This window comes from Stegostoma tigrinum, chromosome 21 (genome assembly GCF_030684315.1).
Source record: "Stegostoma tigrinum isolate sSteTig4 chromosome 21, sSteTig4.hap1, whole genome shotgun sequence".
In the NCBI taxonomy this organism is placed as follows: domain Eukaryota; kingdom Metazoa; phylum Chordata; class Chondrichthyes; order Orectolobiformes; family Stegostomatidae; genus Stegostoma; species Stegostoma tigrinum.
In genome coordinates, this window is record NC_081374.1 from 26,305,626 (window position 1) to 26,377,714 (window position 72,089).

The following is a 72,089-nucleotide window of genomic DNA, read 5'->3' on the forward strand; positions in this document are numbered from 1 at the left end:
TTCCTCAGAACTGATGGTGGCTGGAAAAACACCACTTTACATGCAGAAAATAGAGAGGTGAGTGGGCTAGGGAGTAAATGATAGGGTAGAGCCCAAAGAGAGAGAAAGACAGTTGGACAGATAAAGGAGTTGCTAACGATCAGGCTGAGAGGGTGAATAGTTGTTAATGGGGATTGTATGAACAATTATTAACATTAACATAACCATTAACAACTACTCACCCTCCCTGCCTGATCATTAGCAACTCCTTCGTCTGTCCAACTGTCTTTCTCTCTCTTTGGGCTCTATCCTATCATTTACACCCTAGTCCACTCACCTGCCTATCTTCTGCATATAAACTGACGTTTTTCCAGCCACCATCAGTTCTGAGGAAGGGTCACTGGACCCGAAACATTAACTCTGTTAACATTTCCAAGTAGACTTTTTAAAAAATTTTCTGTAATTTACTGCAGTCTGATCATGTTTCACTTGCATTTAACATATTGTCCTTCTTGAAAATTTAATATGGTTAATAGATTATCAAAACCACCCTCAACATCTAATTGCAATTCTCCAACTCCAAAAAAATTTTTGCATTTTAGTTTGCTTTTGTTAGGAAATAGTAGTGCTAAGTGCTTTGTCACTTTGCTAAGGAAATAACCTATGTTTATATTTCCACTTAATTTTCCATTAACCATAGCATTCAGCTTCATGGAGCATCAATGGGAAATTATACTCCCAACATGTTACAATTCAGCCATCCTTCTCCAAAGTAACTGTAGTTACTCATGTCTGAAAGAAATCTTAGTTTCAAATCTCTATCTTAGACAATTATCTTTTGGAGAACTTATTGACTATATGAAAACAACAACTCTCACCCTCAGTCTCGGCTGCTTCTCTACTAATGAACATTCTAATTAATCTGTTCAAGATGCTAAAACACACCTCTGGAACAAAAGGGAACTTAAACCCATGATCTCCTGCCCCAGGGGTAGGGACATTGCCATTGTGCCACAAGAGCTTTCAGCATTCCTATATATATCTAAACATCAATGAATAAATTAACAGTCATCACTTGTCTCCCTTCTAACTGTAATTACTTAAAGAAATGCAAAGGTCAGATTAAATGAACTGGACATTGATTCCTGTACTTTAGGGAACTACTGGAATGGAAAGGACATCTGAGAAGGCTGTTCTCCTAGTATCAAAGTGTTACTTCTCAGTCTTCCTACAGGATTTAAGTTTTTATTTTGCTGAGGATGGGGAAGACAGTGCAGGACCTCAACTTAAACAGGCACAGATGGAAGTGCAAAGCAAATGTGCGATCGCTCAAATATGGGGACAATGTCCAAGAAGTTCAAGGAATGCTGGAGAGTGAGGAAGGTGAAGTAGAATAGCATTTTCAAGCCACAAGTTCCACACTCTGGCTTTTTCAGCTTTCTCCTGCACATTTCTCCTCAGATCTCCACACGTTGGAAATTCAACCAATCCTCTCTCTCCAGGTTCCCAAAACCCTGACCTGAACACTCACAAGATAATGGACATTTCATCTACATATGTAACTATGCAATCAAGAGCCATTGATTTTCATGTTAGCATATTGGTAATGACAGGGTGATATCCTACTGCTTATTTCCCAAGTGTGGAATTAAAATAGCCTCTGCTCTTAAAAAGTTAAAACTGTTCAGATGTTGCTTGACAGTAATATAATTTTGCTGAAACAAAGACAATGGTCTGAATCTTACAGTATTTAGGCTGCGTCAGTTTCATCAAGTTTCATAAATGTTTCTCTCTGTGAAGCTCTTTTTTCCCAAACGCAGCTACAATAGTGATATTCTTATCTGATGCCAGCCTGATTCTACTGCTCACCACTGTTCAGATATCACAGCACAGACTGGTATCCCCAGCACCAGCGTCAACTTTAAAAGGCTGTTGTGTACCCAGATAAGCACTGCATTCCCTTTTCCCTGGATGCTTCCACTGCCATAAAGCAGTGGGTTGTGGCAGACAGACATGTGTCAGAAGGCCACTTTTAAAAATTATTTTGTTGAGCAAGGTAGAAAAGACGGCTATGGTGGTTATGGGCATGGCGTGGTCTTACTTTCAGGGGGTCCCTAGTGTGCAGTGGAGGCAACCTCCCAACATGTTTCCACTTTGTTCCCTCCCTCTGGGCATTTAATCCTCAGCCCCAAACTCTCCCTGTGTAATTGTTTTGCGATGACAGATTGCCTAGATTGGGCCTATAATTGTTGGAGAATGGAAGAATGCCCACCAACCTTATTTAAATATACAGGATTCTGAGCGGACTTGACAGAGTGGAAATGGAAATGTTTCTCATTGTGGGGGAGTATTGGGTCAGAAAGCATAACATCAGAACATATTTGAGATGAAGATGAGGAGAAATTTCTTCACTCAGAGGGTGGCGAATCCGCGGAATTCTTTACTTCAAAGGACTGTTAGGATTGGATCATTGAGTATATTCAAAGCTGAGATAGATAGATTTATAATCAGTATGAGAATCAGTAGCTATGGGAAAAAAGACAGGAAAGTGGAAATGAGAATGATTAGATTGACTATGGCCTCCAGATGCCTGACCACAAAGTGGGAGGCCAGCTTTCCATTGTCTGTCACATCCAGGGAAAAGGGAATGCAGTGCTTATCTGGGTACACAACAGCCTTTTAAAGTTGACGCTGGTGCTGGGGATACCAGTCTGTGCTGTGATATCTGAACAGTGGTGAGCAGTAGAATCAGGCTGGCATCAGATAAGAATATCACTATTGTAGCTGCGTTTGGGAAAAAAGAGCTTCACAGAGAGAAACATTTATGAAACTTGATGAAACTGACGCAGCCAAAATACTGTAAGATTCAGACCATTGTCTTTGTTTCAGCAAAATTATATTACTGTCAAGCAACATCTGAACAGTTTTAACTTTTTAAGAGCAGAGGCTATTTTAATTCCACACTTGGGAAATAAGCAGTAGGATATCACCCTGTCATTACCAATATGCTAACATGAAAATCAATGGCTCTTGATTGCATAGTTACATATGTAGATGAAATGTCCATTATCTTGTGAGTGTTCAGGTCAGGGTTTTGGGAACCTGGAGAGAGAGGATTGGTTGAATTTCCAACGTGTGGAGATCTGAGGAGAAATGTGCAGGAGAAAGCTGAAAAAGCCAGAGTGTGGAACTTGTGGCTTGAAAATGCTATTCTACTTCACCTTCCTCACTCTCCAGCATTCCTTGAACTTCTTGGACATTGTCCCCATATTTGAGCGATCGCACATTTGCTTTGCACTTCCATCTGTGCCTGTTTAAGTTGAGGTCCTGCACTGTCTTCCCCATCCTCAGCAAAATAAAAACTTAAATCCTGTAGGAAGACTGAGAAGTAACACTTTGATACTAGGAGAACAGCCTTCTCAGATGTCCTTTCCATTCCAGTAGTTCCCTAAAGTACAGGAATCAATGTCCAGTTCATTTAATCTGACCTTTGCATTTCTTTAAGTAATTACAGTTAGAAGGGAGACAAGTGATGACTGTTAATTTATTCATTGATGTTTAGATATATATAGGAATGCTGAAAGCTCTTGTGGCACAATGGCAATGTCCCTACCCCTGGGGCAGGAGATCATGGGTTTAAGTTCCCTTTTGTTCCAGAGGTGTGTTTTAGCATCTTGAACAGATTAATTAGAATGTTCATTAGTAGAGAAGCAGCCGAGACTGAGGGTGAGAGTTGTTGTTTTCATATAGTCAATAAGTTCTCCAAAAGATAATTGTCTAAGATAGAGATTTGAAACTAAGATTTCTTTCAGACATGAGTAACTACAGTTACTTTGGAGAAGGATGGCTGAATTGTAACATGTTGGGAGTATAATTTCCCATTGATGCTCCATGAAGCTGAATGCTATGGTTAATGGAAAATTAAGTGGAAATATAAACATAGGTTATTTCCTTAGCAAAGTGACAAAGCACTTAGCACTACTATTTCCTAACAAAAGCAAACTAAAATGCAAAAATTTTTTTGGAGTTGGAGAATTGCAATTAGATGTTGAGGGTGGTTTTGATAATCTATTAACCATATTAAATTTTCAAGAAGGACAATATGTTAAATGCAAGTGAAACATGATCAGACTGCAGTAAATTACAGAAAATTTTTTAAAAAGTCTACTTGGAAATGTTAACAGAGTTAATGTTTCGGGTCCAGTGACCCTTCCTCAGAACTGATGGTGGCTGGAAAAACGTCAGTTTATATGCAGAAGATAGGCAGGTGAGTGGACTAGGGTGTAAATGATAGGATAGAGCCCAAAGAGAGAGAAAGACAGTTGGACAGACGAAGGAGTTGCTAATGATCAGGCAGGGAGGGTGAGTAGTTGTTAATGGTTATGTTAATGTTAATAATTGTTCATACAATCCCCATTAACAACTATTCACCCTCTCAGCCTGATCGTTAGCAACTCCTTTATCTGTCCAACTGTCTTTCTCTCTCTTTGGGCTCTACCCTATCATTTACTCCCTAGCCCACTCACCTCTCTATTTTCTGCATGTAAAGTGGTGTTTTTCCAGCCACCATCAGTTCTGAGGAAGGGTCACTGGACCCAGAACGTCAACTCTGTTTTCTCCTCCACAGATGCTACCAGACCTGCTGAGTTTTTCCAGCAATTTTGTTTTTGTTTCCGATTTACAGCATCCGCAGTTCTTTTGGTTTTTCTTTTAGATACAATATATTTTCCTAAGTAGAACAACAGGTTTTCCAAATGACACTGAAGTTGGAAGGTTCATAGGGAGGGATGGAGGGATAATCAGGCAGATGGAATAATACTGGTTACATGGAGCTTTATCACAGTAATGATTTTTTTTTGTTTCAGGCTCATTCAATTGCAATGAATTGGAGAGTGAAAGTATGTCAGCATTTTGTGGAGTGAATTGGTTAAAAATGTCAATGAGATCCATTAAATTAGTGCAACTCAATGGTTGGCACAATCTCTAGAGCACCCAAATATAGCAAGATGTCTAGTTTTCTACAAGTTCCAAGGAACTGCCTAACTTACAATCAATTTTGCAAGGCTCATGGCAGAAAAGACCACTGGCAGAGGCAGTGCACTAGAGCAATGGCTTATGGAGCAACAAAGAGTTGTGTACTGATCCAAGGAGGCCACGCCTGAGGACTGCTTTCATGCTCCAATGATCACACCATCTGGTAATCTGCCTGAGGCATACCCATGAAGTGATTGACAAAACAGAATCTGACTATGTACACAATGGGACAAAGAGCAGTGAACACAAATTTCACACTGTCAGTTGAAAGCAACAAATGTTATCAATCTGTCCAGAGTGCTCATAACAGTTCAGACTGCCTGTCCTCAGGAAGCTGATTGCTATTCATTATTGGTTAATATTGATGCAGGGAAAAGTGTGAATGTACTGCTCCAAAATACTCATACCCATTGACATGGGAAGGCAAGTTGCACGATGTAAACTTTCAGGGAACCATATTCGCCATTTCCTTTGCAGGGTCAACAGTACTGGAGCATAAGTACAATTAATCCACCTGGATGCTGCAGACACTGCTGGACCAGTAATTGTAGTTTTACCAACATACCATGGCCTCACGCTAGTCCACAAACATCGAATCAGTCATCAGTGACATAAGAGTAAATGCAGCAGACTATTCAACAAACACTTGCTGAACTGAATATGAAAGAAGAATTGAATACTTTTTTTTCGGAATCAGATGAACTAAATGCTCATCTTTCTGCTGTGGAGAGAAACCTGAAAGTCAAAAGTAAAAGTAGTATCAACCTGCTCAGGATGAATTCAGACTTGAGAATGCCATGACTGAGATGATGTCTTTAGCAGATATGAGTGAATATCAAATATGAATGAAACGCTGAAAAAGAAAGGGAGAAAGGAGGGTGAATTGCAAGCTCTGCATCATCAATTCACTGAAAATATTGCTGGATCACAGAAAGATCAGGAACAACTTGTACATTAAACCAATCATGCACCACTGGAACAACTAAGATGGAACCACAGAGCAATGCTGGCGGAAATGCTGATTGTTTAAAGGCTGGGAAGATTCTGACCAATGTCTCTTAGTTTAAATCTATTAACATTGCCAATGATTCTTTTACAAAAAATCCATTCTTCACAAATTCTTTCAATCTTTCTTTACCTTTCTCATTGGCTGGCAGAGTTAAAAAGGCACAGCAAGTCATATCAATTGCAACAATGGCCTTGGCCTACTAACTACTACCTGGATGCATGTGGTTTTATTCAGTTGAGATTCTGCCCATTATTACAAAAAAAATTAACATTCATTCAGTTTTTCGACAATACAAAATATGACTGAAGGCATAGAGTCATGCAGTCATACAGCATGGAAACAGACCCTTCTATTCAACCAGTCCCATAATCCCAAATTAAACTAGTCCCACATGCCTGGTCCTGGCCAATAGCCTTCCAAATGTTTCTGATTCATGTACTTATGCAAATATCTTCTAAATGTGTAATTGTACCCACATCCATCACGTTCTCATTTTATTTGCGAACCACCCTACGTGTAAATAATTTACCCTCTTTTTTTTAAATCTTTCTCTTCTCACCTTAAAAACATTTCCCCTAGTCTTGAAATCCCCCCATCCTAGAGAAAGACAGCTTCAATTAACTCCAGCTATGCCCCACAAGTAGGAATGTCTGGATAAATGTGAAATCCAACTTTAAATTTAGAAGTGAAAAGTTTGTGAGGAAGAAATTTGTTCGGGTAGCAATACTTCTATTGGCACAATGCAGACACCATTCCTCCCACAAGGGCCAGGCAATGATTTCAATGCAGTCTGCAACGTGGCTCACAGAGGCAGCAACCAGCAGTGCTGTCTATCACCTGGAAATCTGCCGAAATCTAAATTGAGTTGTCAGTAGCAGACCAATTCTTGCATTTCTTCCCTTATATGTGATATTTGCAGTAGTATCCTAGGCAATTACTAGTCATTTTAGTGAATGGCCCGTGATTAAAGTATTCCACAGCTCATTTTGGCTATGAGAATACAGTTTGGCAACATTTCGGGAAGAGATAGACAAACTATAATGGCTCACTACATTTAGTGTTGCATCTGTTAATGCTTCAGCTTTACCCTTTTCAGATAGAATATGTGGAGTTGCAGATAGACAGGATAGTGAAGAAGGTGGTTCGTATGCATCCTTTATTGGTCAGTGCATTGAGTATGGGAGTTGGAAGGTCATGTTGCATCTGTACAGGGCATTGGTTAGGCCAATTTGGAATGACGCATGTAATTCTCGTCTCCCTGCTATAGAAAAGATGTTGTGAAACTTGAAAAGATTTAGAAAAGATTGTCAAAGATGTTGCCAGGGCTGGAGGGTTTGATCTGTAGGGAAAGGCTGAACAGACTGGTGCTTTTTTCCCTGGAGCACCAGAGAAATGATCTTATGGAGGTTTACAAAATCATGAGTAGGGCAAACAGAAATGGTCTTTTCCCCAAAGTGGGGGGGTTCAAAAACTAGAGGGCATAGGTTTAAAGTGAAAGGGGAAAGATTTAATAGAAATCAAAGGGACAACTTTTTCATGCAGCGGGTAGTGTGCATATCGAATGAGCTGCCAGAGAAAGTGATGGAGGTTGGGACAAATGCAACATTTAAAAGGCATCCGGCTATATGAATAGGAAGTATTAGAGAGATATAGGCCAAATGCTGGCAAATTGGACTAGATTTTTTAGGATATCTGATCGACATGGACGAGTTGGACCAAAATGTCTGTTTCCATGCTATATATCCCTATGACTCTAAACTCAACACTTCTCCTAATCCTTTTCATTGTCTATATGCATTTTTGAAGGAAAAATATACCAAGTTCCATAAAACAGTCAGGATTTTCTTTGGTGTTTGGGTGGTTATACTACTCAACTATATTGTTATTTTAATTCTTACTGTACTAAGTTTTAAGTTCAATCATTCTCAGCTCTCGCACAAAATTTATCTTTTTATTGTAAGAAAACGCAATCCTGTCTAAGTGTGAATTCATCCCTATTATAGATATTTTCTAATCAACCAGTTCAGAGATGTTATAACACACTTCTAGAGCAGATGGGAATTGAAAGTGGGCCTCCTGGCTCAGAGGGAAGGAAATGACCACTGTGCATAGATTGATTCTTCAATAGTTTACTAAATTGCTCTGTGTGTGAACAGTACCAGTAGATGGCTCACAATCAGCATCTGAGATAACAAGAAATATCAATAAATGACAGCCTTGCCAGTAATACCAAATTCCCAGATTAATTTAGAAAAAACGACTTCTACAAAATTGACGTAATAACATAATTGACCTAATCTTTAAAAATCTTTTGTCATGGACATGAACGGGAGAATCAATTCCTCACTTTTCTTCCTGCTTAATTAGCTGCAACAAATGCTTCAAGTTATTTTCGAACATGAGACTATGCCTGTCCCTATTGAAACTATAGTGACCGAATGTCTGCAGTATCAGTAAAGATCAATCTGACATGGCTTTTCTTCCAAAGAGTCATCTCAGACTTGAAATGTTAGTTCTGTTTTTCTCTCCACAAACAATACCAAGCCTGCTGTTTTTCTCCAGCATTTTCTGTTTTTATTTCATATCTCCAACATATTCAACACTTCACTTTTAATGCAAATATGAAAATCATAAAATGGAAGTTGAAAGTCGGCAGTCTGTATTTTATCTCTATCATGTCACCTTGCTCCTATAGTTTGTATGTACAAAAATTGCAGCATATCAATTATTAATAAAATCTGAAGCAGAACCACAAGAAAAAGTGATTTACAGTCATTTTATTCTGTAAGGTATGAATCTAGTAGCATTTAAAACTACTTTTTTCCTACAGTAATTTGGTTGGATCCATGGGTGTGAGTTTGCTCGCTGAGCTGGAAGGTTAGTTTTCAGACGTTTCGTCACCATTCTAGGTAACATCATCAGTGAGCCTTCGACGAAGCGCTGGTGTTATGTCCCACTTTCTATTTATCTGGTTAGGTTTCCTTGGGTTGGTGATGTCATTTCCTGCGTTGGTGATGTCATTTCCTGTTCTTTTTCTTAGGGGATGGTAGATTGGCTCCAAATCAATGTGTTTGTTGATGGAGTTCCGTTCTAGGAACTCTCTAGGAATTCTCGTGCGTGTCTCTGTTTGGCTTGTCCTAGGATGGATGTGTTGTCCCAATCAAAGTGGTGTCCTTCCTCATCTGTATGTAAGGATACGAGTGATAGTGGGTCATGTCGTTTTGTGGCTAGTTGATGTTCATGTATCCTGGTGGCTAACTTTCTGCCAGTTTGTCCAACGTAGTGTTTGTCACAGTTCTTGCAAGGTATTTTGTAGATGACCTTCGTTTTGTTTGTTGTCTGTGCAGGGTCTTTTAAGTTCATTAGCTGCTGTTTTAGTGTGTTGGTGGGTTTGTGGGCTACCATGATGCCAAGAGGTCCGAGTAGCCTGGCAGTCGTTTCAGAAATGTCTTTGATGTAGGGGAGAGTGGTTATGGTTTCTGGGCCCGTTTTGTCTGTTTGTTTGGGTTTATTGCTGAGGAATCGGCGGACTGTGTTCATAGGGTACCCATTCTTTTTGAATACGCTGTATAGGTGATTTTCCTCTGCTCTGCGTAGTTCCTCTGTGCTGCAGTGTGTGGTGGCTCATTGGAATAATGTTCTAATGCAGCTTCGTTTGTGGGTGTTGGGATGGTTGCTCCTGTAGTTCAGTATTTGGTCCGTATGTGTTGTTTTCCTGTAGACGCTGGTTTGAAGTTCCCCATTGGCTGTTCGCTCTACTGTGACATCTAGGAATGGCAGTTTGTTGTTGTTTTCCTCCTCTTTTGTGAATGTTATGCCAGTAAAGGGTATTATTGATGGTCTTGAAGGTTTCCTCTAATTTGTTTTGTTTAGTGATGACAAAGGTGTCATCCACATAGCGGACCCAAAGTTTGGGTTGGATGATTGGCAGAGCTGTTTGTTCGAGTCTCTGCATTACTGCCTCTGCTAAGAACCCTGATATCGGAGATCCCAGGGGTGTACCGTTGGTTTGTCTGTAGGTTTTGTAATTGAAAGTGAAGTGGGTGGTGAGGCATAGATCCACTAGCTTGATGATGTTGTCCTTGCTGATGAGGTTGATGGTGTCTGGTGTATGTGTCTTCGGTTCTTCTAATAGTGTAGTCAGTGTTTCTTTGGCCAGGTTGATGTTAATGGATGTGAACAGGGCTGTTACGTCAAAGGAGACCATTATTTCATCCCCTTCTACCTTGGTGTCTTTGATGGTGTTCAGGAATTCTTGCGTGGAGCGAATGGAGTGGTGGGAGCCTTCTACCAGTTGTTCTACTAGTTGTCTACTACTGGTTGGATCCATATTGTTCAGTAAGGAATACTTTGACTCTGAGGGAATTAATGGAAGTGATTGCCTCCTTATTTTTTCAGATTCATTCTTGAGCTAGCTCTCAAATGATTCTTGAGCCATCTAGCATTTCATTTATTGTTGATATTTGTGATTATAATTAGTCAGTGAATCATCTAAGCGTTTAATCGAAATCCTTCTCTGTATGATAAAGAGTGTTGTAAAACAAGCACTGCTCACATGTTTCTGACTGTAGGATTTATTCGGTTTTGTTTGCCACCAAGCTTTGGGGCAATGCCTGATACCACAGCCTCCAAACCAGCTTATATTAGCACTCAGCACACACTAATTAATAAGTATTAAATTATCAAGTCAACTTCAATAATCCTTTGATCAAATGTCATATCTACACAGTTAAACTGAGAAACTGGCATGCAGTAAATGGCTAAACTTAGTTTTGTTGACATAGTTGTCGATAAGCTTTGCAATCAATCGATCCTCAGAAGTATAGCCATCAAAATGCTTCAGCAATTGAAGAAATTGTGATCTCCATGCAAGTCTGACCTTTTCTTAATCACATTATGTTTGTTAGAAAACAATTATCTATTACATCTGGTACTTTTCCTTTTAATTAAGACATGAGCAGCATACACTAAAACTTGGGGACTTTGTTTAACACCCAATTCTTTAATGCATACATACTATTATAGACAGACTTAATTCATTTTTAGACTAATGATGCACTTTATTACATTATTGAAATTAGCTAGATTAAGGAATAATCAGTGTTCCAGCAGCTACAGGCATTCATATATGGCAAAACTCTGTGTTATTAGATCAATTTGTTATTCACTAATCGTATAAATGAGTGTTATTTAATGCTGAAAAACAGAATTGTATTAAGCAAAATAAAAAGACATAAGGGAGAACCATTTTTTACACCATGGAATGGTTCATGTGTGGAATGAACTTACAGAAGAAGCGGTGGCTATAGGTACAGTTACAATATTTAAAAGACATTTAGGTAAGTATTTGCATAAGAAATGTTTGGAAGGATGTGGGTTAAGAGAAGGGAGGGGACACTAGTTTAGTTTAGCATGGACTTGTAGGGCTGAAGGATCTATTTCCATGTTGTGTGGTCGATTGATTAATGATTAGTTCCTTCTGAAATGGAAGCCAAAATGAAATATTATTTGTTTTTGTCATTTTCCATTAAACAACCAACTTGGCTTGTCTCCTCTCCTGAGAATTCTGACTTGCACACATTTTTACATCTGATGTTGCTGGTGCCAAACTTTGAAATCTGAAAGAAAATTCTGATATTTCCATAGGCATATTCTCACTTGGCGAATTCATGTATTTGTAAACCTTAACAATAAACCTAAAGTAATTCCTTCAGTAGTTAGAATAAGTTTATTTGTTCCAAAGAAAAAAAACCTGCATAATCCCTGAATCCAATTGGTCAGGACATTGCCCTGAGTAGTGAATCAGATATTGCTGGGCAATATATAACATTCCACTGTTAAGCCTGGCAAAAATTGTTGCACGAGTCTGAAAGGGTTAATAGTTAACTAAGTGCAGTAAGCACCACCTATTAAGATAATGTCTTGGTGACATGGTCAGAATAAAGAAGTAGCTGGTACAAGACTGAGACGAGGCTAGTGTGCTCTTAACAGTCGTTATATGGTGCCATATTCATGCAATAAATGTCATATTATTTGTTTAGCAAGATTCTTCTGATTAAATTAGAAAGGTATCTAAGCTCATCGCAATATAGTACTTTGGACTTGAAGCATTTTGAGGTAATGATGTGGTGAGCAGCAGTACAGAGATAATAATTTAGCCACCTCAAGATCCACAACACTGGACTGAAAGATTAAGATCCTTGATCTACAGGGACTGCCTAATAAGAAAAGGGTGATAGTGGTGAGCCCGTGTTCCAATTTAGTGAGTAGCAGTGACCAGCATTATTTCTAAATTGTACCAACTCAGAAAAAACATGAGGTTTTGAGGAGAAGGCACAGAAAAAAATTACATGCTGGTGATCCAAACGATTTCAAGCCAAACCGATACAACTGTTTGCAGACTACTGTGAACTTTTCAAACATCGTGGTAACATAAAACACACAAGAAAATTTCAGCATAGTACCAAGAAAGCAATTCAGACCTGTCAGATAATGTGCAGAAATAGAAGAAATCTGCAACTGCAAGGTGAAGGTATAGATCACAGTGTGGCAATGTGGGGATAGTCCAGAAACTGAGTTGAGCTGGTAGGTCAACCAGACATCAAGGATTGTGTGAAGTAAAACCAAAACTCTCCAGTAAAGAAAGGGAAACTCTGACATTCATACTGAGAGAATAGTCTTTTAAAAGAAGTTGCAGCTAAAATTTGTATCATCTCTGCAACATTCTCCTACAAAGCTTTTGTGTAACCACATTTGGAATATAGTATGCAGTTCTGACCACAGTACCAGAAGGTTGTGGAGGCTTTGGAGTGGGTGCAATGAAGTTTTACCACGATGCTGCCTGGCCTGAAGGGTTTATATTATGAGGAGTGGTAAATTCAGATTGTTTTCAGTGGAACAACAGAGGCTTGGGGCAACCTGATGGATGTCTACAAAATTATGAGAGAAATGGATAGGGTGGATATTCAAAGGCATTTGCCCAGGAGAGGAAATTCAACTACAAGAAAGCACAGGTTCAAGGTGAGTGGGCAGAAGTTTTGAGGAGAAATGCAGGGAAAACTTATGACACAAAGGGGACCTGGAATGCACTTCTAGTGGAGTGATGGAAGAGGCACCTTAGCAATGTTTAAGGTGTATCTTGATAGGCAGATAAATGTGAGAGGAACATAGTGATCGATACCGCAGATGGGCAATAAGCAATGGGTCTAAATATGGCGTAGGAATCAATGCAAGGCTGCTGAGCTGAAGGACCTGTTTCTGTCCTGTATTGTAGTGTATTGTACAGAACTACGGTAAACAATTCTGGTCTGATGCAGACAATTTTTCAGGAAAAGCTTTCTTATAACCAAGAAGAGTGGATAAAGTCCTCTACTGCAAACAGCAGGGGTATGAAAACAATTATCTTTAATGAAGATAAACCACCTAGTTACTTTAGGAAGTTGTGGCATCAGAAATAATATTGCCAGGAAGATTTAATTTTGGGGATAGGTCAAATAAAACGTGAAACTGGGCATTATGATGAAAACAATTCTTGAGCAATGGAATAACTTCTGAACTGGATACAAAACAGAGGCTGAGCAAATAAATACAATTCTGTACACAATTGGAAATATCTTTTTATAGAACACAATCAAGCATGGCAATCTGATAAAGGGAAATTTATGAGCAATTTACAAAATCCTATACATAGATAACCAGTTTTAGCATGCAAATGATAAAAGAGATAAATATATTGGTGGAGGATAAAGCTGCCCTGCTATGGAATGAAATCATGTTATCAGCCTGGCATTGCCCAATAAAGACAAGCTCTCCGCAAGCACCAAGTAAAGGTGTTGCACAAAAAATTACGGAAATGTAAAGAACGCAAATATCATTGCAAATGGTTATCTGAGGAAACAAAAACTGTCATAGTTAATGAGTAATATTTTGTATTTTAAGATAAAATTTTGAGAGAGATAACAAAAAAATTGCCATTCTAGTGATTATTTCGAAGGTAAGGAATGATTATTGTGGGGTACCCAGCCTTTATCAATGACAGACATCATCAGAATGGGGATAACCTCTTAAACAATTCTGCAAACAAAGTATTACAGATTATAGGAGATTATAAAGATCCCAATGATTCATTCCAATGTTGATGCTGTTACAGTCGTACATACTCAGAGATATCATTGTCTTCAACTGAGCTGCCTCACATTGCAGTCAATATTGAAGTGATGCCGCCAGCTATAGGAATGAAACTCCTAACATACAACTGTTGGAGAAGATTTCATTTCCTCAACTCCAGATTTGACATCAGTGCCCTTCATTCTCCTCATCTATTAAACCAATCCCCAGATCAAAGAGCAAATCAAAAAGAAGCCAGAGCATGAATTTTAGTTCCCTGTCTTTCTTGTCAAGATGCTGTGTTCACTCGAGTCCTTAAGTGCTCTTCTATGAATCAGTTTTTCCTGGCTGGTCTTCACTGCTGTTATATTCAAGCCACATAAATGTCATAGCCCGTGACTAACTATCTTCAGAAGCTGCTATTCCACTCCATCAATATGTTCACCTTCCAAGGAAACAATAAGGGAGCACAGACGTTTTGTGTCCTCAAAGAATGCAGAGAGTAATGTTTGAGACTACTTTCTCATGCCTAAGTGTCTTGTGGGAAGGGAGGGGAGAGGAAGTGGAGTAAAGAGTTAAATGTTCATAATTAAAAGTTAATGGCAAAAAAGTGATTAGAAGAGAATTGGTGAAGAAATGTAGTGTAACAGCAATTCTACATTTATGCTAATTGACAGATACAGCGCTTTTTAAAAATTCATTCTTGGGATGAGGGCTTTGCTGGCTGGGCAGCATTTATTGTCCATCCCTAATTGCCCAGAGGGCTGTTAAGAGTCAACCACATTGTGGTAGGTCTGCAGTCACATGTAGGTCAGACTAAGTAAGGATGGCAGTTTCCTTCTCTAGAGGATATTAGTAAACCAGCTGGGATTCCCCTCGCCACCAGTCCCACCATTACCCCCCAATCCCCACACCCCGCCCAGTAATCAATTCATAGACATCATTAGTTCAATTTGAGATATTTATTGAATTCAAATTCCGCCGTCTGGTGTGGCAGGATTCAAGCCTAGGTCCACAGTCCAGTGAAAATACCACTCGGCCATCACCTCCTCTCCCCGTGTGAAAGGATCTATGTGAAAATGATATCAGATCACATGGAACTGGAGCTTCAGAGTGTAAGGCCCGAAATGAGATGTCCTTTCTTACCATTCTCTGTATGCATTTCTGTTGAATACAGCCTATTGCTGTTCCTTCACAGGAGTGTCGGCCTCTCATTAGTATAGTATTTGATGTGCAACAGGACATAAAGTACACTGGGCATTCAAGAAGAGGGAGATGTCACAGCAACAGTTACTTACATTTAAACAACATATTTAACTTAGTAAAATCTCCCAGGCACAATTCTGCACCATTGAAGTATTAGGGCAAATAGATTTTAACAAATATATTAAAGGAAGAGAAGGTTCAGAAGCAAGATGTTGAGTAAGAAATTATAGCTTTTAAGACTTAGAAGGCAGAAGGCATGGCCCAGCAATTGTGGAGTGATCAAAACGGGCGATAAACAAATGCCCAGAATTAAATGAGTGCAGACTTTGACATGAGGCTGGAGGAAGATTTCATCACAATTCACAGTTAATCAGGACCCAGGAGAGGAATTAAGACCACTGATAGAACACTGTTCCCTTCTTTATATGACTTAATAGAGTATCACTGACAGACTCAGTGGAATGGTATACAGTTTATACCTGATATATCTACATGTTTTAAATCAATTGGGTCACAAGTTAATACTGGATTAAGATTCCAATTAAGTTACCTTGTTTCGGACAGTAAGATTTGAGACACTTAGCAGAAGTGACTAAAATGAGAGATCTTTATGTAACAGAAGAGAAACAAGTGTTGAATATGTAAACATGTTAAGTGATCAAGATAGACTTGAAAAGAAAAACAAGAACAAACCAAGAATGGGCTCAAAGAAGGGAAAATTGGGGGGAAAGAAATGAAAAAAACAAAGAGATTGTCAATTTTTTTTAATCTGAGCATGTTTGAGCTTTTCCGACTAAGGAAATTTGCAAGACAGTGGAAAGAAAACAGGGAATTAATGTGCAGTGTACAGTGTAGAATGTGTTAAGAGAGAGAAAAGGAAGAACAATGTTGTGAATTACTATCATTAAATTGACTTGTGATCTTGCATTATAATTTAATCCAGATATATAAAAGATAATCAGGTTGAATAAAATCTTATTCAAGTATTCTATGCTATTATAGTTTTAGTTTACTTCAGTTTCCCACAAACAACTGCAACTTACAGAAAACAAAGCAAATTGCCTTTCTATCAATAGCTTCTATGTCTTCTCCTAAAATGTCTTGGCGGTAGTTATTCTCGAGTTGTCTGTGTTTTTAATCATTATGTCTTGAATTCCTTAATTAATAAAGACTTAGTAATGCAATCAATTTTCTGTGTTTTAGTGTCATCATAAAACAGTGATGGAAAATGATCACGTTGTTTCTTTACTTAAGCATCTTTACATAGGCATTTTGATTTATGTAAGTGCGATATAAATTGCAGTAAACTAAATTACAAAACATATCAATACAGCCATCAGAAAGCAATATTCTAATGTTCTACTATAGAAAATATGTTCTGAAAAGGTATCCAATAGTTATTTGCTCTAAATCTGTCAAAGTAGGACTCATTATTGCCAATCCTTTGACAATAACTTTATGATGCCTTGGAGCTTAGGGTGATGTAAAATCAGAGGTATCATCTGTGTGAAAAACTTCATCTTTCTTTCCTTCTACTTCATGTTATTCTGTCCTCCATTTCTGCTTTGTGACTAACACAGTAACAAAAGTACCTTCATGTATTCTTCCGTTATTTCAGAGATTCGTCTGTTTCAGATTTGTCATTTTGGAATAATGCCAGGTTGGTGTATTATTTATTAATATTAGTACTGAATTATCTGTATTTTCAGAATCGGTGTTAATACTACTGAAACGCAGTAGTAAATTCCTTTCCATTACCTTGAAAAAGGTATCTCCACAAAGGCCTCATTGCCTTCACTTTTAAGTAACACTAGTTAAAATGTACAGTCCAACAATAAATGATTTACTTCAAAAGGCCAATGACAGTTCTGAGCCTCCTCATCTTGCTTCATTTAACCCTATTAGCATGACCTTCTATTCCTTTCTCTTTATGTGCTTACCTAATTTTCCCTAACGTGCAAGAGTGTTATTAAACATAAATACTTCTTGTGGTACGGAATTAAACAGTCTATTCACTCCTTAAGATAAGACATTTCTCTTGAGTTTACCATTGGATTTATTGATGACTGTGTTATATTTCCGAACCCGAGCGTTGGTCTCCACATACAGGAAACATATCTACCAAATCCTTCCATAATTTTATAAAGATTTTGTCAAGTTTCTCAGTTGCTCCTTTAAAGGGAAAGTAGTCCGTGTCTTTCCTGATGCATATAATCACTGAGAACTAGCATCTAATAGATCTAATATTAGTAGATCTAATATTCAGACCAGCAATGTGCATAGTATTCCAAGGTTGATATATGTGCCATGCTGCATAAAGGCACGTCAAATTCGTAACTGTAAACCTAGATTGCATATATGCAGAATAGAATATTCTGGAATGGCCAGCTTTTTCAAAGTTCAACTTTAAAATTCTGCTAAAATCGCTGGCCGGGGTGAGATGACCTTTTAGCAATTTCTGCACAAATTACCATACATCTTCAGAAAACTCATAATTAATTGACTATGGATACAGGTCTCCTCACCAAGCCAAAAACAATCTTGAAAATTCACAGATTTTGCAGTGCGTGGCATTCAACTAATTCTGGGTGGACAACAGAAGCTCTGATCATGTGAGTGAAACTGAGTACACTTACCAAATCGTATTACTCGAAGAACCCTAGATAAAACTCATCAATCTGCAACCAATAACTGCAGAGACACGCAACTAGGGATTAAGAAATACACACATCTCCCCTTTCAAGGTCACTGACAGTAAGGGATGGGAATTAGGTTTCAATTCTCACTCAGCACTATCCATAACAATAGCCTCTATTTTTCAATGTTATTCGCTGATTTTAAATAACTAACAATAGGTGGATTGGGATTGGGTCAGATATTAATGTTAAAACTATGAACTCCTTCAAACTACCTTGGTCTGAGTTAGCAGTAGCAAGGGAGATAGCCAGAAGGCAAGAAGACAATTTCAATATTTGAATGAAACTTACAGTCTCTGATTTAAACAAGCAGTTCCAGCTGCTTTAACTGGCTTTTGGCAAGCAAAATCATTCACCTTAAGAAGTGAAACCTCTCCCAAATGGTTTAAACCAGAAGAAAAACATATGCACTTACATTGTCAAATGTGTATTAGATTATTAGAAAGATTAATAATTCAACTATCAAATAATCAAGAAAGGCAATTATATGGAACTAAGTTTGTGTAACTGTCCATAAAATCACAGAATCCCTAGGATGTGGAAACAGGCCTTTCGGCCCAACAAATCCACACCAACACTCAGAGCATCCCACCCAGCCCCTCTTTAACCCACCTAATCTACACATTCATAAACACTACAGGCAACTTAGCATGGCCAATCCACCTCGCCTGTATATCTTTGTATTGTGGGAGGAAACTGGAGCACATGGAGAAAACCCACACAGACACAGGGAGAATGCGCAAACTCTGCACAGACAGTTACCTGAGGGTGGGATTGAACCTGAGGCTCACTGAACTCACCTACTGACTCTCAAAGCCGATCCATTAACCTTCAAGACATGAGTCAGGTAGCAGTGCTAACCACTGAGCCACCGTGCCAACCAAAATCAAATCCCAATATCAACCATGGTAGGATTCAAACCCTGGTCCCCAGAATATTATCTGGTTCTCTAGATACAGTGATACTCTGGTTCAGTGATAATACCACCAGGCTATTGCCTGTTAAAAGTTAAATGGCGTATACGGTCAATAGAAGCCCAAATTTGTTTTACAATCAAAGATATATGAGAATGGATGAGAAAGTTGGGAAAATCCATTGGGATTGACAATCATGAATTTCTTGAAGGGAGACAAAAGTCACATTCTCCAATCAAATGTTGAAAGGTGAGATAAGAATCATACTCATGAGGGGTGAGTAGACTATTTTAATCCATTTGAATGCATTAACATTCCATTATTAACTAAACTCACCTAATTTATGTGCTGTTTCCGCATCTCTCAACAACTTAGATGCCAACAATTCTTGATGCAAAATTATGATTGGTTACCTGGGAACCTCAGCTCCAACATCTTCCTCCAGCCCTCTAAATTTGATATCCAGCCTCAACATCTCAGGCCACAGTCCATGGACAGCAACAGTCCACATCACTTGACTACAAAAATTGGTATCAGAGATATACCAGTTTCACTGCATCCTCTTCCCACATATCCAATCAACTCACAAGGTAGTTCTGCATTTCAGTGATGTAACTTGGAATGCCCTGGTACCCATAAACATATCAGTAAGGAAAACAGTGATTCATTTGGTCCTCCAAATCTACTCTGCCACACAACAAGATCATGGCTGATCTGATTTTAACGATGACTTTACATTCCTACATATTTCCAGTAATCTTTCATCCCCATGGTAATTGAAAAACTATCTACCTTAACTGCATGAGTCATATAAATACAGTGATGATAAGAACAATCAGAGGATTGGAACTCTACAGCAAGTAACTCCCTTTATTCATTCATAGGGTAAGGGAATTGCTGGCTGGTCAGCATTCATTGCCCATCCCTAATTGCCCAGAGTTCCATTAAGAATTAACCACATTATTGTGGGTCTGGAGTCACATGTAGGCCAGACCAGGTAAAGATGGCAGTTTCCTTCCCTAAAGGATATTAGTGAACTAGATGGGTTATTCTGACAATTGACGATGGACTCACAGTCATCATTACATTCTTAATTCCAGATATTTATTGAGTTCAAGGCTCACCTAGCTCACCTGCTGACTCTCAAAGCCAATCCATTAGCCTTCAAGGCATGAGTCAGGATTGTTGTGGAATGTTCTGCTCTTGCCTGGATGAGCGCAGCCCCTCTCAAGAAGCTTGAGAGAACTTAGAACAATGTAATTCATTTAACTGGAACATGACCCACCCCCTTTAATACTCACACCTTCAAATACTGGTAAACAATACATTCTTTTTCAAAGAGTTTACAGTCAACCTTAAAATCCAAACGGACAAGTTTGCATCTTGATTGCAAGCTTATTTGCTGGTCTGCCCTGTCTCTGAGTTATTTTGGTATAGGCAGGTTTGAAAGGACAACAGTTACCCATTTGGAAGTAATGGGTTTCCATTAGTCATTTGAGGCACTGGTTAAGGCCAATGTTTTGCAAGTGTCTGTAAATTTCCAGGCATTCAATGGGGTCACAAAGCAGACAAAGAAAAGTTTGCTCAGTGATAGATGCTGCATCTCAGATGCAAATGAGTGAGCCAGTGCACCATCTAACATTTATCACTTAGTCAGTGCCCTGTCGCCATGATCCCCGGATGGTCAAGTGTAAAACACAAGCTTTTCCCTCCAGAGTTGCAATCTGGCAACTATGGACAGTTTTATCTTCTCCAAAAGACTTTTGTATGTTTTATTCATTCATAGAATCCGTGTCTCACGGCCTGGGAGTGTGGAGTGGTTAGCTCAGTTAGCTGGGTGTTTGGTTTGTGATGCTCATAGCATGAGTTCAATTCCTGCACTGGCTGAGGTTAAGGACTCTTCTTCCCACCCCTCCCCTTTCCCAAGTTGTGGCAATCCTTGGGTAAAACCATTAGTCAATTCTCTCAAATGAGGGATTGCCCAATACTCTGATAGACCTTTCACTCTAACCAGCAAGGATTTTTGTCCCTGATTCCCATTAACTCTAGTTTTGCTAGGTTTCCTTGGTGCCACATTCGGTCGAAGGTAACCTTGATGTCAAGAGCAGTCACTCTTATCACATGAGTTGACCCCTACTCTTTCCCCAATTTGCATCAGCAACTTCCACCTCTTACCGATTTCACTTCCTCAATGCTGAAGGATCTCCAAGTGACAATCCATTACCAGAAACCTACCAGCATTCTTATTTTGACAGTGAGTGAATCTGCATCCATTAATAGACCATTCCTTCAAAAGTCACACAGGGCATATTCAGCCAATGTCAGACCTGTCCCTGGAATGCAAATTCTGCCCTTTATTTTACCTCTTATGTTTTTTTTGTCCACACTTCCTTCTCAGTTCTCCAATATTCAACTCAATATTATATTCCTTCAGGTATGGTCATGTCCCTCATTCATAACTGGCTTAAAATTTAGGAGGTTTATTTCATAATAAATTTGGATAACATTGCTTAGTGGTGTCTCACATTTTACCTCAAAACAGTCCATTCTGCTGATTCCATAGCAAAATAATATTTGTCCTTGGTTACCAGCTACCTTTGTCTGCTGAATAGAAATGTTGTCTGTTAATGTTGCTTTATATACTTATTCATCTGTTTGCAGTTTAACATGGTTTAGTCATCCCTAAAATTTTCTTTTGTATGAAAGTTCTTTGTGTTATTTGAGATGTTTAAAACCTTGACCAGGTTTTTCTTAGTCATTGTTAAAGCAGTGATTTTAGTGGTTTAGAATCTAAGGAGTACGGATCTGATAAAATCATTTTGAAGTAAATCTGACCCAGTGTTAATCTATTTCAACTTAATATTTAAACTTAAATATTTTAACCATATAATAGATTCATTTTTTGTTTCATTCCAAAGCATTTCTAAAATTAGCTGTAACTTGGAAACAATTTATTTTGTTACTTTTACCTAGCTACCAAATGCTTTCTGTCTACCTTTCATATTTAAGTTAACTTGAACAAAGAAGATGCATTTTACCATTAGTTTTTGTTAACAAAAGAGCGTAAAAACATAAGCACTAGAAGCAGGAGTAGGCCATCTGGCCCCTCGAACCTGCCCCACCATTTAATAAGACCATGGCTGATCTTTTTGAGACTCAGCTCCACTTACTCACCCACACACCATAACACTTAAGTCCTTTACTGTTCACAACTTTATCTAGTCTTGCCTTAAAAAGATTCAGCAAGGTAGCTTTAATCGCTTCACTGGGCAGGGAATTCCACAGATTCACAACCCTTTGGGTGAAGAACCTCCTCCTGACCTCAGTCCTACATCTGTTTCCCTTTATTTTGAGGTGATGCCCTCTAGTCCTAGTTTCACTTGCTAACGGAAACAACCTCCCTGCCTCCACCTTATCTATTCCCTTCATAATCTTATATATTTCTATAAGATCTCCCCTCATTCTTCTGAATTCCAATGACTATAGTCACAGCCTATTCAGTGTCTCCTCATAATCCTACCCTCTCAACTGTGGAATCAACCGAGTGAATATCTTCTGCACCCCCTGCAGTGCTAGTATATCTCTTCTCAAGTAAGGAGATCAAAACTGCACACAGTACTCCAGGTGTGGCCTCACCAGGACCCTATACAGCTGCAGCATAGACTCCCTGTTTTTAAACTCCTCTGCACAGCAGTGTGCTGCATTTTTTTTTACCATTTAAAACATAGTCTGTTTTGCTGTTATTCCAACCAAAATGGATGACCTCACACTTATCAACATTGTACTCCATCTGCCAGACCTTTGCCCACTCACTTAGACTACCTATATCCCTCTGCAGACTTTCAATGTCTTCTGCACACTTTGCTCTACCACTCACCTTAGTGCTATCTGCAAATTTTGACACACCACAACTTCATCCCCAACTCCAAATCATCTGTGTAAATTATAAACAATTGTGGTCCCAACACTGGTCCCTGAAGCACACCACTAGCACTGACCGCCAACCAGAAAAACACCCATTTACCCCTGCTCTTTGCTTTCTACCAGTCAATTAATCCTCTACCCATGCCAATATATTACCTGTAATACTGTGCAACTTTAATCAAGGAATCCAAATTTGCACTTGTCAAAAATTGCAGCTAAGCTAAGTTTTGAACCATTGTGCTATTCTAAGCTTAATTTGACATTAAGCTTTCATTGTCAAAAACTCTACAACAACAAATAATCATTTTGTTATTTGTACACAATCTTCTTAATTGTAACATCAATTCATTATTTTGCTCTTTAAAAATGAAAGGACTATTCATATTGATCAATTGTTAACTGCCCAATTAGTCACATTATATCAATAAAGTTTAAAGCCTTTACTTCTAATAACCAAGCAGCTTCTATGATGTTTAGTATACCATTATACCTCAAAACAAATAGCTTTTGATTCAAAAACACTCCTGACAGAGTCAGGATCAAACTGTGAGGTATGGTGTCAGTACTTAACATCATCAGCTGTATGATCAAACAGATGGTGTTCAATATGGGTGAATGTTAAAGAGCTGCTGTGCAGGTGAACAAAGTCCAAAATGATCTTTCATTTAATTGATGCGAAAACATACGTATTTGAAGTATACAGTGACAGGTAACTAAGAAGAGACACCATGGTGATTTTAAAACCTGGGCATAGACTTAGCTGCTGGTAGAAGTTGATAGAAGTGCTGAGAGATGTTTAGGCTTCCAAGCACATGTGGATAAACTTGGCAATTCATAGATATCTTTAGGGTGTCTCTAGTGTATAGGAAATCGATCAAAATCAATAAAGAAACATCAGTTGTTGGTAGATACACATGATCTAGAAGCTGACACATATTTTGAAGTCTTTGGTAAATAGATTTTGGAGTAGTTAGATTTTAATTCAACTTGACAATTTTTGCATTATATTTACTGTAAAAACTAATAAGGCTATTTGTTAACACAAATATATGGCACAAGAAGGCATGTTATTTCCTCTTTTAATATAAAGTTTTTTTTAGCCTATTTTTCCAATCATTGTATTACATACATCTGGAGTAGGTGGGCCTTGAAACAAGACCTCCTGATCTAGGGATAGAGAAATTACCGCTGTGCTACAAGAGGATCCTTAACAAGCAATATTCATTTAATTATCTTATATATGACCAGCCATTAAACAGATTGTGAAAGTAATTAATCTTGATTGAACTGTAATTAAATCAATGTAATCAATAATCGTATTGCAAAGGGTTACCAATGGATTAATTCATAATGATTGTAAGTATCTTTCACTTAAATGAATGTGCAGTTTCGGCAAATTCTACACGAACAAGAGAGGCTTTTGGATCTTGAAATGACCCATGAAGAAAGTACGCCAGAATGTAACTTAATCAATTGAATTATAAGGGAATACAGAATATTGCAGAACAGTCAGATTTGGGTGTTCTTGTGTATGAAACACAAAAACATTCAGGATACAAACTAATTAGGACGGAAAATGAAATATTGTCTCTTATTGTAAAATCTATTAAAAAAAGTCTTGCTACAACTGTTAAGGGGCTAAATCACTCCATATAGTTTTGGTCTCCTTATTTAAGGAGGAAAATGTTTGTTTTGACGGCAGTTCAGAGAAGGTTCAATAGGTTGAATCCTGGGTTGAAGGGGTTAACTTAAGAGGAAAGGTCGAGAAGGTTGAGCCTATTCTCTTTGGAGCTCAGAAAAATGAGGGTGGCCTTATTGAAACATTCCAGGTCCTGGAAGGGTTTGACAGATTAGAGAATGAAAGGATTGATTCCCTCATGGGAAATCTAGGATTGGTGGCGTAGTCTGAGAACAAGCTGGCAATTATTTCAAGCAGAGATGAAGACAAATTTCTTTACTCGTAAGGATTTGTAATACATGATAAAAACTGGATCATTGGATATATTCAAGGGTGAGATGCACAGATTATTGAACTCGTTGTCATCAACAATCACTCCCGAAAAAGTATGATTGTTTGCCTAAGAAATTCCATGTCACTGGTCATGGTCTCTGTGGGTCCTTGCGTGGCTGATGAGCCCAATCTGAGAGGCACATCTCCAACCACATGTGGTCAAGTGTTTCCAAAAGGTGGAATTTGTCCTTGGCCTTCATATCATTGGCATTCCTTTCTCCAGTTCCTTCTCTCTACTGTCTCCTGCCAACATGAGTATGCAAAGAACAGCATTTCTTTAAGCAGGAATTCCCTCCAAATCAGTTTCTTTGGCATGAGGGTCTCCCATGCATTGACAACTGTGTTGCACTTCTTGGCTGAGTCTTTGAAATGCTTCCTTTGTCCTCCTCTTGGTCATGTGCTTTCCTGGGGCTGGACAAAAGTGATTTACTTTGGTAGTCAGAACTCAGGCATACTAAACACATGGCTGGCCCAGTGGGGTTGGCTTTGGATGATCATTGCCTCAGTATTGTTATTGGCTGTTTCAAGGACATTGATGTGAGTGCACCCATCCTCCCAGTCGATGTGGAGTATCTGCCTCAAGCAGCATTGATGGTACTTCTGAATAGTTTTGAGATGGAATCTGTATGGAGTTTGCATTTCCAAGCTATATAAAAGAGTAAGTGGATGACTGCCTTTTACACAAGGATCTTGGTATTAGCATGGATGTCACAGCCATTGAGGGGTCTCATCCTGAGGCATCCAATGATGATATCGGCAGATCAGATGTGATGTTGAATCTCCACATTGATATTAGCCTTAGATGAGAGGTAGCTTCCCAAGCAAGGGAAATGTTCCATGTTTGAGAAGTTTTCTCCATTGATCTTAATTATATGTGAATCAAAAGATATTGGGAACTGGCAGGTTAGTGGAGCTGAGACCAAAATTAGATCTACTATGATATTCAAATGTGGAGAGTGTCTTGAAGGGCCAAATAGCTTACTCTCATTCCCATTTTTTAAGTTCTGTTGTAACTACTGGTTTATAAAGGTTTAACTTAAGTGTCTCATTTTTATGTTTCTATTCATAACTTCAAGGATTGTGCATGGATTTTAAACAAGTATCACAGCTGTGCAAATTCATCTCTACAAATACACAATGAAAGCAAGAAACACTAGTTGAAATTCAACTGGAAGAAAACTGATAAAGATCAGGAGTATCTCCGAAATCTATGATACCCACAAACATAAAAAACAAGAGAAGAAAATCCTTTATGTAACAAGCATTTACTACCACCTTCTGGTGAGCAGCAGATGGTATGAACTGGTACACATAGAATCAATCTAAAATCTATACTAACAGGTTGGGTTTGGTTTAGTGATCTGAGAACATCTTCCCCATTCTGGAGAATAAAGGCTGGATGGTCAATTAAATAAAATAATAAATTAATGTCTGGATGTTAGACCTTGGAGGTGATCGGTAACTCTAAGGCATTGACATTAAATTTGCACTGAGAAGGAAATAGGACCCAGTTGTATCCATTTTTGGTGATCAATGCCCTGCAGTCTAAGAATCATCAAACTCAAGAATAATAACCTGTCTGAAACAACTGTTAGATTCCTTATTCATATAAATGAGAGGCCTGTTGCCCATTTTGGGTTCCATTTCTGAAGTTATTCTGTGTTGACCAATACAGGAATTAGGCTTGATTCATTAGGGTTCATCAGTAGCTATTACAACATAACCAGCCATTGCAAACAAAAGGCAAATGTTTATAATAAAAAAAGTGTATTTCAGAAACACTTTTGTATGCCATAGATTGGTCTATCCTAGTTCAGTTGCACCACTCTCTCTTGTGAATAGATTCCAGCTCGTTTACAGTCAGAATTTACTAGAGGGCATGGTAGTATAATGTGACTGTACTCATAACCCAGAGACCTAGGCAAATGATCTGGAGATATGAGTTCAAATTCCACCACAACAATTATGGAATTTAATCACAATTAATTGAATAAATGTGGAATAAAAAGCTAGGCTCAATTAGGGGAGCCATGTCTAAACTGAATTGTTACTCATGACAGTCCTTCTAGCAGACAGATGTGACTTCGAAAAAGACCATTAAAAAATAGTATGACACTTGTCCTTGTTATCTGACACTGGTCATTGCCAACAGATGCTTCGCCTGGGTGTGATTTGGTCCTTACTACAGCTGATTAAAGTGAGTAAGGACCAACTGACTAAATTGCCAAGAAGACTGAGCGTGTCGCATAATAGTGCAACTGCGGCATTTGCTGTAGCTTGTCAAGTTTCTTTAAAAAGATTTTGCATTGTCTGTAGAAAGTTGGTAATATTCTGATGCTTCTCTGTACAAAATCAACCCTTTCTTCATAGGTTGTTGGAAATATTTCAATGCGGGTTCTATTTCCAGAAAAAGAGTCACTTTTTTAAGCAGCACTGTGAAGGAAGCAGGATGGAGACTTGCTAGATTGGCTACAGAACCCAGCTCATCAGTAGCTAGATTTGCTACTGAAATTAATCACCAGCCATCCATTCTTCAAGGAGATTTTCCACACAACAGCCAGCTTGATTAAAAGATTGGCAGCCTGTAAAGTGAAAGGAGATGAATGTCTGGTGAATAGAAGATTTAGATCTATAGTTAGAGATTGTAAGAGGAGTTTGAGAACTAGGAGACATGTTTGTTGGAAATTAGAAATGGAATTTTGTTTTTTGAGACCAAGTCTGTCATAGGAACAGGAGCAGGCCATTCATTCTAACAAACCTGCCCCACTATTCTAGATTATGGTTAATAATTTCTGCATTACAATTTCCCACATTAGCTCTCTATCACCTTAATGTCATTGTTCTCCAGAAGCCTTTAAAATTTTGCCTTAAATTGGCTTAATGAATGAGTTTCCATAGCCATTTGAAAATTCCAAATATCCACCTGAGGAAATTCCCCCCCATCTCAGGTATAATCTCATAATAATGGGCAGGCTATTTCTGTTCCAAAATTTGAGTCAGGAGCTGGTGGAAACATTCTATCTCTTTCCACCCATCAAAGGCCACAGAAGCAGGGACGCCTCTTCTACCTCAGATGGCTCAGGAAAGTTGGCATGTCCATGAGAACCATCACCAACTTCTAAGGCCCTGATGAAGGGCCCAAAAAGTCAACTTTCCTACTCCTCTGATGTTGCTTGACCTGCTGTGTTCCTCCAGCTCCACACTGTATTGACTCTGACTCCAGCATTTGCAGTCCTTGTTACCTCTATTGATGCAATATTGAAAGAATACTGTCCAGGTGAGCAATGGTCTGGTATGGTAACTACTGTGCCCAGGACCATAAGAAATCACAGAAGGTGGTGTGCACAGCCCAGACCATCCCAGAAGCCAACCTTGGACTCTATTTACATGGCTTGCTGCCACAGAAAGGCTGCCAACATCATCAATGACCCATTGTATCTCAGTAATGACCCACTGCGTTCCAGTAAAGGCCCCGTCCAGTGTCACAACGATGCCACCCAGAAACTGAAGGAGCAGGCAGCACCTCATATTCCGCCTTGGGAGACTACAACCCAATGGACTCAATGTGGACTTTACTAGCTTCAAAATCTCCCCACTCCTGGCCTCATCCCATACAAACCCTCCCTCTCTTCCTTATCTCCTTGACCTGTCTGCCTTCTCTCCCACATATCCGCTCCTCCCACCTCACTGACCAAACCGCATCACTGCCTACTTGCACTCGCCTAATGTCATCCCACCTACCTTCCACAGCCCATCTCATTCCCACCTCCTTGACTTGTCAACCTTCTCTCCTACCTATCTCTCTCACGTCCCTGCCTCCTTGATCTGTCCGTCTTCTCCCCCACCTATCCACCTCTCCCACCTCACTGACTAATCCCCACCATTGCCTACCTGCACGCAGCTATCACCATCCCACCTACATTCTCCAGCCCCACCCCTCCTCTCTCTATTTACTTCTGAACTACCATCACCCTCCCCCATTTCTGAAGCAGGGTCCCAATCCGAAACAACAGCTTTCCTGCTCCACTGATGCTGCCTGGCCTGCTTTTCTCCTCCAGCTTCATACTGTGTTATCAATGATCTCCAACAACTTCTTCTATCAGACAGAATATACAGAAGCCTGAACACATGTCCCAGCAGGCACAGGAACAGCTTCTTTCTGGTCATTATAGACTGATGGATGGACACTCTAGCCTCAAATAATGATTGATCTTGCTAATGTTATCTTGCCTAGCACACGCCCTGTGCAATGTAGTCTATACCTCTGCCTAAGTCATTTTGATCTATTCATCCTTACTTACTATGATCTGCCTGTATTGCTTGTAAACAAAGTTTTTCACTGTACTTCGGTAGACATAATAATAAATCAATCAATCAGGAAATATTTCCATTATCATATGCGCTGAGTTTTCTCTCAATTTTTTTTTTCCTTCTCGGTTCTGTGTTTCTAATTGACATGGAAAAAAAATTGATGAACAGGAATTTCTCAAACCTGCCAAAATCTCCAAAATCCATGGTTAACCTTTCATGCACTACAAACGAGGAGCATCACTCAATCATTGCTCATTACCTCCACTTACCCCCAGAAATGTCTGAGAACAGACAAAATATTGTACCTCACTTTAGTAACACTTCCCTACATATTCTCCTGAAGGCCATCCAGGAAAAGATGGAAATTTATTTCCTCACAGATGACAACAAAAGCCTACCCCAACTGATAAAGGCTTGATGGAGGTGGCTGCAGAAATCAGTGCCTATGTCAGTGCCTCAGAGAGAATCTGGCTCCAGTCCTAAAAGAGGGTGAATGATCTGTCGCATTCTGCCAGGGTATGTGCCAGCTTTCCTTCCCCAGTCAGGATTAGTGGCATCAGATAATGTGGCGAGCACATTTGGGCAGGCTTGTTGGTGTGGTGAGGCTTCACCCCTTGTACTGCAAGGGTTAACCACGACATGCAAAACTGCACATGGCTGAAAATTCTCATGAGCTGGTTGAGCGAGACAGGCTTCACCCTTTATATGTGGGAATCTGCACAGAGAAACATCTTATTTATGAACTAAGCTAAGTTTGTACTCACTGGAGATTGTAGAAAGTCTACCCCGCCAGGTACAGGTGTGGTAATTATGGTCAGGTTTGTGAACGCGCATGTTCACACTTTTGCCTACAAGATGAGACTTTCATTCCAGAGGATTAAGTTTTTCATGAGTATTCATGGCATGTTAATACAGATATTTTCAATCAATCTGTTCAGAGGCACTATGACACACGTACGTCTCCTGACTCAGCAGGTAAACATGATGTGGAGGTGCCGTTATTGGACTGACACCAGATTATAGACCAACAGGTTTTTTTGAAATCACACAAGCTTTTGGAGGGTAACCCTTCCGTCAAATGCAGTGAGAGAGCAGTGGAAGAGAAGAACACGCATTCGTCCACCAAAGCTGGAAGTGGGCATGTAAAAGGGAGATTGGATTGAGTTTGAAATTCTAAGAAAAAATTACTGCTGATCTCCAACCTACTCAGCATTGGAAGCTAATATTTCCCATATCTACATTAAAGTGCATTACTAAATGTTTGGTATTATATATACTAATGAGTATTTTTAATACTTATGATATATAGTAGTGAGATAATGCAAAATCTGCTCATATGTGTTTTGTTTCAAATAGAGACATCAAATTCAGTGGCGTTTCATATGTCACTGCTTTGTACCTGCAATCTTCAGGTGAGGATGATGCCTCGTTTCCAAAGCTACTCAGTGAAGCTTTATTGCCAGTGGTTAAATCCAGGAACATGGTGTACAGACAGAGTTGACACAATATTTATTACTGACTACAAAAACATTAAGGACAAAGGGGTAACTAGGGAGAGAAGGGGGCCCCTGAAGGATCAGCAAAGTGCCCTTTATGCATGGAATTGCAGGAGATGGGGGAGATACTAAACAAGTACTTTGCATCTGTGATTACAGTAGAGAGAGACATAGGAGATTTAGAACGTGGGAAATTAAATAGCAAAATCTCTAAAATAAATAGCAACATTTCTCAAAAAAATGTCCATATTATAGAGAAGGTGCTGTACAACTTCAAACGCACAATGGTGGATAAATCCCTGAGACCTGATCAGGTGTACCATATAATTCTGTAGGAAGCTAGGGAAGTAATTGCTGGGCCCCTTGCTGAGATATTTGTATCATTGATATCCATAGGTGAGGTGCCAGAAGACTGGAAGTTGGCTAACATGGTGCCAGTAATTAAAAACTGTGGTCAGAAAAAGCCAGGGAAGTATAGACTGGTGAGCCTGACATTAGTGGTGGACAAGTTGTTGAAGGGAATCCTGAGAGTCAGGATTTACAAGTATTTGGAAAGACAAGGACTGAATAGGGACAATCAACATGGTTTGTGCATAGGAAATCATGTCTCACTAACTTGAGTTTTTTGAAGAAGTAACAAAGAGGATTGATGAGAACAGAGCAATAGACATGATCAATATGGACTTTAGTAAGGCATGCAACTAAGTTACTCATGGTTGATTCGTTGGCAAGGTTAGACCACATGAAACACAGGGAGAACTAGACATCTGGGTGCAGAACTGGCTTGAAGGTGGAACACAGACGGTGGTGGAGGAGGGTTGTTTTCAGACTGGAGGCCTGCAACCAGCTGTGTATGACAAGGATTGGTGCTGGGTCCACTCCTCTTGTTATTTATACAAATGATTTGGATGTGAACGTAGAAGGTATGGTTAGTACGTTTGCAGATAACATCAAAATTGGAGGTGTAATTGACAAAGAATAATGTTACCTTAGCTCATAATAGGATTTTGGTCAGATGGGCCAATGCGCCAAGGAATGCAGATGGAGTTTAATTTAGATAAATTTGGGGTGCTGTGTTTTGGAAAGGCAAATCAGGACAGTAGTTATTCACTTGATGGTAAGATCCTGGGGAGGGTAGTTGAACAAAGAAACCTCGTTCCTTGAAAGTGAAGTTTCAGGGAGATAGGATAGTGAAGAAGACATTTGGTAGGCTTGCCTTTATTGATTGATGCACTGAGTATAGGAGTAGGAGGTCATGTTGCAGCTGGACAGAACACTGGTTGGACCACTATTAGAACACCACATGCAATTCCAGTTTCCCTGCTATAGGAAGGATGTTCTGAAACTTGACAAGGTTCAGAAAGGATTTATAAGGATGTTGTTGGGGTTGGAATGTTTGAGATATGGGGAGAAGCTAAATAGGCTTGGTTATTTTCCCTGCAGCATCGGAGGCTGAGGGGTGACCTAATAAAAGTTTATAAAATGATGAGGGGCATGGATATGATAAATAGACAAGGTTTTTTCCCTGGGTGGTGGAGTCATAGATTTAAGGCGAGAAGTGAAAGACTTAAAATGACCTGAAGTGCAACTTTTTCCACACAGAGTGGTGTTTGTATGGAATGAGCTACCAAAAGAAGTGTTGGAGGCTGGTACAATTATAATATTTAAAAGGCACCTGGGTGGATATATGAATTGGATGAGTTTAGAGGAATATGGGCCAAATGCTGTCAAATGGGGCTAGATTTATTCACGATATCTGGTTGTCATGGACAAGTTGGATTGAAGTATCTGTTTCTGTGTTGTACATCTCTATGACTCTCTGACTAAATTGATGGACAATGATCCTTACTTATGAAGTAATGAGATCAATTCAAGTGATTTGAGATTAGCACCAAGTTGGCAATTGGAGTTGACAATGCCAATTATCATTTATAAGAATAAGAAATTTACATTACAAATTTAATTTGACAAATGTTTTAAACACTGTAATGATAACATATTGTGCCAGATAATTATTTGATGTCAGCTTCTAGAACTTAATGGACTTTGTGAATAACGAGGTGTAGAGCTGGATGAACACAGCAGGCCAAGCAGCATCAGAGGAGCAGGAAGGCTGATGCTTCGAGCCTAGACCCTTCTTCAGAAAAAAAGTTATTTTCATCTTCCTTTTGTCTTATTTATCAGAAATTATATATCTTTGGTGAAATCAGGTAACCGTTTAAAATGAGATCTGAAGTGCAAGAAAAGAAACCTGTTTTTTGGGGGACCCAATTTCCAATGACAATCTCCCAGATACACCACTCACCGTTCTGAAGTATTATGATAGGTTATATCCCTCAGAGACGTGGGCATAGTGGCATACAGTTGAAGGGAAGTGGCCCTAGGATACACCAATTTCAACTCAGATCTGATGAAGTACTACAATAATAGATCAAACATGGACAAGGAAACATTGTTAATTATCACTTATTGACCCCCCCATCAGCTGATGAATCAATACTTCTCTACATTGAACTCAACTTTGAAGGGGCATAGAGGGTAGTAAGTGCATAGGATGCATTATGTCTTAAATATCCATCAGTAAGACTCGCTCAGTAGAACCACTTCCAATGATCCCATCGTGATAGCTGTGAAACGAGTTATGCATCAAGTGGTCAGAGAACTAACAATAAGAAAAACATTTTTGAACTAGCCTTTTCCATCCTGCTTGTCACAGATCCACCTGAAAGTCTATGAAAGTATAACTGGAGTAAACCCCACATTTTGGATGTTGAAACTCACATCAAATATATTCTATTGTGTTTGTGCAGCACTGCCAGTGTGCGAGTTGAATTAAGGTGGGAACAGACTCATCAGCTCAAAACATGTGTGATTAATTTTAGTAACTGAATTGCGTTCCATCACAGCCTCTTACTAAATAACCGGTCAATCCCTCAGTCTGCCATCATAATAAAATCCTGGATTAACCATGCTCAAAGTGGAAGGAAAAACAGTAGGCAAAAAACTCCACCAAACATACTGCCAATTGAGATGCCAACCTGGTGAAACTGCAATACATGATTATATGCATGCTAAAATAGAAACAGCATACTTATAAACACAGCCAAGTGAACACACAACCAATGGATAAGATCAAAGTTTTGATACCCTGCAGCATAGAGTCATGAATAGTGATGGGGAGGTAGACAGCTAAAAAAAAGGAGCAGACCCCATGAGCCTTCCAACCTACACTGATGAGAGAGTCCAGCACTTGAGTGCAATGGACATAGCTGAAGCACTTGCAAGCTCCTTGAGACAGAAGTGGAAAGTTCATGATCCATTTCAGCTTCCTCCTGAAGTTCAACAGTCATTAGTGCCAGTATTCACTAAATTCAACTCATTCTTTGGAGAAGGCAAAGCCTGCCAGGATGGGGCGTGGTGTGGAAGGACTATCAACCTTCTGGTTGTGGAGCAGAACATTTATATTCCAGTCAAACTATCTGAGCCATTCCTTCTTGAATGAACACCACTATGCTATCACCTCTGGCTAGGATGATCTGGCCCATTGACACAGGAATGGTAATGGTTTCACAATACAATGGAGTATATCTCACTGTGGATTTCGATCTATGCACTCAGTATGGTGGTTAGTCCAGCAATACTTGCATCAACAGTCGCATCTGTGACAAGCAAAATTATCAAGGACAAGGTCAAACATGCTAGCCAAGCTGTTCCACTGCAACTCTGGCACTGTAATCTGCTTAACAAGGTGGGAAGTTCCTTTGGTATCATCTGTCCACAAAAATCAGGACATATCCTATCCAATAAATTACTGCCTGATCAGTCAACTCTGGAATGTCAGGGGAGTGATTGATGTGGTCATTGGCCGTGCTGTTAGGCAGCACTTACTCACCAATAACTGACGTTGATCCTCAGTTTGAGTTCTTCCAGAATTACTGGTAGCAGAGATCATTACAGCTTTGTGGGTGTGACTGCTTTCACATCACAACAAACTTTGATCAAGTGTGGCATCAAGGAGTCCTAGCAAATTTATATTCAATCTGAATCAGTAAAAAGCCCATCAGTGTCTAGAGTCATAACCAGCACAAAGAAAGATGTTTGTGCTGCTTAAAATCAATGGTCCCAGGCCAAGCAAGAAGTGATGAAGTAATGGTGTCCCCACTTTTGAACCACAAGATCTGGATTCAAGCCCCACCTGCCTTGGAGATGTATTACAATATGTCTGAACCGGTTAATTAAAATAATTATCATTGCAAGAATTCCTTAGGTTAGTGCTCCAGGTCAAAACCAACCAGCAATTTCATCAATGGCCTTTCCTCCATTATAAGGCCACTAGTGCGGAGGTTTACACATGATTGGACAGTGTTTAGTTTCATTCACAACACCTCATTTTAAAGCAGGCTCTGTTGACAATCCAGCAATATCTGAACAAATTCCAGGTTTGGGTGCAGAGTAACAAACAACAACAATACCATTCAAGTGCCAGATGATGTTCAGCTCCAAGAAGAGTGAGTCTAAAAACTTGCCCTTCCTCCAGTTGTTACCTAAACCTTTGAAACGAATATCCATAATCTTTGCTGAGACTTGCTATTTTGTAGCAAGGAATTCATCTCTTGAGTCTTCATGCCTTTCCAACATCTTCAAGAGTGCAATGGAATATTTTTCCACTTGCGTGAGTGATTGCAGCTCCAACAATTATCAATAAGTTTAATGCTATCCAGAAGAAAACAAACTCCTTGATTTGCATCCCATCCATCCTCTAAACATTCATTCCCTTCACCACACCAATATATCAAAACTGTACCATCCACAAAGTGCACTGCAACAACTCAAAAACCACTTTTGACAGAAGGCCAGAGCCTGGAGGTACATGGAAACACCTTCATTGTACATCCCCCTTTGAGTCACACGCCATTTCAACTTTCAAATATAACAGAGATAATAGAAACTGCCGATGCTGGGGAATCTGCGATAACAAGGTGTAGGCCTGGATAAACACTGCAGGCCAAGCAGCATTAGAGAAGCAGGAAAGCTGACGTTTCGGGTCTAGATCCTTGTTCAGAAATGGGGGAGGGGAAGGGGATTCTGAAATAAATAGAGAGAGAGGGGGAGGTGGATAGAAGATGGATAAAGGAGAAGTTAGGTGGAGAGGAGACAGACAGGTCAAAGAGGCAGAGATGGAGCCAGTAAAGGTGAGTGTAGATGGGGTTTTAGGGTGGGGATAGGCCAGTCCAGGGAGGACGGACTGGTCAAGGAGGCGGGGTAAGGCTGGTAGGTAGGAGATGGGCGTGGGGCTTGGGGTGGGAGGAGTGAATAGATGGGAGGAAGGACAGGTTAGAGTGGCGGCGCGAGTTTGGCTGGTTTTGGAATGTAGTCAAGGGAGGGGAGATTTTGAATCTTGTGAAGTCCACATTGATACCATTGGGCTACAGGATTGCCAAGCAAAATATGAGGTGCTGTTTCTGCATTCTTCGGGTGACATCGTTGTGGCACTGCAGGAGGCCCAGGATGCACATGCCGTCCAAGGAGTGGGAGGGGGAGTTGAAATGGTTCACAACTGGGAGGTGCAGTCGTTTGGTAGATGTTCCACAAAGAGGTCCCCAAGGTTCCGCTTGGTTTCCCCGCAGTAGAGGATGCCATAACGGGAACAGCGGATACAGTATACCACATTAGCAGATGTGCAGGTGAACATCTGTTTGATGTGGGAGGCCATCTTGGGGCCTGGGATAGGAGTGACGGGGGAGGTGTAGGGGCAGGTGTAGCACTTCCTGCAGTTTCAGGGAAAAGTGACAGCGGTGGTAAGGCTGGTGGGGAGTGTGGAGCAGACAAGGGAGTCATGGAGAGAGTGGTCCCTCTGAAAAGCAGATAAGGGGAGGGAAGTGCTGCACCTACCCTGACACCTCCCCTGACACCCCCATCCCAGGCCCCAAGAAGGCCTTCCACATCAAACAGATGTTCACCTACACATCTGCTAATGTGGTATACTGTCTCCACTTTTCCCATTGTGGCCTCCTTCACATCGGAGAAACCAAGCAGAGGGGCTTGGGGACCGCTTTGCAGAACACCTTCACTCGGCTCGCGACAAACGACTGCACATCCCAGTCACGAACCATTTCAACTCCCCCTCCCACTCCTTGGACGACATGTCCATCCTGGGCTTCCTGCCGTGCCACAACGATGCCACCCAAAGGTTGCAGGAACAGCACCTCATATTTTGCTTGGGAATCCTGCAACCCAATGGTATCAATGTGGACTTCACAAGCTTCAAAATATCCCCTCTCCCGACTGCATCCCAGCTCGCCTCGCCTCCCTACCCTGTCCTTCCTCCCACCTATTCCCTCCTCCCACCTCAAACCTCATCCTCATTTCGTACCTACTAGCTTCATCCCGCCTCCTTGACCTGTCCATCCTCCCTGTACTGATCTATCCCTTCTCTAACTCCCCACATCCACTCACCTTTACTGGTTCCATCCCCACCTCTTTGACCTGTCTGTCTCCTCTCCACCTATCTTCTCCTCTATCTATCTTCTATCCACCTCCCCCTCTCTCTCTCTATTTATTTCAGAATCGGCTTCCCCTTCCACATTTCTGAAGAAGGGTCCAGACCCAAAACATCAGTTCTCCTGCTCCTCTGATGCTGCTTGGCCTGTTGTGTTCATCCAGCTCTAAACCTTGTTATTTCAAATGTAACACTTGTGTTTTTTTCATCACTGGCTCAAAATCCTGAAAATTCCCATGTAAACAGCCCTGTGAGGATACCTTTATCAGTTTTGTGGCTCTGTAATGTGGCTCACTTGTACTTTCTCCAAGGACAGATAGTGATGGACAATAAATGCTTGCCTTTCCAATGATGTCTAAATCCCATGAATGAATAAAGATTAGTTTTTGTGGCAGAAGTGTAGTTAAGTTTTAAATATATTTACAAAAAATACACTTCTGCCTTTTCCAACAAAAGCGACAAATTGACAAAGCTTTTAGTCTTGCGCTTGTTAGGATAAATGCAAGAATGCCATTTCCAAAGAGAACAGTAATTTCTACTGCATGAGAAATGAGGTGAACATTGTGAACCTCACTAGTAATCTTAAACTGGTTGTTGGTATAATTCATTTCACATTCCAGGAAGTGTTGTCCAATCATGGAATCACATTTGATGTTGCATGTTATCATCTGAGTTTTGGAAGCGTAAGCTGTTTGACTGCTGGCAATACACGGTTGTGAATTTCCAATATGCTGTTTAATATCACCCACGTGTTGTTGGGATTTATGTTTCTCCTAATTGTTGCCCTAACTTTAGTAAACCTTTACAATACATGTTTATTGGACCTCAGAATATTTTGTTGCAACAGGTCACAAGAGATGGGATAACATTCCATTTCCCTGCAATGATTTCCCTTGTCTTGCACATCCATTTCTTTTATTCATTAGATGGAGGCAACACCGGGTAAACCAGCATTTATTGTCCCTCCTTAATTGCCCCAGAGGACAGTTTAGAGTCAATAATATTGCCATGGGTCTAGAGACACATGTAGTCCAGACCTGGTGAGAATGGCAGATTTCCTTCCCTAAAGGATATCCACGACATAGAGGGGTTTTTCCTGACAATCAACAATGGATTCATGGATTCTGCTAATTCCAAATTTTTATTCAGTTCAAATTCCACCATTTGCCTTGGCAGGATTCGAACCCGGCTCCGCAGGACATTAGCTGGGTTTCTGGATTGGGTGCCAAGAACTTAAATTCATGCAGTCTTTTTTTAAAGTATATTCCAGTGCCATTAACCAATGTTACAAAGTAGTGTTATACTTCTCCGAGAATTTGTCAGCATACCTATGGTAAGGACATTAATAGCTTCCTAAATACATCGGTCCACTGAAATATCGAAAGTGAAAAATGATCAGCCGCAATGGAAATATCCAGCTGGAGTCAATTCCAGCACAAAATTCCCAACGGGACAGAAAATACAATATTTCTCCTTCCTCAAATTGAAATGTTAACTTTGCATTGCTACAAAACTTCCTTAAAATTAATTTTAAAATGTTTACTGCCCGCAAGCAAAGCTGCTGCCTTTTGCTATCCCCAGGTGATAATATTAAATTCTGATGAGCAAGCAATGACTTAGCAACTAGTTCCACTTCCTTGTTGCTGGTTGTGAATTCACCTTTCTCTTCACCATCAGCCCCCAACCCTATTGCCAGTCAGCATCACTGCACCATTGGGCATTCCTCTGACAATTTGCACCATCCTGCACAAATGCACTTTCTGACCCAATCCATATTTATCAGCATAGCCCTGAGGGGCTTTCACAAGATGAGCATGAATGCTATAATTTGAATTATTATAACCTTCAGCAAACAATTCCCTTAACACCCACAATAACATTTACTTTCACTTGGATTTTTAGACCGAGTGCTGGTCTGGCTGACTTTCAAAATGGGGACTAGCACCTACCACCATGTGAAGTGCTGTAGAAGACATCTGATCATACGAGCATCCATGTCGTATCTACAAATTGACTGGACAATGTATGATTTTATTCATCTGGCTGCAGGAGACATACACTCGAATAGAGCTGCTCTCCTTTCCAAGTGTCAGGAGCCACAATGCTACAATTAAATTCCACTCCACATTCTTGATCTTATTGAATGCTAGCATAGGATCAATGGCCCAAATGGCCAACTCCAACTCATGATCTTATAATTTAAAAATTGTGCACACTCGGTTTCTTGTTCCCTGTGTAAGAACAAACTTCTATTTTTAGCCTGGTGTGGAGCTAGATGAAGACAGCAGGCCAGGCAGCATCAGAGGAGCAGAAAAGTTAACATTTCGGGTGGGGACCCTTCTTCAGAAAGGGGCAGGCAGTACAGATTACCCAAGGGATGCAGTGAGAGAGAGATCTACTAAGGTTTTTTCAGAGGGAGGAGGACAACCTTTTCAGGGTCAGCTGGTTGAGAAGGAGAGTCCTTCATGGTAACCTCAGGCAGTGATGGGAATTGAACTCACACTGTTGCAAACACACTGTTTTACAAACCAACCATCCAAGCTAAACAGGCCTTGGTAAATAGAAACAGGCTTTTGGAATGGTAGTAGCTTTGAGAAAATTCCTATCAAATGCCAGATTTTAAGAATAAAGCTAAAAAGGTAGTAGAAGGAAATTAAACTTTTAGTTTCTGCTATGTAATTACTTTGTAACCTTATATAAAACTGTGGAATACATTGAATGAATGCATCTGTATATGAACTACGCAAAAATAATTATATAAGTATGTAATTTCAGCTTTATATTCAGCTTTTAAACACTTTCAGTGCCAAATTCGCACCAGCACTCTGTCCTGTCTCCCTTTTCCTTCTAAGAATGATGTTCCCACTGAGGTATCAATGGTGGTATGGAGTGGAGATTTGCAGGAGACAGCCTTTGTCTCTGGGAGAGACATTTAAAGATATGCTCAGAAATAAAGAACGTCGACAATTACCACTTAGCCCCCGTACGTTAGAGAACATTACTGGGAGAGGTGCAGAGAAACTTTGGGAAACAAGTAATTCTATTTTTAAATATTTTGTGGCATGTGTATCATAATAGAATTGCACTCACAATCATTTATATCCAAGCAAGCTTAATTGGCAACACTCTTTCAAAATCTGACTATTTCCATGTGACACCAAGGTCCAGGTATTCAACACAATGGCCTGAATCTTCTGTATTTTAGGCTAAATATCGGCTGCAGAGCGTTTCAGAGAGATTTTCACAGTATCTCACCAAACTCGCCTCATTAACTACCTACACCTGTCATTTGATTTGAACTCCACCATTCCATGTGCCTTTCCTGGAATGACTCGCCACTCAGTAAATATCTACAAATAGACTGGCATCCTGCTGTACACCCAGATAAACACTGGCAGTCTGAAGCTGCCTTACCTGGTGACAGACAGTCACTCTGCGACATCAGAGAAGAGGAGGACGACGCTGTTATTCTCTGATAGAGACCAGATGGTGCAGAGGAGGACCATCATTTGCGTAGAGGGAGGGTCAGCAGAAAATGCCATGATACCGGAGACTGGCATTCTGATTCAAGGTTGCCACCAGCATCAGTGCAGTTTCCACAGACTACAGGAATGACCAACCATGTTACAAGTAGGTCATTCTCCTCTCCACCAGGGTAAGTACCACACTCTTGACTCTGCTGCCTCAACCTCACTGTCCCTCTGCTACTGCATCCACCTGCCAGCAAGGCTCATGCATTGCCACTGTCAGGATTGCTTACATCTTACCTCACTTGCTGTCATTCCCTCTGCAACCTCCCACACCACAGACTCTGCCCGGCCTTAACACTGTCTTAGCAATCAGCCAGAACATGAGATTTCTACCAGCTGCACAAGTATAAACAACCAGGGCCATTCACTTTCATCTCATTGAATCACTTCCTTTCTCTCCTTACAGGAGAAGACAGCTCACAGAAGGGCACAAAAAGCTTGGAAGGTGGAAGGGCTGCCTGACATTAGGCTTGTTATGCCCTATGAAAAAGAATCAAAGCCATCAATGGAAAGATTGGGACATTCCTGCAGAGAAACAAAAACATCAATGTTCTACCATCCAAGTAAGTCCCACCCTTCATTCCATTGCAATTCTCACAATAACCCTGCTGTCAGCATTGTTCATTGTACGCCATTTGTAACCATTGGCCAGGGGGCATTCCCTCTCTTGTATCAGCAGGATGCCCACACTTGAGCAGAAAAATGGCCTGTTCAACTAGAAGCCACTTCCTTAATCCTGAAGAAGGGAGTACTGAGGCCTCAGACGAAGCACCAGCAATTCTGACTTCTATACCCCTCCTACTCACACCTCAATGGGAATGCCATTTTTACAACATTTGGGAGCACAAGGCTGTTGGCACCTCACTACAATAGTTCCAGGGCTAGCTAAGGAAGAAACAACTCAGATTGCTGGCACTCAGAGGAATATCAGAGATCAGATACGTGCTCAGCCCCATCCCAAGAGCACCCGTCAGCAATCAACTGAGTCAGATTGGATCTCCCTCTAACAAATCTGTGCTAACAATCCCTGATAAATTCCTGCTTTTCCAAGTCATGATTAATCCTGTTCTTTAGAATATTTTCCAATAATTTCCCTACCACTGACATCAGACTAACTGGTCTGTAATTACTTGGCCTATCTCTACAGCCCTTCTTGAACAAAGACACCACATTAACGACCCTCCAGTCACTTGCTACTTACAGTGTGGCCAGCAAAATATTAGTACTGCCTTAGCATCATCAGTTGGAGAAGAGAGGTGCCATAAGGATTGTAAGGGCTAGGCAGATATATGATGCCATTTGTTGACAAAGGGTGTGTGCGGCTGATTCCCATGGATCGTGTCCTGAGATGTTGTTTCATGGTGGGCATTATGCAGACTCTTCACAGCCAGCAGTGGACTGAAGTTACAAGTTACCCACTCTGTTTCTAGTTTGTTTGGTGCATTTGGTAAGAAAGAAAGCTGCATAATATTGCCGTGAGTAATGCAGTTAATTTCCCATTCAACAAGCAATAAGCCTCCTTAATAGACAAACTTGCTGCTGTCTAGCAAGATTCTCATCTCGAAATCAAGCACCCAATGTACTTCAGTTAGAAAATACAAGGGGAGACTTTTATGATACACTTTTGGGGTAATGATACCTTCCTGACCCTATGCTATGGAGATTCCTATATGTCACTGCTGCATTACAGTAGAAAGACTCCGTTAAATGCTTACTATAGTTATATTTATTTTGATATGTAAAGAGTATAAATCAGAGTTCTTGATATAAAATCTATGACTCCAAGTAGAGCACTCAGACTCTCTATCACAAAGGCTGATGGCTTACAGCTCTCTGCTATTGCTTGTTTTCACCCTTGGCTTAATCCATTGTTACTGAAACCCATATCCGTGCACTTGTTACTTTTAGACTTTACTATTCTAATACTGTGCTGACTTGTTTTCAATTTCTTGTGCTGTTAAATTCAGCACACCGAAAGTTTCGCTGGCTCCATGCTATCCTGGAATAAGCCCCACCTTGACCATCATTACTGTCCTTGCTCATTTCGGTTCAGTCTCAACTTCACATTGCCTACAATTTAAGATTATGGTCTTGCGCTTAATTCTTTTATTGTCTTTGCCACTCCCTAGCTTTCTTACGTGCTGAACTCTTGCAATCCTAACACAAGAACTTTATTTTCCTTCGACTCAGACCTGTCCCCACCACCTTCAGCTTACCTTAATTGCCTTGCGTTCTGCCATCTGGGTCCACACACTTTGAAATTCCCTCTTTGCCTCATAATCTTCTTTATAGAACATAGAACATAGCACATAGAACATAGAACCGTACAGCACAGAACAGGCCCTTCAGCCCATGATGTTGTGCCGACCATTGATCCTCATGTATGCACCCTCAAATTTCTGTGACCAAATGCATGTCCAGCAGTCTCTTAAATGACCCCAATGACCTTGCTTCCACAACTGCTGCTGGCAACGCATTCCATTCTCTCACAACTCTCTGTGTAAAGAACCCGCCTCTGACATCCCCTCTATACTTTCCTCCAACCAGCTTAAAACTATGACCCCTTGTGTTGGCCATTTCTGCCCTGGGAAATAGTCTCTGGCTATCAACTCTATCTATGCCTCTCATTATCTTGTATACCTCAATTAGGTCCCCTCTCCTCCTCCTTTTCTCCAATGAAAAAAGTCCGAGCTCAGTCAACCTCTCTTCATAAAACAAGCCCTCCAGTCCAGGCAGCATCCTGATAAACCTCCTCTGAACTGTCTCCAAAGCATCCACATCCTTCCTATAATAGGGCGACCAGAACTGGATGCAGTATTCCAAGTGTGGTCTAACCAAAGTTTTATAGAGCTGCAACAAGATCTCACAACTCTTAAACTCAATCGCCCTTCTAATGAAAGCCAAAACACCATTTGCCTTCTTAACAACCCTGTCCACTTGGGTGGCCATTTTAAGGGATCTATGTATCTGCACACCAAGATCCCTCTGTTCCTACACACTGCCAAGAATCCTATCCTTAATCCTGTACTCAGCTTTCAAATTTGACCTTCCAAAATGCATCACCTCACATTTATCCAGGTTGAACTCCATCTGACACCTCTCAGCCCATCTCTGCATCCTGTCAATGTCCCGCTGCAGCCTACAACAGCCCTCTATACTGTCAACGACACCTCCAACCTTCGTGTCATCTGCAAACTTGCTGACCCATCCTTCAATCCCCTCATCCAAGTCATTAATAAAAATTAAAAACAGTAGAGGCCCAAGGTCAGAGCCCTGTGGAACACCACTCACCACTGACTTCCAGGCAGAATATTTTCCTTCTACTACCACTCACTGCCTTCTGTTGGCCAGCCAATTCTGTATCCAAGCAGCTAAGTTCCCCAGTATCCCATTCCTCCTGACCTTCTGAATGAGCCTACCATGGGGAACCTTATCAAATGCCTTGCTGAAGTCCATATACACCACATCCACAGCTCGACCCACATCAACTTTTCTAGTCACATCCTCAAAGAACTCGATAAGGTTTGTGAGGCATGACCTGCCCCTCACAAAGCCATGTTGACTGCATTTAATCAAGCCATGCTCTTCCAGATGGTCATAAATCCTATCCCTCAGAATCCTTTCTAACACCTTGCAGACGACAGACGTGAGACTTACTGGTCTGTAATTGCCGGGGATTTCCCTATTTCCTTTCTTGAAGAGAGGAATTACATTTGCCTCTCTCCAGTCCTCAGGTACGACTCCAGTGGAGAGCGAGGATGCAAAGATCTTCGCAAGTGGTGAAGCAATTGCATTTCTCGTTTCCCAAAGCAGCCGAGGACAAGTCTGGTCTGGGCCTGACGACTTGTCAATCTAAATGTTTGACAAAATTTTCAGCACATCAGCTTCCTCTATCTCTATCCATTCCAGCATGCACACCTGCTCTTCAAAGGTTTCATTCACTACAAAGTTCGTTTCTTTCGTAAAGACAGAAGCAAAAAACTCATTTAGGGCTCCCCCTACCTCCTCAGACTACACACACAAGTTCCCTATGCTATCCCTGATCAGCCCTACTCTTTCTTTGACCGTTCTCTTATTCCTCACATAAGTGTAAAATGCCTTTGTGTTCTCCCTAATCCGTTCTGCCAAGCCTTTCTCCTGCCCCCTCCTGGCTCTCCTCAGACCATTTTTGAGCTCCTTCCTCGCCTGCCTGGAATTCTCTAGAGCTGAGCTTGACCCTAGCTTCCTCCACCTTATGTAAGCTACCTTCTTCCTTTTGACGAGAAGCTCCACCGCTCTCGTCATCCAAGGTTCCTTTATCTTACCCCTTCTTGCCTGTCTCAGAGGGACATATTTATTCATCACTTGCAACAACTCTTCCTTAAACAGTCTCCACATGTCTATAGTGCCTTTGCCATGGAACAATTTCTCCCAGTCCATGCTTCCTAACTCATGTCTAATCGCATCATAGTTTCCTCTTCCCCAATTAAATATCCTCCCATTATGCCTAATCCTCTCCTTCTCCATAGTTATGTAGAATGTGAGGCAGTTCTGGTCACTATCACCAAAATGCTCTCCCACCACAAGATCTGATACCTGCCCCGGCTCGTTTCCGAGCACTAAGTCTAGAATGGCCTCTCCCCTCGTCGGCCTGTCAACGTACTGAGTTAGGAAATCCTCCTGAACACACCTTACAAAAACAGCTCCATTCAAATCTTCTGCTTGAAGGAGGCTCCAATCAATATTGGGAAAGTTAAAGTCACCCATTACAACAACCCTACTGCGTCCACACTTTTCCAAAATCTGCCGACCTATGCTTTCTTCAATCTCCCTGCTGCTATTGGGGGGCCTGTAGTAAACCCCTAACGAGGTGACTGCTCCCTTGCTGTTCCTAATTTCCACCCATACTGACTCGGTAGGCAGATCTTCCTCGACAATGGAAGCTTCTGTAGCTGTGATACCCTCTCTGATTCGTAGTGCTACACCCCCTCCTCTTTTTCCCCCCTCCCTATTCTTTTTAAATGCTCTAAACCCTGGAACATCCAGTAACCATTCCTGCCCCTGAGAAACCCATGTCTCTGTTATGGCCACAACATTATAGCACCAGGTACTGATCCATGCTCTAAGTTCATCACTTCTATTCCTGATACTCCTTGCGTTAAAGCAAACACACTTTAACTGATCCCTTGGTTCCTTCCCAGGAAAATCCTTCCCACTAGCTGGTCTACCTCTTGCTACTGCCTCACCTGCATCAACTCTCACCTCCGGTATACAGCTCAGGTTCCCACCCCCCTGCCATACTAGTTTAAACCCTCTCGAACTACTCGAGCAAACCATCCACCCAGGACATTGGTCCCCTTCCAGTTCAGATGCAACCTGTCCTTCTTGTACAGGTCCCACCTTCCCCAGAAGGCATCCCAATTATCTACATATCTGAAGCCCTCCCTCCTACACCAGCTGCGCAGCCACGTGTTAAGCTGCGCCCGCTCCCTGTTCCTCGCCTCGCTATGTCGTGGCACCGGTAGTAAACTTTAAGACTCTCATTTAATCAATTTATTTAATGAAAGTCTTTAGTCACCTCTTGTATTTTTCTGAGTTCTAATATTGCCTGATTCCATGTGTGTAAAGTGCTTTGAGACATTTCTCGGTGTTTGTTGTGCTATATAAATGCAATAATTTGTTTGTAACTAAGCATGACCACAAATCTTGATAAATAAAAGCAAGATTTGCATGCAGGAAATATATGGCCTATGCAAGATTTCTAAAATGGTGTAATTCACCTGCATTCATTGTATGCTTTCATAGATGGAGTTAAATATAGTTCTTATTGCTAAAGGGATCAAAGTGTAATGGGAAGCAGTGGGAACGGGGTATTGAGTTGAATGATCAACAATTGTTATCGTGAATACTGGGCCAGGCTTGAAGGGCTGAAAGACCTACTCCAGCTATCATTTTCTATGTTTCTATGAATTCTATCCTTCCCAGGCCAAGTTATTAAACAATAGCTTTATTGGAGTTTAGTACAATGCAGTGGAAAAAAAAGTATTAAAAGGATTGTTTCCGTGTGACAGACAAACATACTGTGTTGACAATGAATATTAAAAATTCGGCAGCTTGGAAGGAGTTTAAGCCTGCTGCAAGGTGTCAGTGAAGGAACCAAAGTTAAAAAAGTCAACTAATGTTGCCATTACTGCACTAGTTTTAATAAATGCCATTTATTTACTGTCGGAATATGAAATAAACTATGCAAAGCATGTAACTTACATTGATATGGTCACAATACCAAGGTGAGTATTCACTAGATGAAAAAAAATTTGAGCTTATGCTGTAAATTCAGTCAAACCAAACAAGAAACCATGATGAAGAAATTTCCGTGCCCTATGGGAATCAACTCAAAAAAGTTTAAAATTTAATCCAATTGTCCATATTATGATTTTACTCTGAAAGATGTGCTTTGCTTTTCAGCGAAGCTCCAACTCTAATGTTATGCTCTAATATAGCTGACGGCTAAGTAAACTATTTACTGCTAACAGCTTATCAGTCACACATTTTCCACTATCACGGTTCATCTAAATTTGTTTATAAATTAGATGCTTATCATATTTCCTGACAATTACAATTGTGTTGGGGAGTTATTATAGGGGTCTGATTATGCAGTGGAACTCTGGTGAAAAAATATTAAGAACTCCCATGACTTCAATTTTTTAAAGTATTTTGGTGTAAAATTGAGCTACTTAGTGCCTGATTTGGAAGTTATGAAAGTTCTTTAGGGACTGAAATTGCATCTACTGAGTGTATGCATGTTTCTGATATATTTGTACTGTACACTAGCTTGATGGAATTGCAGCTAACATGTCAACATGGGTCAAGGTTGAGTGTTACCCCTGTGGTTGTAACATCACTGGAGGAAGTTTTCTTAGTTTCAGTGGAGAAGATACAAAAGACCTTGGAGGAAAATCTTGAGTATGACTTGGCCTAGAAATCCTGGCTTCAGATTATAGCATTTCAATACAGACAGCAACAATCTGAGATGGCACTCAATCAAAACAACAGCAAGCATTGACTAACAGTGTTGGGCGTATGAATGGGAGATAATGGGAACTGCAGATGCTGGAGAATCCAAGATAATAAAATGTGAGGCTGGATGAACACAGCAGGCCAAGCAGCATCTCAGGAGCACAAAAGCTGACGTTTCGGGCCTAGACCCTTCATCAGAGAGCTCTCTGATGAAGGGTCTAGGCCCGAAACGTCAGCTTTTGTGCTCCTGAGATGCTGCTTGGCCTGCTGTGTTCATCCAGCCTCACATTTTATTATCTTGGGCGTATGAATGTTGATATTATACCCCATAGAGATACTACCACTCACCAAAGCAGTACATCAAGAATTCAAGAAACCTGCTGTGGTACTCTAGGAAATCCTTTGAATGTTGGTGCCCATCAAAACCAGGGAGAGAAATTATGAGTCATTGCTGCTTCTTCTGTTTCTGGGCCTCTTATCCCTCCCTCACCTCACATCATGTGGCTGCACAGAGCTGAAAACCATTGCTACACAACATACAGCATGGAAACAGAACTTTTGGTCCAATTGGTCCATGCTAACCATAATCCCGAACTAAACTAATCCCACTTCCTGCGTTTGACCCAGACCCCTCCAAACATTTCCTTTTCATGTACTCGTCCAGATTTATTTTTAAATGTTGTAACTATACCCGCGTCCATCACTTCCTCTGGCAATTCATTCCATACACTAACTACTCTCTGTGTAAAAAAGTTACCCATCGTGTCCTTTTTACATCTTTCTCTTCTCTCCTGAAAAATATGTCCCCTAGTTTTGGACTCCCCCACCTCAGGAAAAAAATCTTTGCTGTTCACATCATCTATGCCCCTCACAGTTTTATCAGGCTCTTTGGTTGTTCAAACTTCACAGCCAATGTCTTTCAACCTCTTTAAAACCTGGCCTAATGTCGTATCCGAACAGTTCCATCCTAAAGACTTTGGCTATAACAAAATCTATATTTTGATAAACATGATAAAGAAGGAAATATGTTGGTGATGGGAGTGGGCTGGTAAGGCAGCAATGGCAGCCTAGCAATTGGAGCGGCACGTGCGCCGTTGTGGAGATGGGACCTGGGACTCTGAGATCTAGATTTATTTTCTTGCTTACCTTTTGGTTCAGTTAAATTTTTTAATTCCGATTTTTGTGATCATGTGAATGGTGACTTTGTGTAATTTTCGCTGTACGTATACATTCCTATACTTAGTACATGTGACAAATAAATAAATCTAAATCTAAATATTTGTTCAAGAAATGCAACAGGGATTATCTAGGAAGTTATAGATGAGTGAGTTTATGTCAGTGGCAATGAAATTATTGGAGAAGGTTCTTAGGGACAGGATTTACTTGGACTTGGAGAAGAATTAGAATAGTCAGCATGGCTTTATGAAGGAGAGATCTTGTCTCACAAACTTGAGTAAGCTTTTTGAGGAAATGAAGAAGATGACGGATGAGAGTAAGGCAGTGCATTTTGTCTGCATGGACATTACTGAAGCATTTGACAAGGTCTCTCATGGCAGGGTGGTCCAGAAGATTAACTCACATGGGATCCATGGTGAGTTGGTAAATCGAATCAAAAAGAATGACAGAAGACAGAGGGGAGTGTGGAGGGTTATTTTCTGTCTGGAGGTCAGTGACCAGTTCAGTTCCACAACAATTAGTTCTGGCATCTCTGTTGTTTGTAATATATATAAATGATTTGGATGAAAATGTAGGTGGTCTGATTAGTAAGCTTGCAGACAACATGAAAATTGGTGGAGTTGTGCATAGTGAGGGAGAGTGTCAAAGATTACAACAGGATATAGATCAGTTTTAAAGTTGGAGAAATGACAGATAGATAGAGTTTTCTGAAGAAGGGTCTCGGCCCAAAATGTCAGCTTTCCTGCTCCTATGATGCTGCTTGGCCTTCTGTGTTCATGCCACTCTACACTTTGTTATCTCTAGAATTTAATCTGGACAAGTGTGAGGTGGTGCACTTTGAGAAGTCAAATGCAAAAGAAAAGTTTACAATAAATGGCCAAACACTTCAGATCATTGATATACAGAGGGACATTGGGATCCAAATCTATAGCTCCTGAAAGTGACAACACAAATCAATAAAGTGGTAAAGGAGCCATTAGGCATGCTTGTCTTTATTAGTCAAGGCATGAAGTATAAAAGTTGGCAAATTATATTGCAACTCTGTAAGACATTGGTCAGACCACATTTGAAGTATCGGGCCCAGTTCTGGTTACCAAACTATGGGAAGGATGTGGACGCCTTAAAGAGGGTGCAGAAGAAATTTACCAAGTTGTTGCCGGTATTTGAGTCTATTAGGTAGGTAGAGAAAGAGAGAGAGAGAGAGAGAGAGAGACTGGACAACTTGAATTGCTTTCGCTTGAGTGCCAGAGGTTGAGGGGTGACCTGATAGAAATATATAAAATTACGAGTGGCAAGGATAAGGTGGATAGTCAGAATATTTTTTCCAGGATTGGAATGTTAAATACTATGGGACACAGGTTTAAGTGGAGAGGGGGTAAGTTGAAAGAAGATATGTGAGGTAAGTTCTTTTTTAATATGCAGACGATGATAGGTATCTTGAAGGAACTGCTAGGGGAGGTGATAGAAACAGACATGATAGTAACTTCAGCGTAAAGGTCACAAGGGTCTCTGATTTGTAAGGGGAGGTGTGTTACACAACCTCATGACACTCCTGCAGTCTCTAGGTACGTTCAACAGGACAGTTCATAAGTCATCACACAAAGTAATAAGGATAAGAGGGTCCAACTTGACCAATCATTGGGTGACAGCCTTCAAACCACATTGGCTGCTTTAGGCAGTAATGAACCAGATTGAGAGGCTGAGCACCCCTAGAGGCACAAATAACAATGGCCCACTCTGTCTCTCAGACCCTGGTGCTCATGACCACAATGGCAACTGTCTGAGCCAACATGGTAACAAACTGAGTTGTCAGCCATCAGTCTAAGCTTCCAATCTCGCACTCAGGCCTTTGGTGGCAGCTGCTCGAGAGCTGAGGCCTCTGCCATCAGCTGGAGAATCTTGGTTTGGTCCACAAGTGTTCTCATGGAAGTACCCACCACATTCAGACTGGAAAGGATGGTCTCGAAGTGTCACACAGCATCCTGTGTTAAGAGGCTGCTGACTTTCTTCAGACTCTTTGACAAAGAAGGCCAGCTTTCTTGCAGTGTGCTTAATACGTCACACGTTGTGATGTAAGCTCATCAGCCACCAGAAGAAGAACATATTTTTGGCTTCACCTTCTGGTGAACTGGCACCATCTTTCCCTCCACCCAAGATACGGTGCAGTCTGATCTGGTCCTTCATCCTTGTGCTGATCCTGCCTCTGATTTAATCTGTAAGACATGTGCAATGTTAATGTCTCAGCTGCTTGGTTTTCTTCTGATGCTTGACCTGTTTGCAATTCCTGAGTATCAGAAAAAAGAAAGGGATGGGCTTAGGAAACAAAAGGCACGTACTTACAATGACTGCAACATGTAACCCAGAAGTGATTGTTGCATGAAGGGGAAATAAGATGAGAAAGTAGAGTAGACATGATCTTAGAGTCATAGAGTCACAGAGACATACAGCATGGAAACAGATCCTTTGGTCCAACTTGTCCTTGCTGACCGAATATGCCAGGTAATTCTAGTCCCATTTGATCCATACCCCTCTGAACCCTTCCTATTCATAGCCCCATCCAGGTGCCTTTTCAATGCTGCAAATGTACAGTCTCCACCACTTCCTCTGGCAGCTCATTGCATACACGCACCACCCTCGGCATGAAAAAGTGGCCCCTACGATCCCTTTTAAATCTTTTCCCTCTAATCTTAAACCTATGCCCTTTTGTTTTTATACTCCCCCACTCCAGGGAAATGGCTAGTCAATTTACCCTATCCATGCCCCTCATGATTTTATAAATCTCTATAAGATCACCCCTCAGCCTTCAATGCTCAAGCGAAAATAGCCCCAGCCTAATCAGCCTCTCCAAATAGCTCAAACCCTTCAACTCTGGCAACATCTTTGCAAATTTTTTCTGAACCCTTTCAAGTTTCATAACATCTTTCCTATAGCAGGGTGGTCAGAATTGCATGCAGTGTTCCAAAAGTGGCCTAAGCAATGTCCTGTACCATTGCAACATGACCTCTCAACTCCTATATTCAATGCACCGTTCAATAAAGACAAGCATACCAAAAGTCTTCTTCACTACCCTATCTCCCTGTGACTTCACATGCAAGGAACTATGAAACTGCATTCCAGGTCTCCTTGTTCAGCAACACACCCCAGGACCTTACCATTAAATGTGTAAGTCTTTTAATGGTTTCTCCTCTATATTTGCCCATGGCTTCAGACATAGCCATTCTGATAAGACCAGCATCTGCTCTTCCATGGGATTGGGTCTTGAGTTTCGTCTGACTTCCCCCACTTAAATCTGGCTGTCTCTATTTGTACATCAACTTGTCTTGCAAGAGAAAAGGGAGCACATCAATCAGTTTTGTGAAGTCCCTTCAAGTGATGTAGTTGGCATGTTTGAACAGCTGGCAAAACATGTGAGCTTATAGTATTGCTGTGTGTGAGAGGGTAGTGGGGAATATGAATGTTAGTAATGAAATCTCATTGATAGAGATTGTTTGTAAACGTTGGGGATTCAGAATTGAGGAATGACTGGAACTAGTGCTGTTGTTGGTAGGATAAAGGATTGGAAGATTCACTTAATGACTTGCCACTTGTTTCAGTCACTGAATTTGCAGTGCTACACCAATTTAAGAAGAGTATGCTAGCTTTAAACCATTTCATTAGGTAGCGTTGAGCCCTCTGCTGATAAGTGCTGCCAAAGCTAGAAACTGATGTCTGTTTCAAGCCCACCAATTCCCACAGCTTCCTACAATACACCTCCTCACACCCACCCTCCTGCAAAAATTCTGAGCCCTATTCCCAATTCCTTCGCCTCTGCCACATCTGCTCCCAAGATGAGGCATTCCACTCCCGCACATCTCAGATGCCGCGTTCTTCAAGGACTGCAACTTCCCCCCGCAGTGTCGAGAACATCCTCGACTGTGTCTCCTGCATTTCTCGCAACACATCCCTCACACCCCGCCCCCACAATAACCACCCAAAGAGAACCCCCCCAGTCCTGACATACCACCCCACCAACCTCCGATACAATGCATCATCCTCCGACACTTCTGCCATCTACAATCCGACCCCACCACCCAAGACATTTTTCCATCCCCACCCTTGTCTGCCTTCCGGAGAGACCATTCTCTCTGGGACGCACTTCTCCGCTCCACACTCTCCTCCAACCCCACCACACCCGACACCTTCCCCTTGCAACCGCAGGAAGTGCTACACTTACCCCCACACCTCCTCCCTCACCCCATCCCAGGCCCCAAGATGACTTTCCATATCAAGCAGATGTTCACCTGCACATCTGCCAATGTGGTATACTGCATCCACTGTACCCGTTGTGGCTTTCTCTACATTAGGAAACCAAGCAGAGGCTTGGGGACCGCTTTGCAGAACACCTCCGCTCGGTTCGCAATAAACAACTGCACCTCCCAGTCGTGAACTCTTTCAACTCCCCCTCTCATTTCTTAGACATGTCCATTCTGGGCCTCCTGCAGTGCCTCAATGATGCCACCCAAAGGTTGCAGGAACAGCAATTCACGTTCCACTTGGGAACCCTGCAGCCCATTGGTATCAATGTGGACTTCACAAGCTTCAAAATCTCCCCTCCCGCTACCGCATCCCAAAACCAGCCCAGCTCGTCCCCGCCTCCGTAACCTGTTCTTCCTCTCACCTATCCCCTTCTCCCACCTCAAGCCACAGCCCCATTTCCTACCTACTAACCTCATCCCGCCCCCTTAACCTGTCTGTCCTCCCCGGACTGACCTATCCCACCCCTACCTGCCCACCTATACTCTCCTCTCCACCTATCTTCTTTTCTCTCCATCTTCCGTCTGCCTCCCCCTCTCTCCCTATTTATTCCAGAGCCCTCTCCCCAACCCGTCTCTAATGAAGGGTCTAGGCCCGAAACATCAGCTTTTGTGCTCCTGAGATGCTGGTTGGCCTGCTGTGTTCATTCAGCCTCACACTTTGGTATCTTGCGTTGTGGGTAAGTCTGGTTGCATGCAACAATCATGCTAATCAACAATCAGCGCAAGGGAGATAGGTTTCCTGAATTCCAAATAGCATGGCTGGTTTATTGGTGCATCAGCTGTCCTCTTACTGATTTTAGCAAACTACTCATTTTAACTTCCTTGCTATTCATATTTTTGTTTCAGTAATAATCTAGCAGATTTATGATAATGGGCTCTAAGGGTTCCAAGGTTCTGAAAGTCAAATGAATTTGGTAGTCTTTGACAAAATAATGGCTGACATTAGAAATGTGTCAATTTGGTACAGTTGCAATCGTTCTTCTAAAGTTGTAAAGTCAATACATTATTAGAATAAAGAGAGTTTCACTCTACATCTAACTTGTGTTTACCATGATCTGAAGCCATTCCATATTGATACTGGAGGATAATGAGAAATATATTTCACTCTACAAAACTAACAGCTTCACCAGATGATCACAACAGCAATGACTTATAATTGACTATAACAAATCTTGGTCTTATTCTCCAAGATTCTAATACTGTTCTGGAAGTTAGGTCAAAAACTATTTCAAAAAGCTAGCACACAAGAGTACTTGTTCCAGCCTTGGTATCATAATCCAGTTTTCAAAGTGAACATGTATCAGAATGCAAGTTTTAAGGTCAAGCTGAATAGTTCAGTTGTGTAAAACAAGTTCCAACTGTATAGTTTGGAAAAGGACCGATGATTTTTGCCACCAAATCTTGTTTAGTTCCTCCATCACACTTACAGTTTGAAAAGCAATTTATACTGAATTCTTAAGGTTTACGTCAGATTAGCCAGGGATATGGAATTGTACTTTTTTATTACATCTGATTATAAGCTCCTTATGTGCTATGAACAGATTTATAGGAACAGTCACTGAAGCAGAAGTATGAAAGGCTTTGTGAAAATTGAAATGTTCTTTCTTTCTCCTTAAGTTTCTCTCAAATTCTTTATCAAAACATTATCACATTCAAAGTGGATATATTTAAGGTCTCAGCCACAACTATTTAATGACATAGATCAAGGAAATGAATGTCTTATCATCAAATTTACAAATGACACAAAAGTAGATGGAAGGCAAATGATAAGTATAACACACAAAAAGTTTGTAGAAGAATAAAGGTGTGTTAAGCAAATGAACAGACTATACAGGTGAGATATAATGTGGGGAAATGTAAGGTCATGTACTTTGACAGGGAGAAAAGAAGAGCTGAATATTATTCAAACAGATAAAGACCACAGAAAGTTATAGCAGAAAGTTAATGCACAGAGAGAGTTGGTGGTCTTCACACTTAAATCATAAAAAAAACTTGCATAGAGGTTCAGCAGAGAAGGTAAATGCAATGTCTATCTTTATTTCAAACCAAATGTATAATAAAAATAAGAGTTCTTGCTAAAAGTATAAAAGGCGCTAATTACTCCACACCTAAAATATCACAAACAGTTTTGGTTCTCTTATCTAAGGAAAGATATACTGGCATTGGAGGCAGTCCAGAGATAGTTCTCTAGTTTGAGCGCGAGTATGGAAGGATTTTCTTACAAGGAGAGGTTGAGTCCAGAATCTAAACTCAATGGCGTTTAGAAGAAACAGGAGTGAGCTTACTGAAACACAAGATTTTTAGGGGGCTTTACAGAATAAATGTAAAAAGGTTGTTTCCCTTGGTGCGAGTATGTAGAACCAGAGGAAATAATCCCAGTGCAAGGAGTATTATATTAAATATATGCAAGTCTGAGAGAGACCAATTTTTAAGTTGGTATGGAATTCAAGGGTTATGGGGAAAAGGTAGGAAAATGAAGTTGAAAATGAGCAGATCAGCCATGATCCCATTGAATGGCAGAATAAAGTCAATAGGCCACATGGCCTACTTCTGTTCCTATGTCTTATGGCCTACAGTCTTAGGCCTTTAACAGGCAAGATTGTCACAAGAGATATTTCCATTTTGCCTAGGAGCTGTACTTCTGAGGGCTCCACAAGAGGAGATAAGATCTTAAAACAGGCCCACAGTACATTATACAGGAGACAACCATATTCATATGTAATTTGGCAGGCCAAAACTAACAATGAATAGTACACTAAACATCTGGAGTGGAAAGTTAGTCTCTGTAATGAAACTTGCATTGATTGTTGTAAAAATGCATCAAGCTCATTAATGCCCTGTAGCAAAAGGAATCTGCTGTTCTTAGGTGATTTGGTCTATGTCTGACTCCAGGTCCACAACAATGTGACTGACTGTTCATTGTCCTCAGAAATAATCTGTCAAGCCACTGAGTTCATGGGAAATTAAGGATGGACAACAATTCAGTCTATGCCAGTGATGTTTCTATGCTGTGAAACATGGGTCCTGACCTGATTTTCCTGTTCTTCTGATGATGCCTGACCTGATGTATTCCTCCAAATCCACGCTGTGTTGACTCTGACTTCCAGCATCTGCAGCTCTTGCTATCTCCAAGATAAAAATATGATTGCTAAAATAGCAGCCATTACTATATTGGTCACAAATCCAACCATTGAAATGTCTCTTATCAAAGAAAACCTGAAAGGAACATTTACTGGGCACATATTACGTACATTTGGGTTGAAATAAGCAAATGACGGTATTACCATTTTAAGGCTTGCCTATGGTTGTGAATGATGAACAGAATGCCATGCTGCAGATTGTGAAAACTTGATCAATAATTGCACCAGAAAGCATCAGGTAACAGATTATCTGTCAAATACAGACTGAACCAAGGTTAATGATGAAAAAGCTATTGTTCCAGACTAAAGATTTAAGCCTCCACAGCTCAACTTAACATTACATTCAGTGAAAATGTTCATACTCAATGATGCGCATTCTGGTTTGAAAAAACGAGGCACATTCTGTCATTAACTTCGTTCCAAAAATTAATTAATCTTTATTAGTCGCAGAAAAAAGCCAGGTACAGGGTGACGAACAAGCATTAGTTAACTGTATCGTGTGGGAGCTGATTGATAGGGTACATTTACTCACAGTTTTGAGATGGCAGAGACATAGTAATGGAATCATCAAAGATCGATGCTATGTGGATTGTCAGAGCTACTCATTTGGTCCTTTGCCTCATCTCTGGAACAGCTGCAGCTACTGATATTGCTTTGATGCAAGGATAACAAATCTCTATGTGAGTGCATTACAAAAGACAACTAGGTACAAGGAAAGAGAGTTGTTCCTTATACAAAAAGAGATTTCTGAATCTGCATTTATCAGTGTCTGCCTTAATCACTAGACAGAATTAGAGAGTGGAATCTCTGGTTTCAAAATGGAAGATTTATTATTTAATGGCTATATCGTGTCACACATTTTGTGCAATAATTGTTTGTGATGCTAAGTTGCTTCACTTTACATTGTGAGAGAAATGTGTTCTGCAAATGACAAACTAAGTGTGAAATTCAATGCACAAGCTGAACTTGCCATTCTTTATGTTGCTATGAAAACTTAACACTTTCTATTTTCTACAGTAATTTATTTTTTAGAATTATCTTCAAAAGGTGTGTCATTAAACTTCTGGTGTTAAGCAACCTCAGTTAAAATGTCAAAGTTTGGAAGTCTCAAACAGCTCAAAACAGAACAGACAAAATATAGAAGAAAAGAGAAACACATAAAAGAGGGTGTCAGATCTAAAGGAGAAGCTTGTTGAATTATCATGAAGGATGAATTATCCTGTTAAGATCCACGAGAGAGAGAAATTTACTGCTTTTCAATGATTCAAGGGTAGAGGATTGTTAGGCTTCTGAATAAAGGAAACTAGTTCTGATGTTATACTGTTAGCTAAATTCATTAATAATTTAGAACATAGCTTCCAAATTATTAGGAGATAATCACCTATTAAAAAAACCATCACAAGAGAGCAGCTATTGCTGTTGAAAGTACAATCCTGTTTGAGTTGCATTTAGAATATAAGGGACATGAAATTACTAAGGAGACAGTATTTAACAATTTGTGAAAAAAGACAGGCAAAGTAAGAAAATATTCTCCAGTTGCCTCTAAGAAGTGGAAGCATTTCTTTTCTGAAAGAGTTACATGGCTGATCAGCAATTTGTTACATCATCAGAATTAATGCAGACACTAAATGAGTTATTTCTGTAATTTACTGCACAGTTAGAGGAATTGCTAAATTATTCACAGATGCAAAACAACCTGGAAACGTGAATGAGGGGAAAACATCCAAAGAATACCCGGAAGAGAAATGCAAAAGAACATTTTGAGAAAAACCAATAAAAATTGACATGAAAGGAAGAACAAACAATTTCTCCACAGTGACACCACCTGATCTTCTCACGCCCCGCCCCACCCCTCTCTCTCTCTCTCTCTCTCTGTCTCTCCTTCTTGAAACCTGTAACCAAGCTTTTGGTTACCTGCTTTAATGCTTTTCTATTGGCTCAATGTTACATTTTGTCTGATTACCATCCCGTGAATCTATTTGAAACATATTGTTCAGTAAAATTGCAAAAATGCAAATTATTGTTGCTGATCTATTGTGCATTTCCAGCACTTGTTTTTTATCTATGAGGCACCCAATGTGTTTAATCACCTGTAAATATGTAATGCAAATTATAGCTTTCAATTTTGTTTAAATCGTTATTTGGAGTACTGTAAACTTTTACATGCTCCTCCTTCCACATGACTTGGCTAGCTAAGCTTAAATAGTTGTTAATAAGGTTTATTGGATCCTCAGGCTTATGAATAGAAGCACAGAGGAAAATGCAAGGGAGGTGATCACCTCTATAAATCATTGGTCAGATCACAGTTAGGAGTATTATGTTCAGTCCTAGGCACTTTATTTAAGGAATGATATCAAAACACTGGACAGAGGGGAAAGAAGATTTATTAGAATGATACCAGGAATGAGGGATTTCTAGACACGGGGAAAGGTGAGAGAAATTGAGGTTTTTCTGCTTGGATCAGAGAAGATTAAGAGCTGACTAGATTGAGATATTCAAAATTATGAACAATGTTGACAGGGTAAAGAAGGGTGTTCTGTTTCCATTAGTTGTTATGTCAGTAGCTATGGATCACAATTTCAAGATTTTCAGCAAGAAAATTAGGAAATGAGATGAGGAGAAACTTCTTCCCTCAAAGTTGTTAGGACTTGGACAGTGTTCTTTAGGAGAGTGACGGAGGCTATTTCCTTAAGAGGTTTTGAAAGAGAGCTGGATATATGTTTCCAAGTGATGAATACAGAGGGCCATGAAGATAAACGCTAGAGAGTGGGGCTTAGACCATAAGACCATGACACATGGGGGCAGAAGTTAGGCCATTCAGCCCATCGGGTCTGCTCCACCATTCAATCATGGCTGATAGCTTTCTCAACCCCATTGTCCTGCTTTCTCCCCGTAACCCATGATCCCCTTGATAATCAAGAACCTATTTGTCTCCATCTTAAATATATTCAATGATCTGGCCTGGTTCACTCATCTCTGAGTTGGTACAAACACAATCAACCAAATGACCTCCTTTAAGATCATAGAACATAGAACAGTACAGCACAGAACAGGCCCTTCAGCCCATGATGTTGGGCCGACCATTGATCCTCATGTATGCACCCTTAAATTTCTGTGACCATATGCATGTCCAGCAGTCTCTTAAATATCCCCAATGACCTTGCTTCCACAACCGCTGCTGGCAACGCATTTCATGCTCTCACAACTCTCTGTGTAAAGAACCTGCCTCTGACATCCCCTCTATACTTTCCTCCAACCAGCTTAAAACTATGACCCCTTGTGTTAGCCTTTTCTGCCCTGGGAAATAGCCTCTGGCTATCAACTCTATCTATGCCTCTCATTATCTTGTGTACCTCAGTTAGGTCCCCTCTCCTCCTCCTTTTGTACTGAAAAATTCTTTATTTCTACATCTTGCACAGCCATTTCATGGCAAAATAATTTTAAGCACTTCTGTAACTTGAGGCCAAATAGGAACCAAGATATTTTTCATACATAATATCTACAATTTTTAAACCAGAAGATTTATTTAAGAAACAAAATCCTGATAGGCATTTTGTTTGGGTCTCAATCCATTAAAGGTGGTGGAAGGGTAAATAATTGGGCGATACACATCCCCTCCCCAACACCTCACCAACATGTTATAGATAAGGAGATACCTGAATGGCTTTCTTGTCTGTTTATTAAATTATGTGTCGATTAATGGACACTTAATGGTCTCAAGTTACCAAACTCCCTGCTTATATTCTTTTTTGATGAGCGTGAAAGGTGGCTAGATTCCTAGCTGCATATCCAACATTTTACAGCTCCTTCAGTTTGAAGATATTGAACTTGAAATGTTATCTCAGTTTCTCTGTCCACAAATGATGCCAGACCTGCAGAGTTTCTCCAGCACTTTGGTTTTATTTGCCATCGACTACCTGCATTCTCATGACAAAGAGGGAAATTTTTAAAAATTCCCTTATCACACTGGATTGCCTGTGGATTAGGCCCCAACAAACAGTCAACAGGACCTTGACATTGCATGCCTCTAATTGGCCAGCAGTTTCTTGCGAATTGGGACACCACAGTTGTCCTATGATAGGCCGTGAAATCAGCTCTGACCAGGCAATGGGTGCTGAATCAGTACTTAATGTGCCCATCTTTTCCATTTAGTCCTAAAAAGAAAAAATTGTTCACTGTGTGTCAAATCACCATTGGTTATTTCTTGATTTAACCTCTTCAACTGAATGTTATTGCAATATCTTAACAAAAATTATCAAATCTTTATTTAGGCTGAATGGTTAAAAATAATTCCAAAACGTAGCTTTCTGAGGTACCTGAAGCATTGAAGAACTTACAAATTCTAACTCAAGAAAACATCAACTATAATTGGAAGACTTAGAGCATGATGGGGCATTTGTGATATATTAAGGAAATACTAAGAACAATGATGACTGAAAAAGAGACAACTTTAACAAAACTGTCAAAATTATTTGCATTTCTATAAAAATGCCTACATTTCATCAATTAAGCTCAGAAGAAAACTATCAATGCTTGAAATAACATGTCAATAAATGTATGAACCCGTCTGTAGGAATTGTAGCAGGCACACATTCAAATAATTACACTGTCAGAGAAGCTGAGCAAAATTAACTATTAAACATTTTGCAGTATATATACTCAAATTGAATGTGCTGTCGAACCAACATTGCTCAACTCGTGAATAGTCAAGGTCTTTTCTCCAGGTTCTGGGAGTCTAAAACTGGAGGGCATAGATTTAAGGTGAGAGGGGAAAAAATTTAAAAGGGACCTAAGGGCCAACTTTTTCACGCAGAGGATGGTGTGTGCATAAATGAATTGTCACAGGAAGTGATAGAGGCTGGTACAATTACAATATTTATAACATAATATTTATAATCTGGATGGGAATGTGAATAGAATGGTTTTAGAAAGATATATGTCAAATGATGGCAAATGGGATTAGATTCATTTCGATTGTCTGGTCCGCATGGACAAGTTGGACTGAAGGGTCTGTTTCTATGCTGTACATTTCAATGGTTCTATGTGCCCACGATATCATCACTGTGTCTTAGCATATAATGTGATGGCATAAAGGACTCAGTCTCCGTCTGAACTGGGACCACCTGAAGCACGCTACTTCTTGTAATCAAACTTAATGCTAGCCCAGAGATTGATGTATCTGTGCTTGAAATATATCGAGGGGTGTGTTAAACCTTTTAGTGCTATGTTACTCATGTCTAGCTCTCATGTTAACATATGTTTTGCCTCATCAGGTACAGGTACTCTGCTGGAGTTGAAAATCTACATCATGGTGATGGATTATTGCAGCTGCATAGTGGAAAGCTACAGTGGCTGCTTTTAAAAGAATCTAAGTTCTCAGTGAAAGACAATTGGCAATCTCACTGAAGACCAGTGAGTCAATTGCCCTGGACATCAAAACACTGGAAAATTGAAAACACACATTTCTTAGAGTGGAGATTTTGGATTAAACAGCCAGAACATACATGTACCTTCTTTCCATTTAAAGGTGAAGTTATATCAAGTCAGAAGCCCAAACTTTCCCTCAGTTAAAATAAACTAAACTGGCAGCGTGCTTTCCTATTTAAATGCCAAGACACAGCAATCAAAATTCTTCCTGTAACATTATTAGTTTTTTTTTAAGCTCTCAGATTCTCTTGAATGAAATGCAGGCTTCAAAATATTACAAAATAGTTTTCTAAACTAACTTTTCTGTGTGTAGATGTCATTGTTTTTGTTATTATCACTCTCAAAGTTGGTACCTTGGCAGAACAACACCGGATGCCGAAGCTATGGAGTGGCTAAGATCTGGCCAGCAGTATATTTATTACTTAAATAGACTGAAAATCAGCAAACCTAGTAATGGAATGGTAACATTGAAAAACAAAGTAAGATGTAAGCAAAAAAAATTTTAAAAAGAGAGAGCAGCAAAACAAGTTTAATGAAAAAGAAACAAGCGCTATACTCTACTTCAAAAAAAAGACATTCAACTGGAAATGGAAGGCAAACAGTAAATTATGGATCAGGCAGAAAATTATATTTTTACTGAATTTTGCACATCAATGATAAATGCTCCTGAGAAAAGCGTTCTTACCAGCAATTGGCAAAATTAATCCATCCAGTATTTATTTGGATAACAAGCATGATCCACAAAAATTCAGAACTATACTTGAATGTCAATTCAATGGAAGAATTAACTTGAGGTTAAACGGATTGCAACTTGTGACATAGAAACAGAAGCCCCAAGAGTCCATTGACATGTAGATGCAAGATGTTGTGGCATATGGGCATGAGTATGATTTGTCAAAAAAAAGGCTCAGCAAATTAATAATCCTATCTGGATCAATTACAACCTTCGGGAAAGATGTTATGAACAAGATAAAGGGCCATGCTATTCGTACAGAATCACGAAGCCATAGTGGCACACCAATGGCTGTTCCAGGCTTCAAATGCAGCCAAATCTATTTTTTTAGTCAATAAAATACACCAAATGAACATGGTCTTTAACAGATGTGGTTTGCTCCAACTGCCAAAAAACTGTCCAAATTTTCTTTAATATGTACAAAGCATGTGAGGACATTGGACATACTTGTCCAAGAAATCTGATTTCAAACGCCATGCCAGGCCTCAGAACAAAACAGTGGTCGTCAACAAAACTGTACAATATTGCAACACTGGCAGCAAGGTAAGCCTTCAGAACGTTTACTTATGTAAATACATTGATGAAGTGCAGAGACAACCAAGTAAAAGGATTTCAGAAAAGGACCAAGCTTTTTGTATTGGTAACCTCACACACTACGTCAATGGTATAAATTGATAAGAAGCTTCTACAACAACGAATATCGTACCTGCTGAAGCGGTGGGATGACACTCTAAAAGCCTCAAATCAACATGGTAGCTCGTGCCAACATTTTAGCACAGGGCATCTTGAAAGACATGTACCTTAGCAAGTGGCCCTTTATGATACAACCAACAAAAGAGCTGATTCTCCAACATCTGCAGTTCCCATTATCTCTATGCAAAGGGTCACCAATTCCATGCATTGGTGCAATTACACCACTGTGCCTGTATGCAAGATCATCTTGGCTTCCTGAAATTTTTGACTTGATAGATACCAGCAGCCCTGCAGTGGCAGGATTACTTGCTAGCACAGATCTCAGTATAATAACAATTTATATGATTCACCACTGTTGTGAGTGAATAAACTTGATACGTTCAAATCAACAAAGGTTGAGGACCTTCTTGACATCGATCTGTTTTGCAAGAGCTGGTCTGAACAGTTGCAATTGGTAACTATCAAAGGCAAGCGCCACAAGAGTTGCAAATATTACATCCGATGATGACAAAAAAAGCCTGACAGAATTGAAGAAGTTCGTTCGTTTTTGGTCATGCAGAGACAAATTTGGTGCATCACAAGAACACATTTTCAAGCACAAACAAATTCTAATATCAAAAGGACTACAGCAAAGAATCATGCCTCTCTTAAATCAGGTAGCTATGACTATGAAAAACACAAGACAACTCACACATGAAGGTAAGTATCAGTTACGGATATTCAATGACTTGTGATTCCATGTGAGGCATGCCAAATGTACAAACACCTTCAACAGCCACTAAGTCCAGAACATGTTTACAGTGCCCCACGAACAAAAATCGCAACAGACTTATTCAATAGCATGGGGAAGATTGCATCATGATGAATGATGACTTCTCTACATTTCACCTTGTTTTTGGGCTTCGCAACAATTACAGTGGAGGTAATGCTGAAATGATGAGCGTTATTTTCAGTTTATTCAGCAATTTGGAACAGATAATGTCTGACAGTGAACAACAATTCATGGATGGAGCATTTCAAGACATTTGTTCAGTCAGGATCGAGCCATATTACAGTGTCAGCCCACCATCCTTGCTGAAATACTTGAGCAAAATGTACAAATACAATCGAATCAATGATCATCAAGTATCCAGCAAGAAAACAATATTTTTGTATTACATTGCTGGAATTTTGTTTGCCCAAGAAATGGGGCTGTCAGAAGGTAAATAGTAACAACTTTACCTGACAACTAATTGGCAAACTATTCAGAGACACAAGACATTCTATTTCAATGAAAGAGGAAATAACAGATACAAAGAATCATGAGTAGGTAAAGAATTACCACAAGTAGTCACTGGACAGGTTGCAAATGAGACACACAAATACTTGGATACCAGCAAAAGTTTCCAAAATACACGATCAGCCCAGGTCATACAAAGTTATTTGAGATCATTACGAGGAAATATAAACCAGCTCAAACTAAACGTCGCTCGTAAATCATTCAGAAAGAGAGTGCAGGAGAAAACTTTGATGATTTTAATGATGCCGAGTGGTAGCAATTAGCACAAAGACAACTAAGTTGTCAACCAAGAACAACTGAATATAATAGGGAGATAGGAGGAACAGCCAATGCTGGAGTCTGAGATAAAAAGGTGTGGAGCTGGATGAACACAGCAGGCCAGGCAGCATCATAGATCATAGATCATAGATCATAGAAAAGTACAGCACAGTACAGGCCCTTGGAATAATCCAAATCCAAAGATAAAATAACCTAACCTACATTCCCCTCAATTCACTGCTGTCCATGTGCATGTCCAGCAGTCACTTAAATGTCACTAATGACTCCGCTTCCACAACTACCACTGGTAAACTATTCCATGCCCTCACAACTCTCTGGGTGAAGAACCTCCCTCTGACGTCTCCTCTACACCTTCCTCCCAACACCTTAAAACTATGACCCCTCGTGGCAGTCAATCCTGCCCTGGGGAAAAGTCTCTGGCTATCGACTCTATCTATGCCTACATTACCTTGTACACCTTGATCAGGTCATCTCTCTTCCTCCTTCTCTCCAGAGAGAAAAGTGCGAGCTCAGTCAACCTCTCCTCGTAAGACAAGCCCTCCAGTCCAGGCAGCATCCTGGTAAACCTCCTTTGCACCCTGTCCAAAGCCTCCACATCTTTCCTATAATAGGGCGACCAGAACTGGACACAATATTCCAAGTGTGGTCTCACCAGGGCTTTGTAGAGCTGCAGCATAACCTCGTGGCTCTTAAACTCGATCCCCCTGTTAATGAAAGCCAAAACACCATATGCTTTCTTAACAACCTTATCCACCTGGGTGGCAACTTTGAGGGAGCTATGCACTTGAACACCAAGATCCCACTGTTCCTCCACACTGCCGAGAATCCTGCCTTTAATCCTATATTCAGCATTTAAGTTCGACCTTCCAAAATGCATCACTTTGCATTTATCCAGGTTGAACTCCATCTGCCATTTCTCAGCCCAGCTCTGCATTCTGTCAATGTCTCGCTGAAGCCTGCAATAGCCCTCGATACTATCAACGGCACCTCCGACCTTTGTGTCATCAGCAAACATACTAACCCACCCCTCAACCTCCTCATCCAAGTCATTTATAAAAACTACAAAGAGCAGAGGCCCAAGAACAGAGCCCTGCGGGACACCACTCAGCACTGACCTCCAGGCAGAATACTTACCATCTACAACCACTCTCTGTCTCCTGTCAGACAACCAATTCTGAATCCAGACAGCCAAGTCACCCTGTATCCCATACCTCCTGACTTTATGAATGAGCCTGCCATGGGGAACCTTATCAAATGCCTTGCTGAAGTCCATGTACACCACATCCACTGCTCGACCCTCGTCAACCTGTCTCGTGACTTCCTCAAAGAACTCAACAAGATTTGTAAGGCATGACCTGCCCCTCACAAAGCCATGCTGACTCTCTTTAATCACGCTATGCTTTTCCAAATAGTCATAAATCCTATCCCTCAGAATTCTTTCCAAAACCTTGCTGACCACAGACGTAAGACTGACTGGTCTGTAATTTCCAGGGATTTCCCTATTCCCTTTCTTGAAAAGAGGAACAACATTTGCCTCCCTCCAATCTTCCGGTACGACTCCAGTGGAGAGTGAGGAAGCAAAGATCTTCACCAGCGGCTTTGCAACCTCCTTTCTCACTTCCCGGAGCAACCTAGGATAAATCTGGTCTGGCCCTGGGGACTTATTAATCTTAATGTTTGCCAAATATCCAGCACATCAACTTCCTCAATCTTGATCTGCTCAAGCCTGTTTTCCTGCTCCTCAAAGTTCTCATTCACAACAAGGTCCCTTTCCTTAGTGAAAACCAAAGCAAAAAACTCATTTTGGGCTTCCTCTATCTGCTCAGACTCCACGCACAAGTTCCCTACGCTATCCCTGATCAGCCCTACCTTCTCCCTGATCATTCTCTTATTCCTCACGTATGAGTAAAATGCTTTCGGGTTCTCCCTAATCCTTCCTGCCAAGCCGTTTTCATGCCCCCTCCTGGCCCTCCTTACTCCACTTTTGAGCTCCTTCCGAGCAAGCCTGTAATCCACTAAAGCTGTGCTAGACCCTTGCTTCCTCCACCTTACGTACGCTGCCTTTTTCTTTTTGACAAGAAGCACCTCTGTACCCATCATCCAAGGCTCCTTAATCTTACCCCTTCTTACCTGTCTCAGGGGAACAAATTTACACATCACTTGCAACAACTCCTCCTTAAACAGCCTCCACATGTCTGCTGTGCCCTTTCTGTGGAACAGTTGCTCCCAATCTGTACTTCCCAACTCCTGTCTGATAGCATCATAGTTTCCTTTACCCCAGTTAAATATCATCCTCTAGTAACTGCTCCTTTCCCTTTCCATGGCTATAGTAAATGTGAGGCTGCTGTGGTCACTATTGCCACATTCCATGATCATGCATGCTGTTGTACCTTAACATTTGTTCACATATCTCACATCTGGACAGGTAACTTCATGTAGGCAACTCTAATTTCTATTACAAAAATGAAGGTCTGGAGAAACTCTGCAAGCCTGGCAGCATCTGTGGAGAGAAAACAGAGTTACCATTTAGAGTTCAGCAATCCTACTTCAGAAACAAAACAAAACTGCAGATGTTAGAATCCAAAGTAAACAAACAGAGGCTGGAAGAACACTGCAAACCAGCTGCATCTGCAGGAAGGGAGAAGTCAATGTTTCAGGTATTACTCTTCGTCAGGGTCCTACTTCAGAAACTTTCTCATGGCCTTTCTTTCATTCCACCACTCACTTATCTGATTCTGTGAAGGCTAAAGCTAAAATGCAAAGCTTAATCCTTTGTTTAAAAAGCTGAAATTCAGATAGGATGTCTAGTTTGTGCTAGGTTTTCTTTGTGATCATGAGTTTGATGTTTCTTTTATGAATGCTGTCAATGTACAGCAGATCTATAATTTTGATGCTCCATACACTGATGCAGCTGTGTTTTTCCTTTCTTCCCTGCTTAGCTATTGGCTGTACCTCAGGACTTTCCCATTTAGCACATTTTCTTTTGCATGAGAATGGCACCTCAGGACCTTTCCACAACATTGCAGCTTTCGCAGCCATTTCAATATCAACTTTAAACAACTGTTACAACTAATCCACAATTCTTGTACTTGTCAGCATTATTTTTTAAGAATGATTTTGACTCCAGGGGTTTCCATGTACATACATGTTGTGTACTCCTTCAAATCTTGTCTAAGGCTTTTCATAGTCACAACACTGCCTTTGCACTATCAAAGAGAAACTACCATTGCTTACTATGTTCTCACTTTGTGCTTCCCCGTCACTCAATGGCCCAGAAGTTTCTGTTTATTTCAAGATCTATTACAGGACCAACAGACAGATTTATTACAGAGATTCAGCAACTGTTGTGATAGCAAAGTGCAGCCAGAACTTTCTCCAAGAACAAACTGGGCACAACCCTGAAACCTGCTATGTGGTGATAGGCACCTGGGAGGTGAAAGCCAGGTCAGGGGCAACCATGAATTTCATTTTCAGCTTAGTTTGAAGGCAGCAAGAATTCATTAATGCAAAAGACCTTGGTTCTCCAATTGGAAGGCAAGCTGGAGAAACATGGGGAAGGAGGGTGTGGACAGTGCAGTTTGCCTAAGGGACAGCCACTCCCCCAACTCCCTAGCAATCTGTCACACTACTTGCTACAAACTTGGCTATCAATAACTGAGAATCACACATTCTACATCCTAGCTATTAGTGCATTACTATTTTTCCTCTTAGCAATAACACACAGTTGGGAATTGAAGTTAAAATATTTAGAGGAGCAGGAAAGCTGGTGTTTTGGGCCTGGACCCTTCTTCAGAAATGGGGGGCGGGAAAGAGACTCTGAAATAAATAGAGACAGGTGGAGGCGATGATGAAAGGTGGATAGGGAGCAGATAGGTGGAAAGAAGACGGACAGGTCAAGGACGTGGGGATGGAGCCAGTAAAGGTGAGTGTAGGTAAGAAGTTTGGATGGGGGTTGGTCAGTTGGGAGGGAGGGGTGGGTAGGTGGGAGGGAAGACGGACATGTTAGGGAGGCAGGGATGAGGTGGGCTAGTCTTGGGATGACCTCAAGAGTGGAGAGTTTTTGAAGTTTGTGAAGTTCACATTGAGATCATTGGGCTGCAACATTCCCAAGTGAAATATGAGTTGCTGTTCCTCCAGCCTTCGAGTGGCATCGTTGTGGCACTGGAGGAGGCCCAGGATGGACATGTCGTCCAAGGAGTGGGAAGGGGAGTTGAAGTGGTTTGTGACAGGGAGGTGTAGCCGTTTAACACATACTGAGCGTAGGTGTTCCACAAAGCAGTCCCCAAGCCTCCACTTGGTTTCCTTGATGTAGAGGAGGCCACATCAGGAAGAACGGATACAACATACCACATTAGCAGGTGTGCAGGTGAACATTTGTTTAATGTAGAATGTTTTCTTGGGGCCGCGGATGGTGGTGAGGGGGGAGGTGTAAGGACAGGTGTAGCACTTCCTGTGGTTGCAGGGAAAAGTGTTGGGGGTGGTATAGCTAGTGGGGAGTGTGGAGCGGACAAGGAAGCCACAGAGACAGCAGTCCGTCTGGAATGTAGAAAAGGGTGGGGAGGGAAAAAATGTCTTTGGTGGTGGGGTCAGATTGCAGTTTGTGGAAGGGGTGGAGGATGATGTGTTGAATCCGGAGGTTGGTGGGATGATACGTGAAGACGAGGGGAATTCCTTCCTTGTTGCTATTGTGGTGTGTGGGTGTGAGGGATGAGTAGCAGGAAATGCAAGGGGTGAGGTCAAGGGCATTTTTGACCACTGTGAAAGGGAAATTGTGGTCCTTGAAAAACGAGGACACCTGGGATGTCCGGGAGTAGAATGCCTCATCTTGGGAACAGACGTGGCAGAGGCGAAGGAATTGGGAATAGGGGATGGCATTTTTGCAGGAAAGTGGGTGGGAGGAGGTGTAATCGAGATTGCCGTAGGAGTTGGTAGGCTTGAAATAGATATCAGTTTCCAGGTAATTGCCAGAGATGAAAGCAGAGAGATCTAGGAGGGAGCGAGAGGTATCGCAGATAGTCGAGCTGAACTTAAGTTTGGGGTAGAAGGTGTCAGGAAAGTGGCTGAACTGTTCGAGCTCCTCATGGGAGCATGAGGCGGCACTGATACAGTCATTGATATAACAGAGGAAGAAGTGGGGGATAGGGCCAGCGCAGCTACAGATGAGGGATTGTTCCACATATCGTACAAAGAGGCAGGCATAGCTTGGGCCCACGCGGGCACCCATGGCCCTGTCTTTGTCTGTATGAAGTGGGAGGAATTGAAAGAGAATTTGAAGGTGAGGATGAGTTTGGCTAAGTGGATGAGGGTGCTAATGGAGGGGGACAGGTTGGGCCTGCGGGAGAGGAAGAAGCAGAGGGACTTTAGGCCATCTGCATGGGGAATGCAGGTGTATAGGGACTGGGCATCCATGGTGAAAATGAGGTTTTGGGGACCAGGGAATCAGAAGTTTTGGAAGAGGTGGAGGGCTTGGGTGGTGTCTCCAACATAGATGGGGAGTTCCTGGACCAGGGGGGAGAAAATGAAGTCAGACAAATGGAGATGAGTTCGGTGGGGCAGGAGCAGGCAGAGATGATAGGTCGATCAGGGCGGTCAGGTTTGTGGATTTTGGGAATGAGATAGAAACAGGCCGTGTAGGGTTGGGGAGTGATGAGGTTGGAGGCTGTGGATGGAATACTGCTCAAGCCGAAACATCAGACAGTTTTTTCGCCACCCCTGCCTTCGCATCCGCATTTACTTCTTTAATCGTGAGTCTAACCCTCCCTCTAATGATCCCTTCTCCCACCTCCAACACGCACCATCCTCCTGGGCACCACCCCAAGGCCTCCCACCCTCCCTCAACGTCTTCATCTCCAACTATCATTGTGACAGCAATTGCCTCAACCTCTCCACACCCTCACCCACTCCAACCTCTCCCCCACAGAATGTACAGCCCTCTACTCCGTCTGCTCCAACCCTAACCTCACTAGAAAACCCGCAGACAAGGAAGACATAGTTGTAGTATCTACATCGCGAGGCCAGGCACCAACTCTCTGACTTCACCTCCTACCGTCCCCTTGATCATTACCCCACACCCCGACCACCAATACCTCACATCCCAGACCATCCACAACCTTATGACCTCAGGTGACGTCCCACCCTCAGCCTCCAACTTCATCGTTCCCCATCCCTGCACCGCTCGCTTCTATCTCCTTCCCAAAATCCACAAATCTGACTGCCCTGGCCGACTCATTGTCTCCGCCTGCTCCTGCCCCACCGTTCATCTGCACATCTGCTAATGTGGTATATTGTATTTGCTGTTCGCGATGTGGCCTCCTCTACATCTGCGAAACAAAGCACAGGCTTGGAGACTGTTTTGTGGAACACCTACTCTCGGTTTGTGATAAATGACTACACCTCCCATTTGCAAACCATTTCAATTCCTTCTCCCACTCCTTGGATGACATGTCCATCCTGGGCCTCCTCCAGTGCCACAACAATGCCATCCGAAGGCTGGAGGAGCAGCACCTCATATTTCGCTTAGCAACCCTGCAGCCCAATGGTGTCAATGTCCACTTCACATGCTTCCAAATCTCCCCTCCCCAACCTTATCCCAAGATCAACCCAACTAGTCCCTGCTTCATTGACCTGTCCGTCTTTTCTCCCACCTCACTGACCAACCCCCACCTCACTTCCTACCAACTAGCCTCAGCCCAATCTCTTTGCTTTGTCCATCTTCCCTCCCATCTAACCACCCCTCCCTCCCAACTGAACAATCCCCATGCAAGCTCTCCACCTACACTTACCTTTACTGGCTCTATCCCCAACTCCTTGGCCTGTCCGTCTTCTCTTCACCTATCAGCTCTTCTATCCAACTTCCATCATCATCTCTCCCTCTCTCTATTTATTTCAGAGTCCCCTTCCCCTCCCCCATTTCTAAAGAAGGGTCCAGCCCAAAACAACAGCCTTCCTGCTTCTCTGATGCTGCCTGGCCTGCTGTGTTCATCCAGCTCTACACCTTGTTACCTCTGAATATAATATGTACCATTCCAAACTGTGTCACACCACAGTAGGGTAGTGCGCTGAAAATGAAGATTCGTTATTCCCAGAGTTGTCACAAAAATTAATACTTTTTAAATCAAAAATGCAGAATTTTGCATCTCCCCCATTTGTTTTACATCCAGATTGACAGAAAGAATGAACAATGTTTCTTTACTTAATAAAAACTAATTTTTATTAGAAATAAATTATGAACCATTGACATATAACTCTGCTGGTTAAACCTCTAACTTGCATATGAAACTCACCCCACACACACGTATAGGCAGACAAAAAAACATAAGTGCTATTTGTGGAGGGAAAAAACTAGAAAGCCATTTT